Source organism: Vulpes lagopus, chromosome X, assembly GCF_018345385.1.
Source record: "Vulpes lagopus strain Blue_001 chromosome X, ASM1834538v1, whole genome shotgun sequence".
Classification (NCBI taxonomy): Eukaryota; Metazoa; Chordata; class Mammalia; order Carnivora; family Canidae; genus Vulpes; species Vulpes lagopus.
Genome location: NC_054848.1, coordinates 75412867 through 75484955, shown reverse-complemented (window position 1 = coordinate 75484955; position 72089 = coordinate 75412867). Strand labels below are relative to the sequence as shown.

General features: G+C 40.0%; 1 protein-coding gene, 4 long non-coding RNA genes and 1 pseudogene across 5 annotated transcripts; 1 reads left to right on the top strand and 5 right to left on the bottom strand.

The window, feature by feature from the left end:
• Nucleotides 1-7733: 7733 nt before the first annotated feature.
• On the bottom strand, nt 7734-10272 carry LOC121483209 (annotated as a pseudogene).
• Nucleotides 10273-45079: 34807 nt separating this feature from the next.
• On the bottom strand, nt 45080-46295 carry LOC121482246. The gene is made up of 2 exons (XR_005985578.1): nt 45876-46295; nt 45080-45269 (listed from the first exon to the last, which is right to left on the bottom strand). It is a non-coding gene; the product is annotated as an uncharacterized LOC121482246 (long non-coding RNA).
• Nucleotides 46296-49248: 2953 nt separating this feature from the next.
• LOC121482245 lies at nt 49249-50465 on the bottom strand. Its single transcript, XR_005985577.1, has 2 exons — nt 50046-50465; nt 49249-49438 (listed from the first exon to the last, which is right to left on the bottom strand). It is a non-coding gene; the product is annotated as an uncharacterized LOC121482245 (long non-coding RNA).
• Nucleotides 50466-53418: 2953 nt separating this feature from the next.
• LOC121482244 lies at nt 53419-54635 on the bottom strand. Its single transcript, XR_005985576.1, has 2 exons — nt 54216-54635; nt 53419-53608 (listed from the first exon to the last, which is right to left on the bottom strand). It is a non-coding gene; the product is annotated as an uncharacterized LOC121482244 (long non-coding RNA).
• A 2953-nt stretch (nt 54636-57588) lies between these two features.
• On the bottom strand, nt 57589-63823 carry LOC121482243. Its single transcript, XR_005985575.1, has 4 exons — nt 63692-63823; nt 61551-61681; nt 58386-58851; nt 57589-57778 (listed from the first exon to the last, which is right to left on the bottom strand). It is a non-coding gene; the product is annotated as an uncharacterized LOC121482243 (long non-coding RNA).
• Nucleotides 63824-65104: 1281 nt separating this feature from the next.
• On the top strand, nt 65105-69534 carry ARMCX2 (armadillo repeat containing X-linked 2). The gene is made up of 4 exons (XM_041740066.1): nt 65105-65202; nt 66390-66453; nt 66773-66845; nt 67178-69534. Exon 4 carries the CDS (start codon nt 67305-67307, stop codon nt 69114-69116), a length of 1812 nt encoding a protein of 603 aa, XP_041596000.1. The 5' UTR covers nt 65105-65202; nt 66390-66453; nt 66773-66845; nt 67178-67304; the 3' UTR covers nt 69117-69534.
• Nucleotides 69535-72089: the final 2555 nt, after the last annotated feature.

Sequence of the window (72089 nt, the reverse complement as noted above, 5' to 3'; positions counted from 1 at the left end):
GGAAGTCGAAGGATTTACAGTATACAGAATCAGAGGATACTCCGCCTTGTGTTTTGTTTGCTGTTTGATCCCCCCCCCTTTTTTCTTCTTCTTTTTTTTCCTTTTTCTCTTCTCTCTTTTTCTCCTTTTTCCAGTACAACTTGTTTTTGGCCACTCTACACTGAGCAAAATGACTAGAAGGAAAACATCAAAGAAAGAATCAGAAACAGTCCTCTCTCCCACAGAGTTACAAAAATTGGATTACAACTCGATGTCAGAAAGCCAATTCAGAAGCACTATTATACATCTACTGGTGGCTCTAGAAAAAAAGTATAAAGGATTCCAGAGACTTCATGATTATAGAATTCAGGTCTAATCAGGCCGAAATTAAAAATCAATTAAATGAGATGCAATCCAAACTAGAGGTCCTAACGACGAGGGTTAATGAGGTAGAAGAACGAAAGAGTGACATAGAAGACAAGTTGATGGCAAGGAGGGAAACTGAGGAAAAAAGAGAAAAACAATTAAAATATCATGAGGATAGGTTAAGGGAAATAAATGACAGCCTCAGAAGGAAAAATCTACTTTTGATTGGGGTTCCCGAGGGCGCTGAAAGGGACAGAGGTCCAGAACATGTATTTGAACAAATCATAGCTGAGAACCTTCCTAACTTGGGAAGGGAAACAGGCATTCAGATCCAGGAAATAGAGAGATTCCCCCCCCCCCAAATCAACAAAAACCCCTCAACACCTGGACATTTAATAGTGAAACTTGCAAATTCCAAAGATAAAGAGAAGATCCTTAAGCAGCAAGAGACAAGAAATCTCTAACTTTTATGGGGAGAAGCATTAGGATAAGAGCAGACCTCTCCACAGAGACCTGGCAGGACAGAAAGGGCTGGAAGGATATATTCAGGGTCCTAAATGAGAAGAACATTCAGCCAAGAATATTCTATCCAGCAAGGCTCTCATTCACAACAGAAGGAGAGAGAAAGAGGTTCCAAGATAGGCAGAAAGTGAAAGAATATGTGACCACCAAACCAGCTCTGCACGAAATATTAAGGGGGACCATGTAAAAGAAAGAGGAAGCCCAAAGGAATAATCCATAAAAACAGGGAGTGAACAGGTATTATGATGAAACTAAATTCATACCTTTCAATAGTTATTCTGAATGTGAACAGGCTTAATGACCCCATCAAAAGGCGCAGGGTTTCAGACTGGATAAAAAAGCAAGACCCATCTATTTGCTGTCTACAAGAGACTCATTTTAGACATAAGGACACCAACAGCCTGAAAATAAAAGGTTGGAGAACCATTTACCATTCAAATGGTCCTCAAAAGAAAGCAGGGGCAGCCATCCTTATATCACATAAATTAAAGTTTATCCCAAAGACTGTAGTAAGAGATGAAGAGGGACACTATATCCTATTTAAAGGATCTATCCAACAAGAGGACCTAACAATCATGAAGATTTATTCCCCGAATGTGGGAGCCGCCAAGTATATCGATCAATTAATAACCAAAGTTAAGACATACTTAGATAATAATACACTTATACTTGGTGACTTGAACACAGCGCTTTCTACAATCGACAGATTTTCTAAGCACAACATCAACAAAGAAACAAGGGCTTTAAATGATACACTGGACCAGATGGATTTCACAGATATTTACAGAACTTTACATCCAAACGCAACTGAATACACATTCTTCTCAAGTGCACATGGAACATTCTCTAGAAAAGACCACATACTGGGTCACAAATCAGGTCTTAACCGATACCAAAAGATTGAGATCGTCCCCTGCATATTCTCAGACCATAATGCTTTGAAACTAGAACTAAATCACAAGAAGAAGTTTGGAAGGATCTCAAACACGTGGAGGTTAAGGACCATTCTGCTAAAAGATGAAAGGATCAACCAGGAAATTAGAGAAGAATTAAAAATATTGATGGAAACTAATGAGAATGAAGATACAACCATTCCAAATCTTTGGGATACAGCAAAAGCAGTCCTGCGGGGGAAATACATCGCAATACAAGCATCCATTCAAAAACTGGAAATGACTGAAATACAAAAGCTTACCTTGCAACTAAAGGAGCTGGAGAAGGAATGGCAAATGAAACCTTCACCCAGCAGCAGCAGAAGAGAGATAATAAACATTCAAGCAGAACTCAATGAAATCGAGACCAGAAGAACTATGGAACAGATCAACAAAACCAGGAGTTGGTTCTTTGAAAGAATTATTAAGATAGATAAACCATTAGCCAGTCTTATTTAAAAGAAGAGAGAAAAGACTCAAATTAATAAAATCATGAATGAGAAAGGAGAGATCACCACCAATACTAAGGAAATACAAACGATTTTAAAAACTTATTATAAGCAGCTTTAAGCCATTAAATTAGGCAATCTAGAAGAAATGGATGTATTTCTGGAAAATCACAAACTACCAAACTGGAACAAGAAGAAATAGAAAACCTAAACAGGCCGATAACCAGGAAGGAAATTGAAGCAGTCATCATAAACCTCCCAAGACACAAAAGTCCAGGGCCAGAGGGCTTCTCAGGGGAATTCTATCAAACGTTTAAAGAAGAAACCATACCTATTCAACTAAAGATGTTTGGAATGATAGAAAGAAATGGAATACTGCCAAACTCATTCTATGAGACCAGCATCACCTTAATTCCTAAACCGGAAAAAGACCCCACCAAAAAGGAGAATTATAGACCAATATCCCAGATGAACATGGATGAAAAAATCCTCAACAACATACTATCCAATAGGATCCAACAATACATTAAGAAGATTATTCACCATGACCAAGTAGGATTTATCCCTGGGATGCAAAGCTGGTTCAACACTCATAAAGCAATCAATGTGATTGATCATATCAACAAGAGAAAAAAACAAGAACCATATGATCCTCTCAATAGATGCAGAGAAAGCATTTGACAAAATACTTCAAATTCCTGATCAAAACTCTTCAGAGTGTAGGCATAAAGGGAACATTCCTCAGCATCTTAAAAGCCATCTACAAAAAGCCCACAGCAAATATCATTTTCAATGGGGAAACACTGGGAGCCTTTACCCTAAGATCAGGAACAAGACAGGGATGTCCACTCTCACCACTGCTATTCAACATAGTACTAGAAGTCCTAGCCTCAGAAATCAGGCTACAAAAAGGAATAAAAGGCATTCAAATTGGCAAAGAAGAAGTCAAACTCTCCATCTTCGCAGATGACATGATACTGTCCCTAGAAAACTCAAAAGACTCCACCCCAAGATTGCTAGAACTCATACAGCAATTTGGCAGTGTGGCAGGATACAAAATCAATGCCCAGAAATCAGTGGCATTTCTAGACACTAACAATGAGACTGAAGAAAGAGAAATTAAGGAGTCAATCCCATTTACAATTGCACCCAAAAGCATAAGATACCTAGGAATAAACCTAACCAAAGAGGTAAAGGATCTATACCCTAAAAACTACAGAACACTTCTGAAAGAAATTGAGGAAGACACAAAGAGATGGAAAAATATTCCATGCTCATGGATTGTAAGAATTAATATTGTGAAAATGTCTATGCTACCCAGGGCAATTTACACATTTAATACAATCCCTATCAAAATATCATGGACTTTCTTCAGAGAGTTGGAACAAATTATTTTAAGATTTGTGTGGAATCAGAAAAGACCCCGAATAGCCAGGGGAATTTTAAAAAAGAAAACCATAGCTGGGGGCATCCCAATGCCAGATTTCAGGTTGTACTACAAAGCTGTGGTCATCAAGACAGTGTGGTACTGGCACAAAAACAGACACATAGATCAATGGAACAGAATAGAGAATCCAGAAGCGGACCCTCAACTTTATGGTCAACTAATATTCGACAAAGCAGGAAAGGCTATCCACTGGAAAAAAGACAGTCTCTTCAATAAATGGTGCTGGGAAAATTGGACATCCACATGCAGAAGAATGAAACTGGACCACTCTCTTACACCATACACAAAGATAAACTCAAAATGGATGAAAGATCTAAATGTGAGACAAGATTCCATCAAAATCCTAGAGGAGAACACAGGCAACACCCTTTTTCAATTTGGCCACAGTAACTTCTTGCAAGGTACATTCATGAAGGCAAAAGAAACAAAAGCAAAAATGAACTATTGGGACTTCATCAAGATAAGAAGCTTTTGCACAGCGAAGGAAACAGTCAACAAAACTAAAAGACAACCTACAGAATGGGAGAGGATATTTGCAAATGACCTATCAGATAAAGGGCTATTATCCAATATCCATAAAGAACTTATTAAACTCAACAGCAAAGAAACAAACAATCCAATCATGAAATGGGCAAAAGACATGAACAGAAATCTCACAGAGGAAGACTTAGACATGGCCAACAAGCACATGAGAAAATGCTCTGCATCTCTGGCCATCAGGGAAATCCAAATCAAAACCACAGGATCCCTGGGTGGCGCAGCGGTTTAGCGCCTGCCTTTGGCCCAGGGCGTGATCCTGGAGACCCGGGATGGAATCCCACGTCGGGCTCCCGGTGCATGGAGCCTGCTTCTCCCTCTGCCTGTGTCTCTGCCTCTCCTTCTCTCTGTGTGACTATCATAAATTAAAAAAAAATTTTTTTTAAAATCAAAACCACAATGAGATACCACCTCACACCATGAGAATGGGGAAAATTAACAAGGCAGGAAACCACAAATGTTGAAGAGGATGTGGAGAAAGGGGAACCCTCCTGCACTGTTGGTGGGAATGTGAATTGCTGCAGCTCCTCTGGAAAACTGTGTGGAGGTTCCTCAAAGAATTAAAAATAGGTCTGCCCTCCGACTCAGCAATTGCCCTGCTGGGGATTTACCCCAAAGATACAGATGCAGTGAAACACCGGGACATCTGCACCCTGATGTTTCTATCAGCAATGGCCACAATAGCCAAACTGTGGAGGGAGCCTCGGTGTCCATCGAAAGATGAATGGATAAAGAAGATGTGGTCTATGTATACAATGGAATATTACTCAGCCATTAGAAATGACAAATACCCACCATTTGCTTCGACGTGGATGGAACTGGAGGGTATTATGCTGAGTGAAATAAGTCAATCGAAGAAGGACAAACATTATATGGTCTCATTCATTTGGGGAATATAAAAATTAGTCAAAGGGAAGAAAGGGGAAAGGAGAGAAAATGAGCAGGAAATATCAGAGAGGGAGACAGAACATGAGAGACTCCTAACTCTGGGAAACGAACAAGGGGTGGTGGAAAGGGGCGGGGCGGGGGGAAGGTGACAGGCACTGAGGGGGGCGCTTGATGGGATGAGAACTGGGTGTTATGCTATATTTTGGCAAATTGAACTCCAATAAAAAAAAGAAAAAAGAGCTCTAGGGAGTTGTAAAAATAAACAGAAACACAAATACACCATTAATATCAGCAACGCCACCAATAACAACAGTAGTCAGGTTCTATTCTTTAAAACCTAGGATTTACATGTATGATTTTGATGGGGTGAGGGGACAAACATTTCTTTAAACATCTTAATGAGATATGGTGTTGCAAAGTGTGTGGAAAATTGTCGTTCTCATACACCCTTGGTGGAATTATAAATTGCTGCAAACTTTTGAAGGCAAATTAAGAATGTGCATGCTCCTTCTAAAAATGAGGAAAATAAATTGCACAAATATTGACAAATTAGGGGCACCTTGGTGGCTCAGTGTTTGAGCATCTGCCTTAGGCTCAGGGTGTCATCCCGGGGTCCTGGGGATCAAGTTCCACATCAGGCTCCCCACAGAGAGTCTGCTTCTCCTTCTGCCAATTTATCTCTCTGTCTCTCTCTCATGAATAAATAAATAAAATCTTTTTTAAAATTGACAAAGTTAAGTAATATATATTAGACATGAGAGTGTTTCTATAGCAGGAGTTCAATTGTTTCTAAAACCAAAAATATAGTTAAAAATAAAGACCTTAAACTGTATTCATATTTTAATCTTAAACTTGGTGAGATCTTTCAGAAAAAAATTAAGATATGATATATACCTAAAGTTCAATATAGTTTACAGATTAATTTCTAGTAATCTTTAGCTAAATCAGATAAAATTCAAAATTTTACTTAAAAATCCACACATAGTAATGACCAATATATATAAGATTATTACCTACACTATATCTCTCTTCCCTGTGTGTGTGCATATACTGATGAATGGTATATAGTCAGTGTTAATGAGGGTTATTTTTGAATGATAGGGTGAATTATCACTTCCAATTTTGCACTAAAACTGAATGGTAATAATATTTAAATAAGCATACATGTGTATGTCTATACAAATAAACAGATTATTCAAAAAATTTGAGAATGTAAGTAATTATTACAATTATTGATTTTGAAATATTGATAATGAATAAATAAAATATGCATGACCTTTTAGACACCAATTTCATAAAAATTTATCACACAAAAATAATGGGCATACTTAAGTAAAAATATATGTGAGAATATTCACTTAATCACAGTGTGTAACAGTGAACAATTTTTTTTTTTAGGTCAGCACAAAGTTTATTAGCCGCATCTGCTCAGAAGGGCCTCTTTCTGAACAGGACTATTCCTCTAACATACCAGCCAGAAAACAGCCCCATGTTCAGGGCCTCACTTCTGTTCATCTCAAGTCATACTAGAAACATATTTTATTTTTTTTATTTTTTTTATTTTTTTATTTTTAGAAACATATTTTAGAACAAAGGCAGTTGTCCTGGGGTTCCCTGGGAATGACTAATGACTGGAGCCCCATGAAAAACATTCAAGGTTCTAAGTTCCAGGAACCTGGTTTTTGCCCAGGTCCACACCCAAGGAACAGAAACTCTCCTTTCAGATAAACAATATATTGCACAAAAGAATGAATGATATCTTAACAGAGAAATATCTAAGACGCAGAGCAAGATCTTGCTCTGTAAAATATCAAATTCTACCTATACTATAAAAAGCGATTCCTAAATGCCCAGCAACTCCACCATCCTTGACCTCCAAGAGTAACAGTTGGTCTCCTAAGTAGTGAGGAAGTGGAGACTAGACAAAGAGAATTATTGTGCAAAGCTTCACAGGCATATTAGATTGGCAGGATCATTTTAAGAGAAGGAATGGGTGTGGCCAGCTTGGGAGGCAGGGGAGGAGACTGTTAAGCAGAGGAGGTTTATCTCCTATTCCCTTCTTTTGAGGGGAGCTTCACATGATGGGCTGAAGCAGAAAGCTCTCAATCTCTGCAGAAACAAAGGAATTTAGGACTTGAATCAGGAGTGAGGGGAAGAAGGAAGGAAAAGATTATTCTAGACATGAGGGAACCAGAAGAGAGAAATGGAATCCCATCACATGTCTCTGTTCCCTACCAATGGCCAATGCTGTGGGCACCACCACACCACATTAGCTTTACCAACTATTCGAATGTTGACATTCCTCCCACACTGGAAAGAAGCCACTCCAAGTGCCTGAGCCCTCTAAGTACCTCCTAACTGTCCTGGTCTACCCTCAGAACTCCTGTACCTCCCAAAACAGCAGCTGGCCTAAAATCCTAGTTAGAGCCATCGCTAACATCTATTCTGATTCATTGGCGCCTCTTTCATACCCGTAGTATGGTTTTACTTTCCACTCTAAAACCCAGAGTTAACTTAACCAGCTTTGAATGGGTTTTCCATTCTTAGAGAGCAACATCATGATGTAGGCGGTAACAGGGATAAAAAATACAGGAAGAACAGGATATGTAGTTCCTAGTAGTCAGAAGGAATCAAAGGTCCATCCGTGTAGAAATGGCTGGAGTGGAAGATGTAAGCCTCATCCATGGTGTTCTGGCCAACCCATAGTGGGTCACCATTTGGCATGATTTCCTCAATCTTCATACTGTTTCTGAAAATTTCCATTTCCTCAGTGTTCAAGTGTCTCAGATCATGGGGCAGATCTGGCTCTGGAACTGTCTGTGATGCAGGGTCTGGGAGAGGCTCCAGCCTCAGCTCTGGTCCCAAGTCTGGCTCTGACACTCCCTGGGGTACCATGTCTAGTGTAGGCTCCAGCATGGGCTCCAGTGGTGGCCCCAGATCCAGCCCAGCCACTAGCAGTGGCTCTAACTCCAGGCATGGCTCTTACTGTGGCAACGGGGCTAGTCCCATCTCCAGCTCAAAGGACTCTGCTTCTGGCTCTGGCTTAAGCTCCAGCGGTTGTTGCAGCTCATCTACCTGTCTGTTAAAGACCACAATGAGCCTATGTTTCAGGTATTTCCTCCGTTCTTCGAGATTAACTTTCTCCTAGTAGTAGCACCCAAAAGCCTCATCCCCGGGGGATTACGGGGTAGAGGAAGCACAGTGGGTTCTCAGGTATGTTCTCTTCAGTAAGCAGCTGGTAGTGGTGAATGATTTTGGTCAGTGGGAGAGACTGTATGTAGCACTTCCTTGGTGAAGGGTTGCAGAGAGTTGATGAGCACCTTATCATCATCCTGGTGTTCCACCCAGGAGCAGGTGATGCCCCCTTCTGATGTTTCACTGAAGCGCAAGAGAAAGGTGCCGGAGATGGTCTTCTTCAGCAGCCTACATTCCTTGCTCTGGCTCACAAAGCCCAGTGATGATGATGCGTCCATCATTCCAGAGATCCTTCAAGTGGTCATGTACCAGCTCCAGAATTTTGTCTAACCACGCCCAGAATGGTAGCTTGCCGGGAGGGCTCTCTCGCTTAGTGAAGTTGGCCCAGGATAACAATGCGCCCTCAGTCCTAGAGTTCTGACCAAAGAGCTTGTCCCTCAGCATGTTCAGCTGGTCTGGGTCAAGGCCTCGGCCAACATAGGAGAACTGCCAACTGAGAGCAGGGCCCAGCAAGCTCCAGGGTGCCATGGGAGGGCTGGAGAAGAACTGCTGATTCTGGGGGTTTGAGCTAAGCAGATTGAACCAAAGAACCGAGGCCCAGGCAATGAAAACTTGGTTCATATTGGAAATAATCACCACAGGGAGGGTGTCCGTTTTCAGCTCCTTCAGACCCTGGTAGGTGTATTTGACTGTAATGCTGATAATGTGCAGTTCCTCTGTCACACCCAGCATGCCCTTATTGCAGCCCTTTCCTGGGCCACCTGAATGTTGTTCCACCAGAGTCAGGTAACTGAAGTCCCAAATTAAGCCCTGAATCTGCCCCTTCTCAGGGGTCAGGGTTTTCTGGTTTGAGGTTAGAATGTTGAACTTCCGGAAGCCTTGTGATTGGGGATTCTTGTCAATGGAGACTTCTGCAGTCAGTGACTCATTGCCTTCCTGGAGTCTCACCAGGAGCCTGTCTTGAAGATGAAGGGTCGGTGGGGACTTTGGGACATGCAGGGCTGGGTTTCTACCACAAAGGCTCTGTGGAGCAGGCGCTGTAGCAACTCCATGACCTGGGCCTTCCACAGGTCGACCCCTGCGGTCAGAGGGTCATCCTGATAACTAACCAGGTGACTTAATCCCTTCAGCTCCTCCAACAGCTGGTGCAGGAGGAACAACAGCTTGGCTCCAGCTGTGAACCACTTCCCCAGCTGTTCCAATCCTCCTTCATGAGGGGCTCCAAAGCAGGCTTTCTGCTGCTGGGCTTTCCATTCCTCCAACTTAGGCAGCAGTAGCACAATAGGGGTAGTTAATCGGCCTAGCAATGCTTTGGTGGCATCCAGTAACTCCTTTCTCCTTCTGTCCAGTTCATTGAGAGTTTCCTGCCGAAGCTGGTGCTGTCTCATCTGATGGGGGTCTAAGGAGAATTTCTTCGCTTGGGCCTGGATCTTATATCAGAAGCAGAAGACATCCTGCTGGTCTTTCAGTTGGGAGATGGATTTCACCAGCCTCTCCATCATAGCCTTTAATTCCAGGATCCAGGATTCAATCTCATCCTGCTGGCTTTCTACAGGTGTTTTGAGGGCTGGATATCCTCCAACTGAGCCCTCTGAGCCTGGGTCAGAATTCTTTTTTCTTCCAAAAGGAGATTGAAGATCATCTCAGCTAACTGGGTAGGGCCCTGGGGAAGGGCCTGAATGTCCCGATAGAATTTTCGCAAGTTGTGCTGTAATAAAAAGCACTTAGGGTCCTGGCTGCAGCGGCCACACTCATACTTCAGTTGGTCCAAGAAGTAGAAGAACAGCATGTTCACCTTGGAATCATCATTGACCAGGGCAGCCTCCTGCCAGTTCTGATCTTCAATCCAGACAGCCAAGTGTTGTCGAATGTCCACTGGCAGGCTATCTGAGTAGAGCTGATGCAGCTGATCCTGAAATGGGTTGTCAAGATTCTGTAGCATCTCCCACTGTGCCATTTGGGGTCTGAGTCTGAAGGATGCACGTTCCCAACTGGAAACTTTGCTGGACTAAATCATCCACAGTCTCATGATTGCTTATCACTACTAAGAGGCTCAGGCTCCCCTCCGCCCAGCCAACAGTGAACAATTTTAAAAGGACCTAAAACACATATATAACTGGTTAAATTAAAAGATGTACACATTCATCTGACTAGATTAAAGGAAATTAGGTGGAACTATATGTATTGTCATGGAAAGATATCTAATATATACTGTTAAGAAAAAAAAGCGAGTTGCTACACCATATACCCTATATGATCCTTTTCCGCACATGTGCTCACACACAGAGAATGAGACAGAATGAGAGGTTGATATTTTGCAAAGAAAATAACAGGAAGAGCTACCTTGAAAAGGGAGGGGAGAGATATACAGGAAAATCTCCCTTCTTAATTTAAATAATTTTGTATCATTTGAATTTTTGCAGCAAGCATATATAGTTTATAATCAGAAAAAAATCTTAGTTAAAATTTTTAACTAAGGAGGAAATCTTATTGAATAGTAAGTGATTCATAAAATGATGTAAAATATATTTATTGACTTGAAATATGTTCACGGTTCATTGCTAAGTAAAAGGAGCAACCTGCACACATTTGTAGGTGTGTGATAGAATTAGAAAGATATGTGTAGAATAATATGTTTTAGTATGGTCTCATTTTTGCAATAGAAATATGTGTGCTTCCCTAAAGAAGATTCTTCTGAAGGAATGTTCTCTAAGCTATAAATAGAGAATATTTCCACAGATTTGACAGGTGAAGGAGACGCAAAGACAATTTTATTACCTGTTATACAGTTCTATTTCACTTTATTTTTTAAAAGATTTTATTTATTTATTCATGAGACACACACACACACACAGAGAGAGAGAGAAAGAGAGAGAGAGAGAGGCAGAGACAGAGGTAGAGGGAGAAGCAGGCTCCATGCAGGGACCCCGATGTAGGACTTATTCCCCGGACCACAGGATCACACCCTGAGCTGAAGGCAGATGCTCAACTGCTGAGCCACCCAGGTGTCCCTCATTTGATTTTTACAAGGATGTGTTACCTTTTAAATCAGAAAAATAGGGATTAAAATTAGAAGCATGAAAAAAATTTGTTTTACAAAATAAGGTACAAATATATTTGCTCACATTGAAAGATATTTACAACTTATGGCTAAATTTAAAATGTAAATGTAACTTAAAATTAAAATTGTACGTACATATATATTTGTGCTTAGAAAATTTTAAAGTATGAACAAACCTACAGAAACACAACTGAACATCTAAATTATAGGTTTCTAAGTAAATTGTATTTTCTCCTTTATCTTTTCTGAATCCTATAGATTTTTCTCAATGAGGAAGTATAACTTCTATAATCAGAAAGAAGCTGCAAACCTGATCCTATTTTATCTTTAGTAAATCCTACATGTTTTTCTCAATGATCAAGTATAGCTTTTACAATACAAAAGCTGTCAACAAGATCCTATTTTTTCTTTAAGCCTTGAATGTGCACACACACACACACACACACACACATTCTCTTTAGTTGAGAATGGAAGATTCCTTAAGACTGAGATGGCTCCCTGCCTGCTCTGAACAGACCATGGTAGTTGATCCTACTCTGCTTTGTGTATATTGTGGGAGGAGTAAGCTGATGAGGAAGAGAGGAGGAGAAGGAAGGGAGAGGAGGGTGGGCAGAGGGAGTGGGGAGAGGGAAGAGGAAGATGGGGAGGAGAAATGGATACCATAGACTAGAGGCCTGGCTGACTTGCCTAGAGAAAATCTCACCAGATGCTGCCTGTCCCTGATGTATTTCTTAGGCTATGCAAACTTCTGGAAAGCTCTGTCTGGAGGTTAAAGTAGCAGTCTCTCTTTGCTTTACTTCTACCTTCCTACCTTCCCTCTCAGCATTCCCATTCTGTGATGTTCAAGCTGCCATTCTGACTTTAAACTCCAAGCAGCATTCATTTGTATTTTCTTTTCTTTTATTTGTATTTTCTAAATATTCTCCAATTCACATGTATCATTAGTACAGGGTGATTTCCTATTTCCTTTAGGGGATGCACATGAACTAGATGTCAGTGTTGTGATTGAACCTCAGAATATTAAGATACTCTAGGGCCACAAAGCACAATCATGACCTGATAGAAAAAACATTGGAATGAGAGTCAGATGATAAAACCAGGTACTTGAGTCCTTGGGAATGTCACTACTATCTTATTGTTAAAGTTATTTTATGTTGAAATTTTCCATATAATTCATTTTACCTTTCTCTCTTTATGCAGCATCTTTTTATTGTTAAAAGGCATAATTCAGTGTTTAAAAGAATAAAATGAAGTGTACTCATTACAGAAAATCAATTGAATCAATACAGCTGGGGACTAAAGGATTCCCAAGACCCAGGCAATGGCCTGCTTCTCCAGCATTACTTGTTAGCCATGTTAATGACTGGGTAACCATGACAACCATCAGGACTCAGACACCAAACCCAGGCTCTTCACCACTAGATTATGCTGCATCTTAATGAATATGTCTAGGAGGGCCCCACCAGCAGGCTCTGGCAGACAGAATTGCACAAACAGCCTGAAATAGGGAGGAAAAAAGGAAATTGCCTTCCTCAAAAGAGGAGGAACACCAAGAGCCCTCAAAGGCCCCAAGAATACAAGGAGTATAAAAGTATCACACACTCCCAACCCAGCCCCCCACCTCCAGACACACAGACACACATAGATAGGAAACCAAAGTAGCAAGGAAAGAAATGACATTGATGTGGGATGTCACAAAAGTTCTCTTTTTCCACACCATGTGATATACATTTGGCCTCTGCTGTCTGAGCCTCTGGTTTTCTCCTGCTTCCCATTTCCCTTCTCCATTTCCATAATCTGGCTTCTTCTAGCCAGCTGGTTCACCCTCAGGGTCTGTAGGCTGATGATACCCACATCTTTTATCTTGCACCCGAAGTCCAGATCCATGTGATCAACTGGTCAGTGAAGAGCTCCATTTGGACAACTCACTGGCTCCTAAAATTCAGCTTTTCCCAACTTGAGCTCCTCCTCCTCCTCCTCCTCCTCCTCCTCCTCCTCCTCCTCCTCCTCCTCCTCCAACTGTTCCTCTTCTTCCCCTTTCTCCTCCTCTCCTCTTCCAAGGGGTCTCACTCTCAGTGAAGGGCACTAACAACCCACTCCACTGTCCAAGCCAGACTTCCTTCTCCACTGCACCCCCACATCCCATCCATTTACCTCTGAAATGTCTCTCATCAGTCCACATTTCCTGGTTATCACTTCTGCCAACCTAGCCCAATCATCTCTCTCCTGGATGATGGCAACAGCCTCCTAAACTGGTCTACCCACGCTAGCGGGTGGGGCTGAGAGTGGTTCCAACACACTCTGCAGCCAAAGTGATCTCCCTCAAATTTGAGTTCCTTCACATCTGACTTAAAATATCTCAATGCCTAGCTTGCCACTACACTGGGAATAAGGCCAAACAACTTTATGGGCAGGCAAGGCCTTCCACAGCCCCATTCCTGCCTACTCCTTCACTGTTTTGGACATACTGAGCTTATTAATGATCTCTGAATGTATCATTCTCCGTCTCACCTCCTAGCTTTGGTACATGTTGTCCCTTCTGCCTGGAATGCACTCTTTCTTCCCCTTTATCTGGCTGGTCCCCAGGGCTGGTCCCTCAACCTTGACTAGCATGTTGGATGTGTGCATATTCTGCTGACATACTTGAGCAAGCAAGTCCCTCCTGTCCTATAGTCTATTTTGTCACATCCATTGTGGCTGGCTTTTACTTGTTTAGTTTTTACCTTGTTTCCAAGCCCTTTGATGTTTGTATGTTTGTATGTTTACCTCACTGAAGCTTCTCTCTACCAAAATAATACCCTTGCTTTCAGTTCTTTAAAAAATAGTTGTCTATAGTTGAATGATTTATCTCATCAAACTGGGTAAAATAATGATTTCATAATTTACTGCCAAAGGCAGATTTTAGCTCATTTTCTCAGCTCAAGTATTTTTCTTAATTACCCAATTTGCTTTCTCATTACTGGTCATTATTGATACCCAAGGAAATGTTATGGTCTAATAAGTCATATATGTATTTTATCAGTGTTGTCAACCTGGATGCCACATTCTCAAACTGATGTGACTTTTCTTCAAGATCCCATAGCTGTTGTTGCAGAAATATCTACCTTTAGAATCTTCAGCCATCACATATTTGAGTGGCTGTTTTATTTTTATGTCTGTATCTCCTTCCTTTTTGCTTTCCAATAGATACTCAAACGAGTGTCTCCTTTCTAAGTAGGTAGTGTTGTTTATGAATCTGATTTTCTTTGTGTTGAGAGTGACATTTTGCACAAATTAAACTATTTCATTTTTTTCTTAGTTTTTAACATTCATAAAGCAAGTTTGACGCTATCTTACTCTGCCTAACAGTTAAATTATTCTTCTTACAAATTCTTTTTCAATCAAATCCAGTTAATTTATTCTTTTTCTGAGATTATATCTTCTATTTTATTTTTTGAAATTTTTTATTTGAATTCAATGCAGTTAACATATACTGTATTATTAGTTTCAAGAGTAGAATTCAGTGATTCATAAATTGCACATAACACCCCAGTGTTCATTACATCAAGTGCCCTCTTTAATGCCCATCTCCCAATTACCCTCCCCTACCACCACTCCCCCACCAATCCCCAGTTTGTTTTCTAGAGTTCAGCATCTCTTAGGGTTTGTCTTCCTCTCAATTTTCATCTTATTTTATTTTTCCTTCCCTTCCCCTATGTTCATCTGTTTTGTTTCTTCAATTCCACATATGAGTGGAATCATACGGTATTTGTCTTCATCTCTTTTAGATTGTGCTAAACAGATAATTTGGTTTCACAGGCTACTAAAACAATATTCTCATTAATATAAGGACTCTCTTATATCTAATTAAAGTGTATTATTTCTTTAGTGATTTCTTACTTTAAATCTGCAATTTTTATTTTCCCTGTTTGTCAGATTTGACATTAATTTCTGTGTTGCCCGTTCCACATGGACTAATGCCTGTATCTTGTTCCCAAGCAAGGATAAATCTATGTATTTCTCTTACTTAGAACACTGGTCTTCCAAGAGGGGTGTGTAGGCCGTAATAGATGTATAATATGCTTTTTAGGGGACCCCTGCATGGCTCAGCGGTTTAGCGCCTGCCGTCAGCCTGGGGCATGATCCTGGAGTCCCAGGGTTGAGTCCTGCGTCGGGCTCCCTGTGTGGAGCCTGCTTCTCCAGAGAGAGAGAGGTAGAGACACAGGCAGAGAGAAAAGCAGGCTCCACGCAGGGAGCCCGATGCGGGACTCGATCCCAGGTCCCCAGGATCACGCCCCGGGCTGCACCTGGCGCTAACCGCTGTGCCACCGGGGATGCCCAATAAAATCTTTTTTAAAAAAGATGCTTTTTATTTTTTATCTTGCCCTTTCAAATGTTTAAGTTTTCTGTTTTATAATGTACATAACAGTGAAATATTATGAACTTATGCATTTTGAATGAAGTACTTCATTCCTTTTTACTGCCAAATACTATTTTACTGCACATATACCACATTTATTTATCCATTCATCAATTGATGAACATTTGAGTTATTTCTACTTTGGTTGTTGTGAATAATGCTGCTATGAACATTTGTATAGACATTTTTGTATAGATATATTTTCATTTCTCTTGGGTATATAAGTAGGAGTAGACTTATTGGATCATATGGTAATTCTATGTTGGACATTTTGGGGAAGTGCCAAATTGTTTTTCTACAGTCACTGCACCATTTTACATTTTTGCCATAAATGTGTAAGCGTTCAGGTTGCTATAAACCCTCTCCAACCTTTCATATTGGAGCCCTTTAAGTGTAGTCATCCTTGGGAGACTTAGTGTGATTTTTCTGCAACTTTACCTTGCATTTTCATTATAACAATGACATGGAGCATCTTTCATTTGTTTATTTGCCATTTATTTTTTTTATTTGCCATTTATATGTTATTTGGTTAAGTACTTGGTTCATATATTTTGTCCATTTTACCTTTGGGCTGTTTGTTTTCTTACTATAAAATTTTGAGAATTCTTTATGTATTCTGGATACAAGTGCTTTGTTAGATATATGCTTTTCAATATTTTCTACCAACATTTGCCTTATCTTTTCATCTTTTAACAGTGTGTCTCTCGGGGCAATAATTTTTAATTTTGATAAGATACAACTTATCAATTCTTTAGTGGATTGGTATCATGTGTAAGAATGTTTTGTCTAACCCAAAGTCACAAAGAATATTTTCTACATTTTCTTCAAGAATTTTAGAGTGTATATTTCACATTTAGGTCCCTGGTCCATTTTCAGTTAATTTTTTCATATGGTGTGAAGAGAAGGTAAAGGGTTTTGTTTTGTTTTTGCTTTTTGCATATGGATATTCCATTGTCCCAGCACTACTTGCTGAAAAAAACTGTCTTTTCCTCATGGAATTACTTTAAAATTTTTGTGGAAATTCAATTCAGTTGACTGTGTAAATGTAAGTCTATCTCTGGATTCTCCATTATTTTCCATTTGTTTATATATCCATACTTACACCAAAACCACACTATCTGGATAAATCTATTATTCTTTTACCCTTAGGCAGCGACATTTTAGGCCTAGGGACAACCCAATCAGGCATGGTAGTATGTGGACTAGACCAAATTATTTGTTCATGAAAGGAGAATCCATTCTAGCTTCTATTAGACAAAGTTACTAGCAAATTTTCACTGCATCTTTGTCACACTACTTCATGATCTGGCAAACTACTTATCACATAGTGGCTGTTGAGACATTATTAGATAAACAAATGAAATAATGAATGAATTTTAGCAAGTTTTCCCTCCTATTAATTTTTCTCTTATTCCCATGGCACCAATGAGCCTGAAGGTGAGGTATTTTTCTTTCTTTGCTCTTCCTTGCCATTTCCAGACTATGTTTCTTCTCATCTTTTACACATTCCAGTTCTTTTGAAGCCTAAGCTATTAGATGAAACCACTCATTATCTTCTTTGTTGCAGTCATCTACAAACCTGCTGGTTGTTACCTCTCCTTAGCATCTGGTTCATTATCTTCCTTTCTCTTCCCTACAAATCTTGTTATTCTTGGTGAATTCAACTCCATGTAAACAATTCATCAACACTTCTCATCTCCACGGATCTTATCCTCCACCCATCAGCTAACTACTCCCATTCGTCATTCTCTGGACCTTATCACCACCAACAATGATACCATCTCTAAAATACTGATTTCAAGCATCCCATTCTCCAACATTCACTTCTGTATTTCCAGGTCACTTGCTCTAGTATCCTTACTCCAACAATTCTTCAATTCCACTGGGATCTCCGAACAATTGGCCCTACCATGTTTCACTGTTCATCATCTTCCTTCTATTCTTACTATCCCAGCTCAAACTATGTTTTAATTTCATAACCACTCACTTGCCTACACCCTTAATTTCCTTGCCCTTCTTTACATCCATATCTGAAGAAATCTGAACTTTAAAGCATTTCACCTCCTACTCTTCTGCTCCTGACCAGCTAAAATAAATCAACTCTGCCAACTATTGCTCCTTTAAATTTTGACATGTGAGCATTGAACATTGCCTAGCAATCTTACTACATTTCCCTAATAAACTAATCTTTCTAATATCTAAAGCACCATATACCATCTCCTTGCTGTTCAAAGCCTCCAACACCAAGTGCCAAGTTTTTAACATATATTTGCATGTATTTCCACATCAGATTTTATTATTATTGCTGGGGAGATATTGTAACTGATAGAAAACTCTGCTACTCAGACAAGTTCCTGCTGTTTCTTTCTGAAATTTCACTGTTGCATTTCTCTTGTGGTTTCTCCACTATTCTATAAATTCAAGTTTATGTCAAAAAAATGATGAATGATGAAGTCCTGTTCCCAACTTTTCAGACCACTAAATCTCATCAAAAGCAATGAAAAAATATTGGATAAAATATTTTAAAACTTAAAGGCATCAAAGAGTTGATAAGATCTTAAGATAACCAGGCCAAAATCTAAGTGAAAGCAATAACTCAATTTTTAAGCAAAATGCCAAGACTGTTTTTATTCTGAGGGCATTTACCAAGCTACTGAACTTGAGCTAAAATTTCATGAGCTAGTGGGATTTGTGAAACAGAAAAAAAAGTCCAATAATCTGCTTATGATGGTTACTCTAATAAGCAAAAGGAGACAGCGCCTGTTAAAGCTGTTAATGCTAAAAGTATAAAGGTGGTCTTCCCCACTACAAGGAAAGTTTCTTTGGCACTAACCAAATAAGAGACTGTTAGGATGTTGCAGACTGTTGTGGTGCTTTCATGTAATTTGCAAACCAAATTTCTAACACCTAGTAATCAAAAAAATTCATATTACTATCAGAAAAGCAGACTTTGCAGAAAAAAGCAAAACAAAACAATGGCAACAAACAAATAATTAATTACCAGGGATTAAAAAGAGACATTTAAATGAATAACAGTTCAAATCACCAGGACTCCATAACAATTTTAAATTTGTTTGCACCTAATAACATAGCCATAAAAAATAAAAGCCAAACATGACAGTACATGAAAAATAGAAAAATCTATAATAATAGTGAAATATTTTAATATATCTCTTAGTAATTGATAGTACAACACAAAAAAAATAAATTAGTAAGGACTTAGAGGACTTGAACATCACTTTACTTTATGGGCTTATTTTTTTCCTCATTACCTATTCTGCATGAAATAATTATTCTGAGATTGAGAATAGTGAGTTAATAATAGATATATTGATTTATATGTTGATAGATGTCAACAAACCCACATTCATCCAGTGACAGATTTTGAGTATTTTTTTAGTACTTTGCTTCTTCTAAATTGTTAATTTTATCTTTAGGATAAATTCCTAAATCATTAAGTAATTTATTCAACATTTATTAATGAGTGACTATTATGTTTCAGGCACTGCTATAGGTACTGAGGAAGTACAGGGAACAAAACAGACAAAAATCTGTGCCCTCATGAGGCTTATATTGCATTGGGGGAATGCAGACATTAAATAGTAAATATCATAAGTAAGCACACTATAGAATACGTTTGTTAGAAGATGATAAGAACTATGGAATACAAATGGAAAGTGTTAAAAGCGATTGGAAGGTCAGGAGAGAGACTGCAAATTTAAAAGAATGAAGTAAATAGACCTCATTGAGAAGGTGACATTTAGGCAAAAATTTGGAAGAGAGGGGTTGAGCCACACAGATATCTGGGTGAGAAAAGGTTTCAGGTGAAAACAACAAAATAGGGGCACCTGGGTGGTTCAGTAGTTGAGCGTCTGCCTTTGGCTCAGTCGTGATCCCGGGGTCCTGGATTTGAGTCCTGCATCGGGCCCCCCACGTGGAACCTGCTTCTCCCTCTGCGTATGTCTCTGTGTCTCTCATGAATAAATAAATAAAATCTTCCGAAAAAAAAGAAAGAAACCAACAAAACAGGTCAAAAACCCCGAGGTAGTGTTGGAGAAATTGGCATCATTACACCCAGATCTCCTTTTATCCCTTTCACTGTTTCTATGCATCTATCCCCTGACTTTTGTGCATTTTGCCTCTAATGGCTGACACCTGTGACTTTTCTGCCCTTAGGCTCCTGAAGTTGCTTTATTTGTGCAGAAAGCTGGAATTCCTGGGCATTTATGTTCCCCAAGGTGGCCCCATAGGCAGTGACTAACTGGCTTAGAGATAGCAAAACTCAGCAATCTTGCCTGAAGGCATGGCAAATTGAAGCACAATATACACTTTAGAGCTCCCTTCAAGATTCAACTAAGGCTTCCTTCCACTGGTCCGAATTCTTACTCCTGCTTGGCTTCTTTCCCTTCCCTGTCCTGCCTCAACTACTCCCTTACTAGTTTGCTTCCATGGGACATTTTCCCTAATAAATCACTTGCACATGAATTCTTATCTCAGGTCTGCTTCTGGGAAACATGAACTGAGATCGGTTCTAGATTGTGAAGTTCTATGTAAAACTCAAGGTTATGCCACTTTTAGGTTCATGATCTTGGATAATTTGCATAGTTAACTGCCTTAAACCATACAGAAAACAAGACTAATATAAGTATGCATGTAGAGATTAAATTAAAGAAAGGTATAGGGATGCCTGGGTGGCTCAGTGGTTGAGCGTCTGCCTTTGGCTCAGGGCATGATCCTGGAGTCCTGGGATCGAGTCCCACATCAGGCTTCCTGCATGGAGCCTGCTTCTCCCTCTGCCTATATCTCTGCCTCTCTGTGTGTGTCTCTCATGAATAAATAAAAAATAATTAAAAAGAAAGGTATAAGCATGATTTTGCTAAACATGATTTTCTGCATATTTTGAATATATAACTTGAAAAGTATTTAATTATCTATTCATTATGGAAAAATAAAAAAAATAAAGATAAGGAAACTGGAAAGCATACTAACATCCATGAGCTCATTACCTGGAGATAGCCATTATTAACATTTTGGTGTTTAACCTTCCAGAATTGTTTCTTTTGTATATACATGTGTAGCTGATATGAGTCTTACTTCATAAACTTTCGTGTGTAAGAAATGCCACATTGTTATTTTTAAAAACATCAAATTAATCTGACTTCAAGCTTCCATCCCACTTGACTGGTAGAAAATCCAATCATAGTAGATTATTTGTCGTTGTTGTTGTTGGGTGGGGTTCTCCCTCCTCAAGGCTTCATCAGAATCCAAGATTGTCCAGAAAATGTGGTGCTATGGTTGCCACTGCTATGTTCGTTGTTTAACCCTGAATTCTTTCTAGAGAGCAGGGAGCTTTACTGCTTCTGTGCCAAGATTGATCTCAGAACTTTGCTGAGGCCAGAGGTTTTGGTGTTTGGGGTCTAACTCTCTTAACTGTGTATCATGGAGATGTTCTTTTCTGAGCCCCTCCTATCCATCATTTTGGGACAGTATTTGGGATTGGGGCTTCCACCTAACAAAAGATCTGTCGTCTTTGAGCCCTGTCCCCAGTCTTGGAAAACTGTCTGACTGCTTGTCTGTCCACCCCACCCTACCACAGCACAATCCTCTTTAGGAACACAGACTTTCAGAAAACAAAAACCAGGAAGGGAGGTTGTTGGCAGACATCTGTTTTCAGCCATATAGCATTAACTTCCCCAGGGGTTAAAGAGTACAATGGACCTGATTCTCCTTTTGGAATTGGGATGGGAGTTGAAAGAGAAGAAAAACACAGTGAGCCAAAGACAAAGTAATGTATTGATATCTTAATACATTCTCCTGCTACACATAATTTTCTCTTGGAAATAAAAGGAGATATGAATCAATGAAATATTATACCATGCTCCTGCTGTTTAAAAAGATTTGAAAAAAAAATAAAAATAAAAATAAAAATAAAAAGATTTGATATGCAGAATTCATTCAGTATTAACCAAAGTCCCTGAAGGATAGCATATAGATGTTGATAAATTTTTTTTAGAAGTTTGCAAATCTATTTAAAAATTGAGAAGAATAAAAAGGAATGTGAATATTCTAAAAACTATTGAATTTTACACTTTAAATAAATGGGTGACTTGTATGGTATATTAATTATATCTCTATAAAGCATTTAAAAATAACATTTTTTAAAGTTAAAAAAAGAAAAATATGTGTGGCAGGACAATGTATTGAGATATCCATTTCCTTTAAGTAAATAATAAAGTTTTGTTTTTTTACCTTTGGCTTTCGATTCTATATTTTCTTTTCTTTCCTTTTTTAAATTTTTAGTTGTTGTATAGTTGACATATAATACTTAGTTTCAGGTGTACAACAAAGTGATCCAACAATTATCTACATTACAAAATGCTCACCATAAGTATATTCCAGTATTATTAACCATATTCTCTACACTGTACTTTTCATCCATGTGACTTATTCGTTTTATAACCAGAAGTTTTTACCTCTTACTGCATCCATTTCACCCATCTCCCTAGCTCCATTCCTTTTGGCACCCATCAGTCTGTTCTCTATATTTATGAGTCTTTTTCTCTTTGTTGCTGTTGTTTGTGTTTTTTTTGTTTGTTTCCACATATAAATTATATCATCTGGGATTTGGCTTTCTCTGTCTGGCTTATTTCTCTTAGCAAAATAGTCTCCAGGTCCACCCAGGTTGTCACAAATGGTAAAATTTCATCCTTTTTTATGGCTGAGTAATATTTCACATCTGAATTTTATATCTATATCTATAGATAGATGGATCACAACTTGTTTATCCATTAATCTATCAATGAACACTTAGATTGCTTCCATATCTTAGTTATTATAAATAAAGCTGAAATAAACATAGGAGTGCATGTATATTTCCAAATTAGTGTTTTCATTTTTGGGTGGTAAATACTCAGAAGCGGAATTACTGGATCATCTGGTACTTCTATTTTTAGTTTTTTTGAGAAACCTCCATAATGTTTTCCAAAGTGGATGTACCAATATATATCCCCACCAATAGTGCACAACGTTTCCCTTTTCTTCACATCCTTGTCAATACTTGTTATTTCTTGTCTTTTTGATATAAGCCATCCAGTGTGAAGTGATATCTCATTGTGGTTTTGATTTGCATTTCTCCTGATGATAAGCAATGTTGAGCATCTTTTCATGTGTCTTTTCTGATACATAGCTTTTTTACTGAACTGAGATCACATTGAAAAAAGTATTTTTGCTTGATCTCTAAAAACAATATGCCACATCAACAATATGCTTGAAAAATATTATTGTCAGCAGTATCCCATTGTTTGGAATAACCCAATCTACACTTGTTAGTCTTCTAGATTGTGTTCAGTCTTTTTGTCTTTATAAATTCTGCTGCAATAAACAACCTTGTAACACTTTTTCATATTTACATAATTTAATTTTTTCACATTGGTAATAGGCTTACTATTTTTGCTCAGAAATTGTTTAAACTAATATAAAGTTTTTAAATACAAAAGTATAAAATGAAAGATCCCCCAAAATCCCTACAACCAGAGATAAACAATTTGATCTATAATTTTCAAGATGTTTTCTGTGCATATTCAGCGTTACTAATATTTAAATTTTTAATTGAAAGAAAATTACTGTATATCATTCATAGTTTTGTAATCCTCCCTTTGTCACATAATTTAATATTGTAGACACCTTTCACGTCTATAAGAATATGTTAAAACCATCATTTTACATGGCTTCATAGCATTCCAATGTATGAATATACCCTATTTCTAACCACTACCTACAATAATTTAGATTTTTTCTATTTTTCCCTACTATGAAAAACTCTTCAATAAGCATCCTGTAGATACGTTGAAATACACACCTGTTTCCTAGCAAAAGAATTCCTGGATGAATGTATAAGTACATTTATAATTTTTATACATGATATCAAATTACCTTCATAGATGCTGTATGCATTGACACTCAAATCAACAGAAACTGAGAAAAAAGTATTTTCTCACTTTTATCAACGTGGAGTATTATCATTCTTTTTCATCTTGGTTAATCCATATGCAAAAAAATATTATTTGGGGATGCCTGGATGGCGTCAGTTGGGCGTCTGCCTTTCGCTTAGGACATGATCCTGGAGTTCTGGGATCAAGCCACATGTAGTGCTCCCCACTCAGCAGGGAGTTTGCTTCTTCATCTCCCTCTGCTCTTTCTCTTGCTCACACTCCCTCTCCCAAATAAATAAATAAAATCTTTTAAAAACATATTATTTTGTTTGTTGATTATTAGTGTAATTGAGCATCTTTTCCTATATCTATTGGCTATTTGTATTTCCACTTCTATGAATTTCCCATGGAATATTAGTCTCTTTTTCCTTTCATAAGTTTGTTTAATACTAAAAATATTAACTCTGATTTTTTTACATATATTTTCCCTGTTGGGTTTTTCTGTTTTTTGCCTTTTACTTTGCCTATCAGATAGAAAGCTGATATCACATTGTTTTAATTTGTATTTTTGATCACAGGTAAATTTGAGTATATTTTCATTGACATGTTTAGTATGCTTTTATTGAAGTACTCTAAATCACATATGAATCTGTTTTGAAATGCATGCCACCAAAAATGAACATCCTTTCATTTAGACAAAATGTAAAAGAAACTGTTTCAAGCAGTAACAAAATCAGGTTAAAATTGATTGTACAAAATAAAAGGATAAAGCTTAAAATTTTCATATACTTAAGCAATAAGATGTTTATTTTTGTAATTCTAGATCTTTTTTTCCCTTTCTGGGAGAAATATCTTTTCATTGCATACATTATAAAATGCCATACAATGCAGAACAACATAAAAGACATTTATCAAATTCTCTAATGTTATAACAAATATTTTTAAACACTTTCATAATAAAAATCAAATGTCTCCCTGAAATACCTGATCTTATATCTGGAGTTAACAAGTTGCTGTTTATACTATTTCTATGGATTTTGTTCTTTGAGTTATTTTAACTGAATCACATTACACACATTCATCCTCAAAATGTGACAGAGTGAAGGTAGTGAGAATTTTTCTTGAAAGCAGGTGTACATGGAAGTTCAGGTCTTCCTGCTTGTCCTATTTGGGAGATGTTAGACAACTTGGTTAGGATAGGAGGAAGCTATCTTTGTGGCAATATTATATTCTTATATATGGTTCCATGAATCTCCTCTTCTACCCAGTCTTACATTTCTAAGTTTGGGATCCATTGCTGTTTTTTTTTTTCTTCCCCCAGTGGCTATTTTGTGGTATGGGCTTGAATCTCACTCTTCAGAAGCTCAACGGAAACATTCTTATGTAAAACAAGAGGGTAGGATAAGGGACCAGGAAAACACGGGGATGGAGTGGGTGGTGACTTCAGTCCTTTATCCTAAACTCCATGTATGGGGTAGAGGACTCAGTTGAATGAAAATGTAAATCATCTTATTCCCTTCTTCCAACCCCATCAAGTCATTCATTGTACCTCATAGAAATGACACTGATTCACAGTTAAAATAGAAACGTGCATGTATTTTTCTTGTTTTCTCCATATTCTCACACCTGTAGGTCACAGTCTCCAGCCTCCTCTGCTGCCAGTAGGGTAAAGCTCTCCAGATTCCTGACTCAGCCAATCCATCCTCAGAAATTATGGGTCCCTCTTCTTTTTCCCTTCCAATGTACCACTCAGCTTCTGTCTTCCCAGGCCCGCTGAGACTGGAAGGAAAAGGGGCCGAAGCCCCAAGTCAAGAAGTGACCACCGCTCTGCCCCCACTGGACCATAGGAAGGCACTAAATGCTTCCTGGTGAGCATCCTTCTGAGCTCAGTGGATCAATTCAGAAGAGCAGGGAGGTGGCAGAATCCACCTGTAGGAGAAGGCGGTTTCTGGGCAAGAACTAGAAATCACAGGTTCTGTTCAGTCCAGCAGTTTTAGACCTGAAAAGAGTTAGTTGTAAAGTAAGGTGGTTCATGGGATAAATTGTTTTTCTAAGAATTAATTTAAGGTCTCCTGGTAAAGTGAGAGGAGTTGTCTTTATTGAGGGCTGGGAAAAGGGCTTCTGAGAAATTACTCCTGCTCCCTGTCAACAGTTGGGGAAGTGGATTGGAAAGGGAGCCCTTGAATGAAGTCTCTCCTCAAGGGTTCTGAGGCAAGAGGAACCTTCAGCACAATCTGCCCAAAGCAAGACTAAGGATCTGTGCTAAATCCCAGAAGGAGATCACAACATGTGGTAAAGCAGAGGCTGGACACTTTTGATGAAAGCTACAGCACTTCTCTTGCCTCCTGATGTGCTGGCGGAAAAGAATCACTATTTTTCAGTACAAAATGAGGAACACTAAATAAATCAGCCAGCAAACAAAGTTCTTAGGAAAATTAGCAGTAGCTCCTCCACCAAGGCTGAACTGAAAGCCCAGAGTCTGAGGAGTAAGTCTGAATGCTAGGGTAATAATGGAGGTTTCAGAGTAAACACCATAGGCAGGTAATAATGAAGCCACCCTGTTGCCAGGCTGACAGACATTGAACTCTGGTCAGACTCCCTTTAAACCTCTGGCCGAAACTGAATTTACACTGAGTGAAGGAGGAGACAACAACCTTAAGGTCTCATGGCCGTGGGAAGGTTCCTCTTCCAATACAAAATGAGTTCCCTGATGTTGGCAAAGTAAAGATAGGGCCCTCTTTGAGTGAAAAATCCATCCATCACAATGGGTGGTTGGTCAGATATGATTCCCTATCACTGCTTCATGTTGCAGCTAATTCTCTCCCTTCTGCTCCTCATCACATTAGTGTCACAACATGGCCTTTCACATTTGGAAACAACTTCGGACAACTTAACTCCAGAAGACACAGCCGCTTTAAGATGAAAGATTCTCAAACTTAGTTGTCATCTGCAGCTCTCAGAAGAAAAGAACAAAGAACACGCTAAAAGGGAGCAGAATATGTAATTCATCAACATCGCCTTTTGGTATTGAATAGCTGGCTCTGGCTTTGCTCATGAAACCATGGGTCTCCACTCCATTGACATAAGAGCAGAAAACATAAAGATTCAGCAAATTTCTTTGTCTCTGCTCTGCATATTTTGTCATTATCTACCTAAATGTTTCGCACTTTGTACAGGTATTGTAAGTGACTTTTACTGTAAATACTCTTTACTGTGTGACAAGGATTGTGTTAAGTGTTCTTCTTGCATCATCTAATCCTCACCACAAGCCTATGAGGTAGGTACCATTTTTATGCCGGCTTTATCCAAGAGGAAATGGAGGCTGGAGGGGTTTGTCCACAGCACCAGCTAATTTTAAGTAGCAAAGCTGGAACTCATACCCAGACCATATAATCCGCAGAAATACACTCTCAACCTCTGGGATATTCCCTGGTGAGAAGAGAATGTGACAGTCTTCTGTAGTCTTAGCTATATGACTTGAGGACATGGGATAATTTCTCCTGGTTACCTCAACTTGCCCTAACAAGAACTCCTTTGAGGCTGTAGCCTGGTGCAGAGTTAGCATGACCAAGCTTTTTGGCATTTCATAAGTAACCTCATCACACTTGTATAAAGGAATCTTTTACACATCAGCAAATAACGTTTTATTTTAATCATTTTTTTATTTTTAATATGTTCTTTGGAACATATTCCTTTGCAAGTTCATGTAGGAGTTATTTAAAAGACAACAAAATGTAAGTTCCTTGAGATTTTCTACATAGGCACTCGTGTTATCTGCAAATAGGTACGGTGTTCTTTCTGATCTGTACGCCTTTATTTCCTTTTTTTTCTTTGCCTTATTTCAATGGTTCCAACGTTATGTTGAATAAGAGTAGAAAGAGCAGAAAACCTTGCCTTGCTCCTGATTTTAGGGCAAAAAGCAGTCTCTCATCATTGAATACAATGTTAGTTGTAATCTTTTGTAGATGTTCTGTATCAAGCTGAAGATCTTCTCCCTCTACTCCTAACTTATTGAAAGCTTTTGTCATGAATGGGTATTAGATTTTGCCAAATTTTTCTTATCTCTGTCAATGATAAAATAATATTTTTCTCCTTCAGACTCTCCATATGGTAGATTACGCTGTTTGGGTTTTTTTTTTTTTTTGTCATTATTTACCTAAAAGCATTTCATTTTGTACAGGCTTTGTACAGGTTGTTGAACCAGCCTTGCAACTCTGGAATAAACCACACTCAATCATGATGTCTAATTCTTTTTATAGATTGCTATATAATTCTTTTTATACATTGCTGAATTCTATTTGCTAATATTTTGTTAAAGGTTTTTGTCCTTATATTCATAGTGGTATCGGTCTGTAGTTTCTTGTTTCTTTTCCTTTTCTTTCTTTCTTTCTTTCTTTCTTTCTTTCTTTCTTTCTTTCCTTCCTTCCTTCCTTCCTTCTTTCTTTCTTTCTTTCTTTCTTTCTTTCTTTCTTTCTTTCTTTTTTTTTGTACTGGTTTTGTACTGGTTTTTGTACTGGTCTGGTATCAGGGCAGTATTAGCTTCATAAGATGAAAGTGATCCCTTCTCTTCTATTTTTCTGGAATTGGTGTTAATTCTTTAAAGTTTTGGAAGAATTCTCTTACAAAGGCTACTGGGCAAATTAGTGTAACTTAGCCCAGTTTTGTTTTTAATGATTTTTGTTTGTCTCTATCACTGAGGTTTCTTCTTCCACTTTTTCTCATTCTTAAAATGGGGGTTTCACCATGGTTTTACATCTACCCAAAATCTTAAGGTGTTTCACTTAGGGGGACTGTTGATTTGGCACTTTCCTCTTCAGAACTGTTGGGGAGATATATCCATAAGTCCATGCCCTATGAGAGGAGTCACAGGGACAGGTATTGCTGAGAGTTTCTCTGGGATGCTGTAAGGGCTCAAGTCTTCTCTTGGTCCCCTCTCTCAAGCTTGTCTGGAGAGTGCTGGATTTTTGGACACCTTCTCTCAGGCTGGCCTACACAGCAAAACAGACATTACAGAAAAGGCAATCAATCCAAAGCTTAGAAGCATATGACTGGGGAGTAGAGGTGGTGCAGGAAACCAAACTCAGGACTGTAAAGTTGCCATGGGACAATTTCCTTACCAAGTCCCAAGTTGAATTCAGAATGTAAAACATAGTGTTTGGTTGGACATTGATATCATAGTTGAAAAAAGTCAGGGGGACATCCAAGAGAAACATAATTTATACTGACAATCTCTATTGTATTTTTTTAATTCTCCCTTTAAAAAAGAATACTGATTATCAATTTTCCTTTGTTATTGTTTCAAATTACAAAAGTAGTCATTGTGGTAAGAATTCAACAGTGTAAAAGCATATAATGTAAAAAGTGAATTTCTTCCCTCCTCTTTTTTCTGCCCTTTCTCTTCTTTTTTCCAGCCTCTCTAAATTCCAACTTCATTCTGAGCTTTCCCACATTCTCATTCCCTTGCTCTTTTTCCCCATATCTTTCCATAAGAGTTCTAAACAATGTTCAAAGTAAGCCAAGGCTTCAAAAAGGTAAACTCTACTAACATCTACTTACAGCATCTGGCTCAGCCCCACCATTTTCACACTAACCTAACCACATAAAACTATTTCTGGCAAACTTTCTAACATCTTGATCAAAATATATATTCTTAGCACTTGAGTTATAGTTTGAAGTGGAATATTATTGTGTGGAAGACTGCTAATAAGATGGTTTTGGCAGTAAATTTAGAGGAAGAAAACTTTTCTAACTTTACTGCCTTCCCCATTAGCTGGCATTTAAAGCAGGATAGACTGAATGGTTAGTCATCTTCACAAGGCATTCCTTTGTTCCTTTACTTCCCAGTTAAAGGAATTAGAATATTTCTGTTATACAAACATGCCCCAAGCTTTGGAGTCAGTTATAACCCTCCTGTTAGTCAAGTACATAAGTAGCAAAGGTGAAGTGGTTCAGTTTATGGATGTTTGAGCCATACTTCCTGCCTGTCTGCCTGACTGCTTGTCTGCTTGCTTACCTTTTCCAGAACTACCATTTACTAGCTTGTGTAACATTGATAAGGCAGCTAACCTCAATGTTCATCAACTTGTTCATCACTGAAATGGTGATGATTGTGGAGGCATGTACCTCAGGGGTTTGTTGTGAGGGTTACATGAATTAACATACAGAGAACACTTAAAACAGGGCCTGGCACACAATAAGTCCAATACAAGTATCAGCTATTATAGTGATTAAACGGACAATATCTGGTATCTTATATTTGGCAGAGGGACCAGAGAGTATTTTATATGGTCATGGTTTATATGGAATATAAAATTGTAAGGTGGTCATTCACTAGGCAAGAAAGGATCAGACTATCATCCCCACACAGCCATGAAAAAGGGCAACGTTGTAGTAATTACTAATTTATTTGGTGTCTCCTGATAATAGTGCATTCACTCTTCCCATCCTCACTCCACTTGATGACTTGCATGGCTATACTGAAGGCAGAATTCCTCTCAGTGGAACTGATGAAACAGGCCTAACATTATTTATGATAACTCCTCTGAGGCAACTTGGATTGGGAGTGGACTTCACTTCTGTAGCATGAAAGCATACTATACTAACAGCAAAGAGAATTTGCCTGTCAATAGTCTCTCTCAATTTATGTTATCTGAAAGTCCTAGAAGCCACAACTACTCGTTAAGGAAGAATACTTCAATCCATCTCCCACTTGAATTTCAACACCTTCTCCCCAGTATACTCTTTTTAAAAATATTTTATTCATGAGACACACACAGAGAGAGAGAGAGAGAGAGAGAGAGAGAGAGAGAGGCAGAGACATAGGCAGAGGGAGAAGCAAGCTCCACGCAGGGAGCCTGATGCATAACTTGATCCCAAGACCCCAGGATCACGACCTGAGCCAAGGCAGATGCTCAACCACTGAGCCACCCAGGTGCTCCTCCCCAATATATTCTGCCATGAAACTAACATGCCTGACTATTCTCTTAGATTGACAGGTACTTCCTATCTTGCTTTAATCTTGACTCAGTCTGGACTCATGCATTATGGCCCTCTCAGTAGAACTTTCAATCCCTGAGTTGATTGCCATTTTAATTCACATCCCTCTGTCACTCCCCGCTCTAGATCAGTTTCCTCTGATGCTGTTCCAAGGGGCTCCCATACTCTACTACAGCTGCAGTTACTGCCACTGGAGAAAATCTTGATGAGAGGGTGTTTTGGGGGCTTCATTTATACATTCAGCATTCAGCTGGGCTCTGTCCCATCCTATAACCATTTCCCTTTGTTCTAATAATTTCTCTGTACTGTAGTCTATGGAAGAACAAAGCACTTGGGATTTCACAAATGAAAAAGCCCTCCCTATTATGTTGGCATAATGATTTGCATAACTTGATCCAAATGCTGTGCTACTGAATTAGATGCCTCTTCACTGACGTTAACATGTGCATAATTTTGCATCCATTCTTCTACCTTAGCCATGTGTAAAATAATATTTTTGAAATATTAACCTGTATTCTTATAGCTTTTCTGGGTATTTCACTCTTGTGCTTTCCTGCCATTCATATAGATATCCGTGCTTCAGTGAAGGTTTGTAGCAGGGTTTCCTGGTTTTTGTGTTTCCATAAAAACCTGAGCCCATTATTCTGGGAGCCTCTGAAGCAAACAACAAGAATAACAGAAGGATTTTTCCAAGATTAGAGAAAAATACTCCCCCAGCTCAGTGGAGAGGAGAGAAGGAAAGGAAGTAACTGAGACCAGAGATTCCAGAGAGGAAATGAATGAAGGTTGTGTTGAGGTGGATGGGACCCTGGACAACCTTACAGAGTTCCTGTGCTTTAGCATGGAAAGGAAGTATCTGATAGAGGTTTTAGAGTTGAAGGGGCCATAAGACAGGCATAAGGGACTTTTCAGTAGCAATCTTCAAGGACTAATAACCCAGACCTGTGTGACCTGTGGCTCAAGGACCAGATTTCCACCCACTTCCAACTGATATCTTCACTCCTTTCTCCTTTTACCACTGAAATTTAAACACAACCTTGATAGAAGGAAAGAACCTAAACTCTGTGATTAAATTTTTGCTACTCTAGGGGAGTGACAGGCTCAAAACAGAAATTAAGTTGAGTTAGTAAAAAGGATTTTATTTATTGCTCATTAAATTATATTCTTAAAAGAAAAAGTAACTTTGCACACTTGAGCATGTAAATGGCTTGCACACTGAAATTTGACAGCACTACTTTTTAGTAAACCTCTTTCTTACTAACTTTTCTTTTTTTTTTTCTTACTAACTTTTCTAATACAAGACATACAACCATATAAAACTGTGGCTTTCGAACTCTGTTCCATAGAGCTCTAAATTCCAAGCAAGTTTCTTATAAACCTGGTAAAAGATTGAGATTATAGCAAGTTAGCAGGAGTTTGGGCATCCCCCAGCACAGCTTTCTCCAGAGTACTTTCTCTTTTATCTGTTTATTATGAAGACTATTATTATAATCTCTTTAAGTAGAAGATTCACAGCTCAGAAAATTTGAAAGTCATTTATGTAAAATATAAAATAATTTATGGCTATAGTATGAGAAATATCTAAGCAGGCATAACACCAGTTTTTGTTTTTGTTTTGATTAGCTTTCTTTTGCCTGTATAACTTTGGAATCAGTTTTGAAAGCAATTTTCAATGTATTTTTTAAAATGACAACAGAATCAAATGGCTTCTTTCAAAGGTAACTATTTTGAAGGTCAATACTTGTTTGCATTTTAAGTTCTCATGTTTGTGAAAGAAGAAAGTCTCTTGACTTCAGCATCACATGTCACATTTTCACTGTCAGTTATAGTTCCGGCAAAACAGGATTAATATTTCTGTTCCTTAAAATGTAAGGGCAGAGCTATGAATAAGTTGTATTTTAGTAAGGGACCTGAATGAAATATTCTTTACTAGTTGAGTTTATTAACTCGGCTGCAAAAACCTTTTCCATTTCACAAGCAAATGACAGTCCATCTTCCAACAATATAAGAAATTGTTATCTCTTTCCAAGAGTTAAGGAAGAGTACTTGGAAGTTAATGATTGTGTTCATTATCAGCCTTCACTCCCCTAATCTAATCCTAACATACTGGGTATTTCTTCCTTCTTAAGTCTATTCAGAACTTTACCTAGGAGACCTCTCTGAATTCTGGACTGTAGCAGGGGAATAGCTGATGGAAAAGAAACAGTTTCTGTCTAGATGATTGGTCTGTATTCTGCTCCCTCAGACACCACAGTCTGAGAGCATCTAGTTTTGGTTTGCTGCTAAGGAGTTCAGCGCACACAAAAAATGGCTGCTGCATCTTGGAAGATCCCAAAGTCTTATTTCACTTCAAAAAACCCTTGGTATTGACTATTCTGGTAAAGAGGAGTGGCAGAAAACCTCTTAGGAAGGAAGCGGGGAAATTCCATTTAGAATGTCTTGCTGCCAGTTACGGGACAGAACAAATCAAAACTGATCATAGGACACTAGAGATAATCTAGGAGGGCAGTTAGTCACTCTTAGAGCAAAATGCATGTGTTTTAATGAAGAGCAGTGCCATCTCTGGTCTATTGTTCTTTTTCTCTGCAAATTAGAGTTTCTAAATATCTGTTTGTCATGTGGATTTTACTTTCCAAATGTTTTGAAATTTAATTGATTTCCAAATTGAATAAAAGAAGTACTCATTTTAGCTTTTCTGGATGAAACTTGAGACAATAATAAAAAGTACACGGAAATCATTTGAGCTCATTGGTTTCAGTGACTCAATTGAGTATAAAATCCAAAGAGGACTAAATATTCAATATACTTAGACTGACTAGTAGAAACTCATTACTGTCTATGTGAACCTACATTTTATCTTTGGTAGGAATAACAAAAAAAATCTACTAAAAAATCAGTCAGAAGTTGTAAGTAAATATCTCCAACTCTGCAATAAGATGCAACTACTAATAAGTATTAAACTATTTCGTGAAAGGGACTATAAGGGAAAGGAGGGAAACTGAGAGGGGAAATATTAGAGAGGAAGACAAACCATGAGAGATTCCTAACTCTGGGAAACAAACAAAGGGTTGCAGAAGGGAAGGTGTGGGGAGGTATGGGGTAACTGGGTGACGGGCACTTAGGAGAGCACTTGAGATGAGAACTGGGTGTTATACTATATGTTGGCAAGTTGAATTTAAATAAAATATATTTTTAAGTGTTAAACTATTTCTTTTACAAACGCTCATAATTTTTCTTTCAGAAATTTACAATTATGCTTACAGGGTATTTTTCATTTTCCCTTTTAATGCAAAAGAAATTATTTTAAAAATTATTTAATACTGTAAAAATAATCTGTGACCCAAAACACATCTTTGAAAAAAAAGGTATTTGGGTTCCAGAATATAGAATATACTATTCATTAACATTTCCATTATTCTTCAGTCACAAAGTTGGGAGGACAAATGACTTAAACATTTTCACATCAAGTATCCCCTTCTACAAAGAAATCCTTCTTTTGTGTAACCTAAATCACTCCAAAAAATTACTTCAACTTCTATGAATCGTGCTCATACATTCTACTTTCTTACCATTCTGCTATTATTTCAGTTCTGCAGGAAAGGAAGAAAGGAATGTGCATCTTTTTCTTAAATAAACTCAGTGGTGTCATAAAAGGTTTTACCATTGTCCCCGTTCTAAAAAAAAAAAAAAAAACAGACATAAATTTCTAACCTCATAAAACAAATCATGCATGAACACTAAAGGCTGTTCTTTCCACCACTGCTCTATCCTCATTATTCAAAATGGTAATTTTTCCAGTTATACAATCACTGGAGCTGCCCAAGAAAAAGGGCATTTACCTATCGAAAGGTGCATTGGATCATACTGTCTTCCTACTTGGTCACTCAATTAATGTTTGCTGCCCTATCTTTTATTTGGCAATCCTATTGGTTACCAAATTCTCTACTTCCTTTTATTTCAGTGTCTTTTGCTTCCATAACCACTACTGCAATCCCAGGATTATCACCACTTTCTCTTTTTAACAGGCCTTATTCATCTTTTGCTTGACCATTACAATAACTCCCAGACTCTTTTCTGGTCTCTCTCCTCTGCACATTACTGCCAGTATAGATTTTTATCTCGCCACTTCTCAGATTAAAATTTTAAATAGTTCTTTAATAAACAGATAATTTCCGTGTTATTTAAACTATCCTAGACCATAAAGAAATAATAAAGCTTCCAGATTCCTTTTTATAAAGCTAGTTATAATTATGGAAGTTATAAACATGTTTTCCCAATAAATATTCCAAAACTGAACACTTGGCCTCCTTAGGAATAGCAATGCAGAAGTATCAAATAAAATATAGCAAATAGTAGCCAACATTACATTAGAAGTAATACTCTTTGTTGGGTTTCATTTCAGTAATGTAAAAATGTGGGAATATTAAGAAATCTACTGCTATAATTAATCAAAACAGTTTTTAAAGAAGGAAAATAATACCATCATCTTTATAGATACATAAAAAGAATTTGCTAATGTTTATCCCATAATTATGACTTTTAAGGAGATTTTATAAAATTGATAAATATATCTTAAGTCAAAGCCAGCGTCATTAATGAGGAAACACTGCAGAAGCATTTTCAGCAAAATGAAGAACAAAATAACAGTGCTATCATCATTATATTTTAACATGGTTCTAGAAGTTGCAACCCAGTGCAATTAGATATGAGAAAGAAAAATAAGGTATAAATATTGGAAAGGAGGAAGCAAATTTTTATCTTTATTTGTAGATTATGTGATTTAATACCTGGAAAATTCAAAAAAAGAAATGGAAAGGCATTAGAAGCTATAAGCCACTTTAGTGAATAGCCAGTTACAAGATTAATGTATAAAACTGAATAGCTTTCCTGTGACTAAATAAAAATTAGCTAGAAAACGAGAGCAAGGAGATTTTGCTCTATTACTATACTTCCTGAGGAGCCCACTAACATTCTGTTGCCTGAAAATATGTGAAACTCAGTAATTTTCTTGGGGCAATAATATGTCCTGATGTGGTGAACTGGCACGCAGTTGAAGCTCAATAAAATTTATTTCCTTCCTTCTGGGAGCTCTGATTTCACTCTCCAGGCCCTCAAATTGGAACTCAACCCTGAAGTAGCTAAGGCCTCAGTAGGATCTGCTATGAGTCTCTTATGGAAGAGGAGCTTTCCTTGGTGCTTGTGGATGAATGAACCGTTATGGACATGGCTGGAGTTGGGACTTTTTATATGTATACCTTCTAAGTAACTCAGAGAGCAGTCTCTAAAAATAGAGTCTCCATGGAAAGCCAGAAGCAGTGAAAGGATCAGCCCTGAACAGTGACCTCAATACTCTTAGCTCCTGATTCTGGTTAGTGGTCTTCAAATGTTCATTAACCTCACCATTACCACTCTTGTAACTCCTCTTCCTATATTATCCCGTTCAAACACGCACTTATACACACAAACTGATAAAGTTATTAATGGTTGAGGGGTACTATCTGCTCTCCACTCTTCCCAAACAGAAGCCCAGGAAGTTTTCAGTTAAAGAGAAACTGAGGTCATTCATGCATAATGTTTTTGACTACATAAAAAGGTCTCTAGATTGTAAAAGAGTGATGTAGAATTCATTTCTTCCTCTTTATACTTAGTTATGCTTGCTAAATTGCCTTGGTATCCTATTGCCTTGTCACTGAGTTGAGTCATTGAGGCTGGTTTCTAAACAAATGGGAACCAGAATAAATCTAAAACTTAAGTTCAAAGGTGTAGGTAAAAAGAAAAACAAAATTAAGTCCAGGAGTATATCAGTAAGATTTTTCTTAAAGGAAGATGGCAGGGGAGCCTCAGATGGAGAAGCAAACCTTGTGCTTGACGCAGAGAACAGTGTTGAGTACACAGCTGGACTGCTATCTGGGACTATGAACCAAGACTCTTCTCAAAGTTTATTAATATTTATATTTTAAGGAGATTTTATAAAATTATAAGGAAATTTTATAAAATGACTTCTCTCTCTGCCTTTCATGAATAAATAAAGAAAATCTTTAAAATAAATAAAATAAAATATTCCCATTCAGATTAAAGAAGATGTGGGGTTTTTTTTAAAGATTTTATTTATTTATTCATGAGAGAGAGAGAGAGAGAAAGAGAGAGAGGCAGAGACACAGTCAGAGGGAGAAGCAGGCTCCATGCAGGGTGCCTGACGTGGGACTCAATCCCGGGACTCCAGGATCAGGCCCTGGGCCGAAGGCAGCGCTAAACCGCTGAGCCACCCGGGCTGCCCAAAGAAGATGTGTTTTACACACACACACACACACACACACACACACGAATATTACTAAGCCAACAAAAAGAATGAAATCTTGCCATTTGCAATGACATGAATGGAGCTAGACTGTATTATGCAAAGCAAAATAAGTCAATCAGAGTAAGACAAATACCATATGACTTCAATCGTGTGGAATTTAAGAAACAAAACAGATGAATATAGGTGAAGGGGGGAAAAAAGAGAGAGAGGCAAGCAAACCATAAGAGAGTCTTAACTATAGTGAACAAACAGGGTTGCCAGAGGGGAGGTGGGTGGGGGATGGGCTAAATAGGTAATGGGTATTAAGGAGGGCACAGTGTTGAGCACTGGGTATTACATGTAAGTGATGAATCAATAAATTCTACTCCTGAAACCAATATTATGTTATATGTTAACTAACTAGAATTTAAACAAAAATTTGAAAAAAAAGTTTTTCTAATGCTTTTGGGAAGGTGCTTGTGAATTAAAAGTACATAAATAATGCTGTTAAATTTAAAATATTTTCATTCATAATTTTTAAAAGTAATCAGGACATTTTGCTATTGACAGGCATAGGTCCAAGATTTAGGATAAAGTATATACCATGAACTTAATAACTATTCTCTATCTCTTTTCCTTCTACTCTTTTTCTTTCCCTCTTTTAATATCAAGAGATTGTTCTTGATATATAGGCCCTGGGCCATCCATAAACCTAAAAAAGGCAGTATGATTGGTGAACTAATGTGCATTCTGCAGTGAGGGCTCCTTCCTGGTTTCTGGAGAATCCTAACACCTTGATACACTGAGTCACAAGATAAGGGGGTAGTTTAAATGCCCATGCTTCTAATACCTTTTCATGTGGCCCACCTTCATTCACCCCCTTCTGTAGACTGCCTGCCCAGAGAAGCTTCTTAATGATGTGATTTATTCTAACTCAATGAGCAGAGAATGAAAGAAACAAAGGAAATCTATTTTGCAGTTGGCTGGTCATTCAAAACCATCCTACCTTAAAATGTCAGCTAATTAGGAGATGGTGGGAGAGTTTTTGCTTGCATACTTAGACCTTATTATTTGGACCTTATAGTGATTATTAATTTATACTTCAACAAAATAAACCAAAATTATATCACACACCTAATTTTATTTGAAGACTGAATTTCTGTTTCTCTCACTCTAGCCAGACATTTGATTCATAATGTCCAAAATCACAGGAACAATTGCCAAATTAGTGTTTTCTCAATTAAGTACTTACCAGTTCTCTTTAATTCCTTTGTGGTCTTTGAAGCTGGAATAATCTTTGGATATATTTAACTCTCAACTTACAATTGAGCAGAAAGCTGAGAGAGTAAAGTATGTTTGAAAAACGATGACTGGGGATCCCTGGGTGGCGCAGCGGTTTAGCGTCTGCCTTTGGCCCAGGGTGCGATCCTGGAGACCCAGGATCGAATCCCACATCGGGCTCCCGGTGCATGGAGCCTGCTTCTCCCTCTGCCTATGTCTCTGCCTCTCTCTCTCTCTCTCTCTCTCTCTCTCTCTCTCTCTGTGACTATCATAAATAAATAAATAAATAAATAAATAAATAAATAAAAAGAAAAACGATGACTGGAAGAGACTCAATGGCTACAGACTCCAAACACAGAGACAGTAGCTTCTCTGTTCTTTAGAGAAAAAGGCATATGCAAAGGAAAACTGCATTCAGGATGACACCTTTGATTAAAATTCACTGAGTATTTACTATGTGCCAGGCACTTCTCTAGACATTCTACAATCTGTATCATATATATTTTACAAATACTGTATGAAAATTATATTTTTCACATAAGAAAAATGCATAAAGAAGTTAAGAGACAGGGGCACCTGGGTAGCTCATTTGATCAGGCCACCAGACTCTTGCAGCTCAGATGATGATCTCAGGGTCCTGGGATCCAGTCCCTTAGGGCTTCTAACTCAAGATCCTTTCCCTCTCCCTCTCTTTCTGTCCTCCCCTACTCCTCACTTTCATATGTGTTCTCTCTCTCTCTCTCTCTCTCTTAAATAAATAAATAAATAAATAAATAAATAAATAAATAGCATCTTTTTTAAAAAGAGAGAAAGATTAAGTGACTTCTTCAAAGTCAAACACATAACGATAAAATCAAAGTTTGTACCTATGCAGTCTGACTATAGAGCCCTTCTTACGAGAAACATAAGATCACAAATATTCTTGCACATGAATAAAGACCAGTAATGAGAAAATACACTAGATAATTAATGGAATACATGACTATAGACAAAGGACTAAACTCAGTCTCTGGCAATAAATGATTAAGTCATCCTATAACCAAATTTTCTTCAAGAAGAGAAATATAGACACACACACACATATGCACACATCAAAGAGTTTGGAAATAAGGCTTCCCTCTGAAAGTTAAACAAGTAAAAGCCAGCCACAATGGATGTGACAAAATAGACTATAGGACAGGAGGGACTTGCTTGCTCAAGTATGTCAGCAGAATATGCACACATCCAACATGCTAGTCAAGGTTGAGGGACCAGCCCTGGGGACCAGCCAGATAAAGGGGAAGAAAGAGTGCATTCCAGGCAGAAGGGACAACATGTACCAAAGCTAGGAGGTGAGACGGAGAATGATACATTCAGAGATCATTAATAAGCTCAGTATGTCCAAAACAGTGAAGGAGTAGGCAGGAATGGGGCTGTGGAAGGCCTTGCCTGCCCATAAAGTTGTTTGGCCTTATTCCCAGTGTAGTGGCAAGCTAGGCATTGAGATATTTTAAGTCAGATGTGAAGGAACTCAAATTTGAGGGAGATCACTTTGGCTGCAGAGTGTGTTGGAACCACTCTCAGCCCCACCCGCTAGCGTGGGTAGACCAGTTTAGGAGGCTGTTGCCATCATCCAGGAGAGAGATGATTGGGCTAGGTTGGCAGAAGTGATAACCAGGAAATGTGGACTGATGAGAGACATTTCAGAGGTAAATGGATGGGATGTGGGGGTGCAGTGGAGAAGGAAGTCTGGCTTGGACAGTGGAGTGGGTTGTTAGTGCCCTTCACTGAGAGTGAGACCCCTTGGAAGAGGAGAGGAGGAGAAAGGGGAAGAAGAGGAACAGTTGGAGGAGGAGGAGGAGGAGGAGGAGCTCAAGTTGGGAAAAGCTGAATTTTAGGAGCCAGTGAGTTGTCCAAATGGAGCTCTTCACTGACCAGTTGATCACATGGATCTGGACTTCGGGTGCAAGATAAAAGATGTGGGTATCATCAGCCTACAGACCCTGAGGGTGAACCAGCTGGCTAGAAGAAGCCAGATTATGGAAATGGAGAAGGGAAATGGGAAGCAGGAGAAAACCAGAGGCTCAGACAGCAGAGGCCAAATGTATATCACATGGTGTGGAAAAAGAGAACTTTTGTGACATCCCACATCAATGTCATTTCTTTCCTTGCTACTTTGGTTTCCTATCTATGTGTGTCTGTGTGTCTGGAGGTGGGGGGCTGGGTTGGGAGTGTGTGATACTTTTATACTCCTTGTATTCTTGGGGCCTTTGAGGGCTCTTGGTGTTCCTCCTCTTTTGAGGAAGGCAATTTCCTTTTTTCCTCCCTATTTCAGGCTGTTTGTGCAATTCTGTCTGCCAGAGCCTGCTGGTGGGGCCCTCCTAGACATGTTCATTAAGATGCAGCATAATCTAGTAGTGAAGAGCATGAGTTTTGGAGACAGTTAAAACCAATCCCATTAATTTCTAGTTGGATGCACATTAGCAAGGTTGCTTAACTATTTTGTGTCTCTATTTCTCCATCTCTAAACTAATACCTATCTCCAAAGAGATCTTGTCAAAACTGAAATAGATAACACGTAGAAAGCTTTCATCACATTCATTATTATTATTATCATCATTACCATCATCATTTCTATATTTATCATTTCTGATCCAGGACAATCTGAAGCATGCCATTCTAGGGTTTTTATGCCATGCATCAGGAGGAAGAAAGAGCGCCTGAGAAGCATACCGTATTCATGATCTATAATAAACTTTGTACTTTCTAGATGAGGAGAAAATCACAGGTCTAGTTTGAACCTGATGGGGAAGTTCAGGATATTGATTCTCATAGCCCAGGGTAAGGGTTCTCTTTCCAGCAGACTGGTTTGGAGTCTCAGAATCTTTATTGATGAGATTTTGATTGCATGGTCAACCAGTAAATCAGTTCTATACTCACCCTTTAAAATAAAACTAAAATAGGTAAAACACATTTCTATGAATTTCAGATCCCTGGGGGCCCTGAGATCCAGATAACAGAAAAGCACTTCTTCACTTAGTAGTCAGAATTGTCATGGTTACCTAATGGTTCACTCAAATTCACAAGTACATTCTGCTCTCCTATAAAGCAGTATTTGCATTTCAAAGAAATCCACATTTTTTTCAAAATTCCCTTCTAAAAATATTTGCTTCAATGGGGAAAACGGAATTAAGGTCTAGAAAAATTGAGACTTGCAATAGCAAAGTTATATTTGCTACAAGAATTTCAATAATAAAGGTTTTATTAGACCTATAAGGATGTAGCTATAAAACAGACTTCAGTGAACAAATTCAGGGTTTGATTACATGAAGCATTTGCTCAGGAGTAATGGCTTTTCTTTTCCTTATCCACCAGAATCTTTATCATTAAGACAAAGCTTCTTACACATTCTTTATCAGTTTTTATCACTTTTATCATCCACTAGTTTTTTTGGATTAAAAAAAAGTTTAAAGGCATCCCAACCAAGTTGGTGTGTTCTTAAGCTTAAAAGAAAAATACAAGTGATAACTGCTCCTGATTTCGATGGCCTTAATACCAACCACTCTTTACATAATGCCAAGTAGGTTTCTTAATCGATCACTATATATTCAACTTGAATTATGAAAATATGGTTGTGAGACAAATGCTTATACTAAATAAAAATAGGCCATTAGCTGGTACTTGGGAATCCTTGTTATGTACATTTTTATATACTCTCAATATCCTATAACGTGCTGCAATATTTAATTCTCTCACAATATTAAAAGGTGCAAATGTTTATAAATGAAACTGGTTGAGGAGAAGAGAGGAGAGTAAATTAAATTATAGTATAATTTCTCAAATTTTAATTATGATTTATATTATTTCATTATTTAATTTAACTTTACTTTTTTGTATATTTTTTATTGGAGTTCAATTTGCCAACATATAGTATAACACCTAGTGCTCATCCCGTCAAGTGCCTCCCTCAGGGCCCATCAGCCAGTCACCCCATCCCCCCACCCACCTCCCCTTCTACTACCCCTTGTTCTTTTCCCAGAGTTAGGAGTCTCTCATGTTCTGTCACCCTGTCTGATTTTTCCCACTCATTTTCTCTCCTTTCCCCTATAATTCCTTTCACTATTTTTTATATTCCCCATATGAGTGAAACCATATAATATTTGTCTTCCGATTGACTTACTTCACTCAGCATAATACCCTCCAGTTCCATACATGTTGAAGCAAATGGTGGGTATTTGTCGTTTCTGATGGCTGAGTAATACTCCATTGTATACATATACCACATCTTTATCCATTCATCTTTTGATGGACACTGAGGCTCCTTCCACAGTTTGACTATTGTGGACATTGCTGCTATAAACATTGGGGTGCAGGTGTCTTAGTTTTTCACTGCACCTGTATCTTTGGGGTAAATCCCCAGTAGTGCAATTGCTGGAGAAAGGGGAACCCTGTTGCACTGTTGGTGGGAATGTGAACTGGTACAGCCACTCTGAAAAACTGTGTGGAGGTTCCTCATAGAGTTAAAAATAGAGCTACCCTAAGACCCAGCAATAACTTGATATATTTTTAAATGAGAAAGGATTTATCTAATGACACATTACTACCTATAGGGTCTTGGTTAATTTACTTACCCTCCCTGGCATCTGTTAAGTTGAGCAAGATAACTTGCAGTTTAAAGACACAGGAATTTCTCCCCAGGCCAAAAAAAAATTTTCTGTTCCGGGAAAGTGTTAATGATAATAAAGATATGAGGGGTTCCTGAAAAGGAGGTATCAGTGCCTTACTCCAACAATGTCTCAAAGATGCAGCAAGGCTCAGAAGAGCCATTGTCCAAGCTGCTCCAGCTTTGAAAAAAACTTCTGTTCCTTTAGCACAGAGCACAAGCACCAGAGCCATCAAGCCTGAAATGAGTTTGCAATCTGAAACAATGTGTGTCTCAGCAGACTATGTGACTGTGCCTGCCTTTCTGACACTCTGGCTCCCAAATTTTGACAACACTCAAGGAGTAAGGGAATCACAAACATAAATGAGGCTGATTTTTCTTCCATTTTAGCAAGATAGGGACCCAAAGCTTAAATTCCTCCAAGGTAACGTCTATCCCCATGTGGGCCAAGGCTCCATATGGATATTACATTAACGGGAAGCCCATTTGTCAGAGTAGCAAGGTCCCCTTAACTTGACAACTTCCCATCTCTGCTTGGGTCACCTCTAATTGTCTAGGTGAACAACACCTGACCTTCGCTTAGCAACTTCTTCATTACTTTCAAGTTATTTGGAAGTGAGTTGTAAGGCAGTAAATTTAACATGTGCCAAAACCTGTTTTAAGTGGGATAAATCTGCACATCATATGTCTAAACATCCCTCAAACTTTGTATTAGCCTCCAATCTCTACAGGCAGAATACATTTTCATGAGATGCTAAACTGTATGCTATACAGTCCTCCTCCAAAATTTGTACATTGAAGAAGATTTGATTCTTAGGTTAGAAAGAGAAAACTAGCCTCTAAGGGAGACTGCAAGCCAGTGCTGAAGTGAAAGCCTTCTGGTGGGAGAAGCACATGGATAGGAAGCACATTTGCGTTCCAAGAATGCTGATTGGCTAGAGTAGAGGTAGTAAATGGTATTGATAATCTATCTAGATTCCACTTACTTGGCTAGTACATCCATTCCTTAGCTCTTCTTTTTTTTTTTTTTTCCTTAGCTCTTCTGAAGGTTGGCTGCTAAGGATTCATAGCTGTATCCTTGTCAGAGGATACCCAGGAGCTAAAACCCCTCTCCCTTCATGCCACCTCACTCATCCACAGTGACTTGCAGTCAGTGGATATAAAAGCCTGGCTCCTTTGTCTCAAGGTGGACTAATTCTGTGGTGCTCTTCATGTCCCAGAGCCGCCTGGGGCTCAGGCTGAGGCTACACTTCAGCTGAACCACAACTATGCCTAGTTTCTTCCCCTGTCCTATACCGCTCTCCTCACCTCCATGCAAGTTTCATCCAAGAACACTTCCTCAATAAACTACTTTCACAAGAGTCCCCATCTCAGGATCTGCTTCTAGGGAACCCCACTTGAAACACAGGGTATTAATATGTTTCATCTCTATGCTTGTCTTTGTTCTCCAGTTTCTCTTTCTCAGTCAAGTCAACTCTACCTCCTTGCCTCAGAGTAAGTTTGTGGCAGGACTTTCCAGATTTTGTTTCCCCAAAATCCAAAGTCCACTGTGACTAACAGAGTTCGGAAAGTGAGGGATTTCCCTCACACTAGAGAGAAATCACCTCTCCCACTGGAGGAGGAAAGAAAGAGGTCTTTGAGTCCTTTGAGCAAATGGGACTTCTATCCCATTTCATGGCAGTCCAGAGAGAAGAGTAGGAACTCAAGGTTGATGACCTGGATCCTATGTGGGGCTCCCAGCCTCACAAAATTCCTGTGTCCCCTATGCAAAGCATGGCACAGAAGCTGCCTAGCTAGCCCACGTAGAAACTTGGATAATGAGTACCATGACTATAATTAATGTGGAAACATATCCCCTTGTAGACAGAGTTTAGTCTACATATTTTTTAGAAAATGAAAACATCTAATTTTTTTTACACCTGAGTCTGAGAACTAAGTTTCATACCTGCTACATGAAAGGTCAGCAAAAGGGGGAAGACTATGATTATCATGTTTTGTTATCAGGAAAAAAATCCATTGCCAGAATGTTTGTGAAGGATTTTCATTAACTAATAAAAGACATCCCCTACAATGTAACCTGAAAAAAATAATTCCAGGGTAACATAAACAGTATGATGCAATAATATTAAACACACTCATCTGCATTCTTACACAGAGAGAAAGACAAGGAATGGTAATTATTGATGGCTTATTTTATTTTCTTCCTTCTAGTTTTCTGTACTTTCTAAACTTTTTGTAGGCAGGATTAATGTCTTTTGAATCAGTTGGTTGCTTCTTGTTCTGCTCTCCATCACAGTTCAGTTGGTAGATGTAGTATCAGGTGCCAGCCCCAATCACCAGTCCCTCTGCCATCAAGCCCAAATTCTAAAAAAAAAAAAAAAAAAAAAAAAGCCCAAATTCTGGGAACGGCCCCGTACTGCAGCTGCTTCAAAAATATCAGGGGTTTCACCCAAGCTATTGAGAACGTTTTGGAGGCTGGAATCTAAAAAAGCAGTCAAGTGGGATCTAAGGGGCCTGAGTGTTTGGGGAGGAGGAAAAACAGAAATGAGGCATTGAGCTTCTTTTGCATCCCCATCCCATCACTAAGGGGTAGACTGGCAGACATGGATAGACCAAAGCCAAAAGCAGACATGAACAGGAGGCTAGGGATTTAAAGCTCCAGTGGATGCGCCAACACCCAAATGTGGGTCCAAACCCTGACCTTTCTCTGTTCCAGATCCAGGCTGTCAGACCTATCCCTCACCTCACGGTGCCCCCATCTCTCTGCTCCCTGATAACTACTTCCTCCCCTTTGTCTCTAAAGTCACCTAAGCCAAGCACTTCTGCTGCTGGTACTGCCCCGCCTTTTACTTGGCATGATAAAGAGGCTGGGTTCCGGTGTCCGCATAGGGAAACACAAAAGTGCCTCCAAATCAGCAATTGTGCTGCTACCCTCCACCCTCACTCCAGGAGTTTTCAATCAACACCCACCCTCACACCGACATACAGGAATCAGGAATGGTTTCCTCTTCGTCCTCCTCCTCCATCCTTGCCCACAATCACGCCACCTCCAAGGAAACAGGGAGGTGGTTACCTGAGCAGAACCGCTGTCTGGACCAAGACTTCAGTACATAGGCTCCTGGTCACGTGAGGCTACGTCACTGGTGAGTTCAGGTCCCAAATGTCCCCTCCTATTATTAGCAAAGTGGAATGCGACTCGCCTCTTCCACCACCACCACCACCACCACCGTGCTGCCTGGCCACTGTCCCTTTTTTTTAGTCTTTACACACCCAACAAGTGTGTTGTCTTTCTGATGACTGGAAGGGGCAGCATCTTCTCCTGGGCTGCTGGCCAATTCTATTGCTTCTCTGGAGGAATGGTCCCATCCTTTTCTCTGCTCCCTCCACCTTGTTTCTTTTGAATCCCTTAAGTTCACATTGGTCTTCCTGAAAATACCTGGAAATGGGGGTGGGGGAAGCAGTGCAGGAAAAGAAGCAGAGAGAAAAAATGAAAATGTTGTTATTTTTTTATTAGCACTATTCTGTTCCTCTTTTGAAACACTAAGTATGCATACTTTTTATTGTCAGAAAATATGATAGAACTATTTTCATTTTAAAAAAGAAGATTCGCTAAAAAAAGACATGTATCATAAACAATTATATTTACTACATAATGAGTTTTGCACATGCCACTCAAATCAATCTTAATTGATCTTAATTTTCTACGTCTTGTCACATGACAAGATCCTGATTAGGCAAATCAGCTATCTGAGGGTTTACAAATCTACTAATGTGGTATAATCAAGTAAGCTTTATTTGTGGAATGCAAGAGACTTGTTCAATGTTGGAAAGCCATTCATTCTTTTATTCAACACATTTATTGAGCACCTACTATATGCCATGCATTGTTCTTGATGCTGTGGTTACAGCAGTAAATAAAACAGACCTCAATCTCTAATCTCATGGTCCTACATTATAGTCAGAGAAACAAACAACAAGCAAGATTAATAAACAATATATAGTATATTGTTAGTGATACCTACTAAAAAGAAAAAAAATTAAAGGCAAGAAAGGAAGATATGAAAAGCTGAGATGGGTTGAACATTTAGATAGTGTGACCTGAGAAGGAATCACTAGGAAGGAAACCTTCGAGTAATGACCTGAATTTAATGAGGAATCTAAGTATGCTGATATTCTGGATAAGAATATTCCAGGCAGGAGAACAAGGAAATGAAAAGGCTCTGTGAAGACAAAAAGCCCAGTATATTCCAAGAACATCAAGAAAGCTAGGATGGCTGAGCTACAGAGAGAATAATAGAAGATGAAGCAGAAAGGTAATAAGGTTGAAAAAGGTAGGGCCTTGTAAGTCCTAGTAAGGACATTTGCATTTACTCTAACCATCAGGGGATGTGGGGTGGGGCCGAGTTTGAACTTGAGAGATGTGTGGAGAATAGTCTATAGGGAGACTAGAGTGGCAGGGAGACCAATCTATCTAAATCAATGATTGAGACAGCAAACAAAAGGAGAAAAGAAACCTTTCCATCAAAGCATTTGATAAACTTAGCCATTCCTAAAAATTTAAAAATTATTAATAAAATAAGAATAGACAGAAACTTAGTTTATACAGTAAAGAATTGTACATAATTTTAAAAATCATTCTTGGCAGTGTGGTACTGGCACAAAAACAGACACATAGATCAATGGAACAGAATAGAGAACCCAGAAGTGGACCCTGAAATGTACGGTCATCTAATATTCGATAAAGGAGGAAAGACTATCCATTGGAAGAAAGACAGTCTCTTCAATAAATGGTGCTGGGAAAATTGGACATCCACATGCAGAAGAATGAAACTGGACCACTCTCTTTCACCATACACAAAGATAAACTCAAAATGGATGAGAGATCTAAATGTGAGACAAAAGTCCATCAAAATCCTAGAGGAGAACACAGGCAACACCCTTTTTGAACTTGGCCACAGTAACTTCTTGCAAGATACATCCACGAAGGCAAAAGAAACAAAAGCAAAAATGAACTATTGGGACTTCATCAAGATAAGAAGCTTTTGCACAGCAAAGGATACAGTCAACAAAACTAAAAGACAACCTACAGAATGGGAGAAGATATTTGCAAATGACATATCAGATAAAGGGCTAGTTTCCAAAATCTATAAAGAACTTATTAAACTCAACACCAAAGAAACAAACAATCCAATCATGAAATGGGCAAAAGACATGAAGAGAAATCTCACAGAGGAAGACATGGACATGGCCAACATGCACATGAGAAAATGCTCTGCATCACTTGCCATCAGGGAAATACAAATCAAAACCACAATGAGATACCACCTCACACCAGTGAGAATGGGGAAAATTAACAAGGCAGGAAACAACAAATGTTGGAGAGGATGCGGAGAAAAGGGAACCCTCTTACACTGTTGGTGGGAATGTGAACTGGTGCAGCCACTCTGGAAAACTGTGTGGAGGTTCCTCAAAGAGTTAAAAATAGACCTGCCCTACGACCCAGCAATTGCACTGTTGGGGATTTACCCCAAAGATTCAGATGCAATGAAACGTCGGGACACCTGCACCCCGATGTTTCTATCAGCAATGGCCACAATAGCCAAACTGTGGAAGGAGCCTCGGTGTCCATCGAAAGATGAATGGATAAAGAAGATGTGGTTTATGTATACAATGGAATATTACTCAGCAATTAGAAACGACAAATACCCACCATTTGCTTCAACGTGGATGGAACTGGAGGGTATTATGCTGAGTGAAATAAGTCAATCGGAGAAGGACAAACAGTGTATGTTCTCATTCATTTGGGGAATATGAATAATAGTGAAAGGGAATATAAAGGAAGGGAAAAGAAATGTTGGGAAATATCAGGAAGGGAGACAGAACATAAAGACTCCTAACTCTGGGAAACGAACTAGGGGTGGTGGAAAGGGAGGAGGGCGGGTGTTGGAGGGGAATGGGTGACGGGCACTGAGGTGGACACTTGACGGGATGAGCACTGGGTGTTTTTCTGTATGTTGGTAAATTAAACACCAATAAAAGTTAAAAAAAAAAAAAAAAAGAAAATGAAAACATCTAATTTTTTTTACACCTGAGTCTGAGAACTAAGTTTCATACCTGCTACATGAAAGGTCAGCAAAAGGGGGAAGACTATGATTATCATGTTTTGTTATCAGGAAAAAAATCCATTGCCAGAATGTTTGTGAAGGATTTTCATTAACTAATAAAAGACATCCCCTACAATGTGACCTGAAAAAAATAATTCCAGGGTAACATAAACAGTATGATGCAATAATATTAAACACACTCATCTGCATTCTTACACAGAGAGAAAGACAAGGAATGGTAATTATTGATGGCTTATTTTATTTTCTTCCTTCTAGTTTTCTGTACTTTCTAAACTTTTTGTAGGCAGGATTAATGTCTTTTGAATCAGTTGGTTGCTTCTTGTTCTGCTCTCCATCACAGTTCAGTTGGTAGATGTAGTATCAGGTGCCAGCCCCAATCACCAGTCCCTCTGCCATCAAGCCCAAATTCTAAAAAAAAAAAAAAAAAAAAAAAAAGCCCAAATTCTGGGAACGGCCCCGTACTGCAGCTGCTTCAAAAATATCAGGGGTTTCACCCAAGCTATTGAGAACGTTTTGGAGGCTGGAATCTAAAAAAGCAGTCAAGTGGGATCTAAGGGGCCTGAGTGTTTGGGGAGGAGGAAAAACAGAAATGAGGCATTGAGCTTCTTTTGCATCCCCATCCCATCACTAAGGGGTAGACTGGCAGACATGGATAGACCAAAGCCAAAAGCAGACATGAACAGGAGGCTAGGGATTTAAAGCTCCAGTGGATGCGCCAACACCCAAATGTGGGTCCAAACCCTGACCTTTCTCTGTTCCAGATCCAGGCTGTCAGACCTATCCCTCACCTCACGGTGCCCCCATCTCTCTGCTCCCTGATAACTACTTCCTCCCCTTTGTCTCTAAAGTCACCTAAGCCAAGCACTTCTGCTGCTGGTACTGCCCCGCCTTTTACTTGGCATGATAAAGAGGCTGGGTTCCGGTGTCCGCATAGGGAAACACAAAAGTGCCTCCAAATCAGCAATTGTGCTGCTACCCTCCACCCTCACTCCAGGAGTTTTCAATCAACACCCACCCTCACACCGACATACAGGAATCAGGAATGGTTTCCTCTTCGTCCTCCTCCTCCATCCTTGCCCACAATCACGCCACCTCCAAGGAAACAGGGAGGTGGTTACCTGAGCAGAACCGCTGTCTGGACCAAGACTTCAGTACATAGGCTCCTGGTCACGTGAGGCTACGTCACTGGTGAGTTCAGGTCCCAAATGTCCCCTCCTATTATTAGCAAAGTGGAATGCGACTCGCCTCTTCCACCACCACCACCACCACCACCGTGCTGCCTGGCCACTGTCCCTTTTTTTTAGTCTTTACACACCCAACAAGTGTGTTGTCTTTCTGATGACTGGAAGGGGCAGCATCTTCTCCTGGGCTGCTGGCCAATTCTATTGCTTCTCTGGAGGAATGGTCCCATCCTTTTCTCTGCTCCCTCCACCTTGTTTCTTTTGAATCCCTTAAGTTCACATTGGTCTTCCTGAAAATACCTGGAAATGGGGGTGGGGGAAGCAGTGCAGGAAAAGAAGCAGAGAGAAAAAATGAAAATGTTGTTATTTTTTTATTAGCACTATTCTGTTCCTCTTTTGAAACACTAAGTATGCATACTTTTTATTGTCAGAAAATATGATAGAACTATTTTCATTTTAAAAAAGAAGATTCGCTAAAAAAAGACATGTATCATAAACAATTATATTTACTACATAATGAGTTTTGCACATGCCACTCAAATCAATCTTAATTGATCTTAATTTTCTACGTCTTGTCACATGACAAGATCCTGATTAGGCAAATCAGCTATCTGAGGGTTTACAAATCTACTAATGTGGTATAATCAAGTAAGCTTTATTTGTGGAATGCAAGAGACTTGTTCAATGTTGGAAAGCCATTCATTCTTTTATTCAACACATTTATTGAGCACCTACTATATGCCATGCATTGTTCTTGATGCTGTGGTTACAGCAGTAAATAAAACAGACCTCAATCTCTAATCTCATGGTCCTACATTATAGTCAGAGAAACAAACAACAAGCAAGATTAATAAACAATATATAGTATATTGTTAGTGATACCTACTAAAAAGAAAAAAAATTAAAGGCAAGAAAGGAAGATATGAAAAGCTGAGATGGGTTGAACATTTAGATAGTGTGACCTGAGAAGGAATCACTAGGAAGGAAACCTTCGAGTAATGACCTGAATTTAATGAGGAATCTAAGTATGCTGATATTCTGGATAAGAATATTCCAGGCAGGAGAACAAGGAAATGAAAAGGCTCTGTGAAGACAAAAAGCCCAGTATATTCCAAGAACATCAAGAAAGCTAGGATGGCTGAGCTACAGAGAGAATAATAGAAGATGAAGCAGAAAGGTAATAAGGTTGAAAAAGGTAGGGCCTTGTAAGTCCTAGTAAGGACATTTGCATTTACTCTAACCATCAGGGGATGTGGGGTGGGGCCGAGTTTGAACTTGAGAGATGTGTGGAGAATAGTCTATAGGGAGACTAGAGTGGCAGGGAGACCAATCTATCTAAATCAATGATTGAGACAGCAAACAAAAGGAGAAAAGAAACCTTTCCATCAAAGCATTTGATAAACTTAGCCATTCCTAAAAATTTAAAAATTATTAATAAAATAAGAATAGACAGAAACTTAGTTTATACAGTAAAGAATTGTACATAATTTTAAAAATCATTCTTGGCAGTGTGGTACTGGCACAAAAACAGACACATAGATCAATGGAACAGAATAGAGAACCCAGAAGTGGACCCTGAAATGTACGGTCATCTAATATTCGATAAAGGAGGAAAGACTATCCATTGGAAGAAAGACAGTCTCTTCAATAAATGGTGCTGGGAAAATTGGACATCCACATGCAGAAGAATGAAACTGGACCACTCTCTTTCACCATACACAAAGATAAACTCAAAATGGATGAGAGATCTAAATGTGAGACAAAAGTCCATCAAAATCCTAGAGGAGAACACAGGCAACACCCTTTTTGAACTTGGCCACAGTAACTTCTTGCAAGATACATCCACGAAGGCAAAAGAAACAAAAGCAAAAATGAACTATTGGGACTTCATCAAGATAAGAAGCTTTTGCACAGCAAAGGATACAGTCAACAAAACTAAAAGACAACCTACAGAATGGGAGAAGATATTTGCAAATGACATATCAGATAAAGGGCTAGTTTCCAAAATCTATAAAGAACTTATTAAACTCAACACCAAAGAAACAAACAATCCAATCATGAAATGGGCAAAAGACATGAAGAGAAATCTCACAGAGGAAGACATGGACATGGCCAACATGCACATGAGAAAATGCTCTGCATCACTTGCCATCAGGGAAATACAAATCAAAACCACAATGAGATACCACCTCACACCAGTGAGAATGGGGAAAATTAACAAGGCAGGAAACAACAAATGTTGGAGAGGATGCGGAGAAAAGGGAACCCTCTTACACTGTTGGTGGGAATGTGAACTGGTGCAGCCACTCTGGAAAACTGTGTGGAGGTTCCTCAAAGAGTTAAAAATAGACCTGCCCTACGACCCAGCAATTGCACTGTTGGGGATTTACCCCAAAGATTCAGATGCAATGAAACGTCGGGACACCTGCACCCCGATGTTTCTATCAGCAATGGCCACAATAGCCAAACTGTGGAAGGAGCCTCGGTGTCCATCGAAAGATGAATGGATAAAGAAGATGTGGTTTATGTATACAATGGAATATTACTCAGCAATTAGAAACGACAAATACCCACCATTTGCTTCAACGTGGATGGAACTGGAGGGTATTATGCTGAGTGAAATAAGTCAATCGGAGAAGGACAAACAGTGTATGTTCTCATTCATTTGGGGAATATGAATAATAGTGAAAGGGAATATAAAGGAAGGGAAAAGAAATGTTGGGAAATATCAGGAAGGGAGACAGAACATAAAGACTCCTAACTCTGGGAAACGAACTAGGGGTGGTGGAAAGGGAGGAGGGCGGGTGTTGGAGGGGAATGGGTGACGGGCACTGAGGTGGACACTTGACGGGATGAGCACTGGGTGTTTTTCTGTATGTTGGTAAATTAAACACCAATAAAAGTTAAAAAAAAAAAAAAAAAGAAAATGAAAACATCTAATTTTTTTTACACCTGAGTCTGAGAACTAAGTTTCATACCTGCTACATGAAAGGTCAGCAAAAGGGGGAAGACTATGATTATCATGTTTTGTTATCAGGAAAAAAATCCATTGCCAGAATGTTTGTGAAGGATTTTCATTAACTAATAAAAGACATCCCCTACAATGTGACCTGAAAAAAATAATTCCAGGGTAACATAAACAGTATGATGCAATAATATTAAACACACTCATCTGCATTCTTACACAGAGAGAAAGACAAGGAATGGTAATTATTGATGGCTTATTTTATTTTCTTCCTTCTAGTTTTCTGTACTTTCTAAACTTTTTGTAGGCAGGATTAATGTCTTTTGAATCAGTTGGTTGCTTCTTGTTCTGCTCTCCATCACAGTTCAGTTGGTAGATGTAGTATCAGGTGCCAGCCCCAATCACCAGTCCCTCTGCCATCAAGCCCAAATTCTAAAAAAAAAAAAAAAAAAAAAAAAAGCCCAAATTCTGGGAACGGCCCCGTACTGCAGCTGCTTCAAAAATATCAGGGGTTTCACCCAAGCTATTGAGAACGTTTTGGAGGCTGGAATCTAAAAAAGCAGTCAAGTGGGATCTAAGGGGCCTGAGTGTTTGGGGAGGAGGAAAAACAGAAATGAGGCATTGAGCTTCTTTTGCATCCCCATCCCATCACTAAGGGGTAGACTGGCAGACATGGATAGACCAAAGCCAAAAGCAGACATGAACAGGAGGCTAGGGATTTAAAGCTCCAGTGGATGCGCCAACACCCAAATGTGGGTCCAAACCCTGACCTTTCTCTGTTCCAGATCCAGGCTGTCAGACCTATCCCTCACCTCACGGTGCCCCCATCTCTCTGCTCCCTGATAACTACTTCCTCCCCTTTGTCTCTAAAGTCACCTAAGCCAAGCACTTCTGCTGCTGGTACTGCCCCGCCTTTTACTTGGCATGATAAAGAGGCTGGGTTCCGGTGTCCGCATAGGGAAACACAAAAGTGCCTCCAAATCAGCAATTGTGCTGCTACCCTCCACCCTCACTCCAGGAGTTTTCAATCAACACCCACCCTCACACCGACATACAGGAATCAGGAATGGTTTCCTCTTCGTCCTCCTCCTCCATCCTTGCCCACAATCACGCCACCTCCAAGGAAACAGGGAGGTGGTTACCTGAGCAGAACCGCTGTCTGGACCAAGACTTCAGTACATAGGCTCCTGGTCACGTGAGGCTACGTCACTGGTGAGTTCAGGTCCCAAATGTCCCCTCCTATTATTAGCAAAGTGGAATGCGACTCGCCTCTTCCACCACCACCACCACCACCACCGTGCTGCCTGGCCACTGTCCCTTTTTTTTAGTCTTTACACACCCAACAAGTGTGTTGTCTTTCTGATGACTGGAAGGGGCAGCATCTTCTCCTGGGCTGCTGGCCAATTCTATTGCTTCTCTGGAGGAATGGTCCCATCCTTTTCTCTGCTCCCTCCACCTTGTTTCTTTTGAATCCCTTAAGTTCACATTGGTCTTCCTGAAAATACCTGGAAATGGGGGTGGGGGAAGCAGTGCAGGAAAAGAAGCAGAGAGAAAAAATGAAAATGTTGTTATTTTTTTATTAGCACTATTCTGTTCCTCTTTTGAAACACTAAGTATGCATACTTTTTATTGTCAGAAAATATGATAGAACTATTTTCATTTTAAAAAAGAAGATTCGCTAAAAAAAGACATGTATCATAAACAATTATATTTACTACATAATGAGTTTTGCACATGCCACTCAAATCAATCTTAATTGATCTTAATTTTCTACGTCTTGTCACATGACAAGATCCTGATTAGGCAAATCAGCTATCTGAGGGTTTACAAATCTACTAATGTGGTATAATCAAGTAAGCTTTATTTGTGGAATGCAAGAGACTTGTTCAATGTTGGAAAGCCATTCATTCTTTTATTCAACACATTTATTGAGCACCTACTATATGCCATGCATTGTTCTTGATGCTGTGGTTACAGCAGTAAATAAAACAGACCTCAATCTCTAATCTCATGGTCCTACATTATAGTCAGAGAAACAAACAACAAGCAAGATTAATAAACAATATATAGTATATTGTTAGTGATACCTACTAAAAAGAAAAAAAATTAAAGGCAAGAAAGGAAGATATGAAAAGCTGAGATGGGTTGAACATTTAGATAGTGTGACCTGAGAAGGAATCACTAGGAAGGAAACCTTCGAGTAATGACCTGAATTTAATGAGGAATCTAAGTATGCTGATATTCTGGATAAGAATATTCCAGGCAGGAGAACAAGGAAATGAAAAGGCTCTGTGAAGACAAAAAGCCCAGTATATTCCAAGAACATCAAGAAAGCTAGGATGGCTGAGCTACAGAGAGAATAATAGAAGATGAAGCAGAAAGGTAATAAGGTTGAAAAAGGTAGGGCCTTGTAAGTCCTAGTAAGGACATTTGCATTTACTCTAACCATCAGGGGATGTGGGGTGGGGCCGAGTTTGAACTTGAGAGATGTGTGGAGAATAGTCTATAGGGAGACTAGAGTGGCAGGGAGACCAATCTATCTAAATCAATGATTGAGACAGCAAACAAAAGGAGAAAAGAAACCTTTCCATCAAAGCATTTGATAAACTTAGCCATTCCTAAAAATTTAAAAATTATTAATAAAATAAGAATAGACAGAAACTTAGTTTATACAGTAAAGAATTGTACATAATTTTAAAAATCATTCTTGGCAGTGTGGTACTGGCACAAAAACAGACACATAGATCAATGGAACAGAATAGAGAACCCAGAAGTGGACCCTGAAATGTACGGTCATCTAATATTCGATAAAGGAGGAAAGACTATCCATTGGAAGAAAGACAGTCTCTTCAATAAATGGTGCTGGGAAAATTGGACATCCACATGCAGAAGAATGAAACTGGACCACTCTCTTTCACCATACACAAAGATAAACTCAAAATGGATGAGAGATCTAAATGTGAGACAAAAGTCCATCAAAATCCTAGAGGAGAACACAGGCAACACCCTTTTTGAACTTGGCCACAGTAACTTCTTGCAAGATACATCCACGAAGGCAAAAGAAACAAAAGCAAAAATGAACTATTGGGACTTCATCAAGATAAGAAGCTTTTGCACAGCAAAGGATACAGTCAACAAAACTAAAAGACAACCTACAGAATGGGAGAAGATATTTGCAAATGACATATCAGATAAAGGGCTAGTTTCCAAAATCTATAAAGAACTTATTAAACTCAACACCAAAGAAACAAACAATCCAATCATGAAATGGGCAAAAGACATGAAGAGAAATCTCACAGAGGAAGACATGGACATGGCCAACATGCACATGAGAAAATGCTCTGCATCACTTGCCATCAGGGAAATACAAATCAAAACCACAATGAGATACCACCTCACACCAGTGAGAATGGGGAAAATTAACAAGGCAGGAAACAACAAATGTTGGAGAGGATGCGGAGAAAAGGGAACCCTCTTACACTGTTGGTGGGAATGTGAACTGGTGCAGCCACTCTGGAAAACTGTGTGGAGGTTCCTCAAAGAGTTAAAAATAGACCTGCCCTACGACCCAGCAATTGCACTGTTGGGGATTTACCCCAAAGATTCAGATGCAATGAAACGTCGGGACACCTGCACCCCGATGTTTCTATCAGCAATGGCCACAATAGCCAAACTGTGGAAGGAGCCTCGGTGTCCATCGAAAGATGAATGGATAAAGAAGATGTGGTTTATGTATACAATGGAATATTACTCAGCAATTAGAAACGACAAATACCCACCATTTGCTTCAACGTGGATGGAACTGGAGGGTATTATGCTGAGTGAAATAAGTCAATCGGAGAAGGACAAACAGTGTATGTTCTCATTCATTTGGGGAATATGAATAATAGTGAAAGGGAATATAAAGGAAGGGAAAAGAAATGTTGGGAAATATCAGGAAGGGAGACAGAACATAAAGACTCCTAACTCTGGGAAACGAACTAGGGGTGGTGGAAAGGGAGGAGGGCGGGTGTTGGAGGGGAATGGGTGACGGGCACTGAGGTGGACACTTGACGGGATGAGCACTGGGTGTTTTTCTGTATGTTGGTAAATTAAACACCAATAAAAGTTAAAAAAAAAAAAAAAAAGAAAATGAAAACATCTAATTTTTTTTACACCTGAGTCTGAGAACTAAGTTTCATACCTGCTACATGAAAGGTCAGCAAAAGGGGGAAGACTATGATTATCATGTTTTGTTATCAGGAAAAAAATCCATTGCCAGAATGTTTGTGAAGGATTTTCATTAACTAATAAAAGACATCCCCTACAATGTGACCTGAAAAAAATAATTCCAGGGTAACATAAACAGTATGATGCAATAATATTAAACACACTCATCTGCATTCTTACACAGAGAGAAAGACAAGGAATGGTAATTATTGATGGCTTATTTTATTTTCTTCCTTCTAGTTTTCTGTACTTTCTAAACTTTTTGTAGGCAGGATTAATGTCTTTTGAATCAGTTGGTTGCTTCTTGTTCTGCTCTCCATCACAGTTCAGTTGGTAGATGTAGTATCAGGTGCCAGCCCCAATCACCAGTCCCTCTGCCATCAAGCCCAAATTCTAAAAAAAAAAAAAAAAAAAAAAAAAGCCCAAATTCTGGGAACGGCCCCGTACTGCAGCTGCTTCAAAAATATCAGGGGTTTCACCCAAGCTATTGAGAACGTTTTGGAGGCTGGAATCTAAAAAAGCAGTCAAGTGGGATCTAAGGGGCCTGAGTGTTTGGGGAGGAGGAAAAACAGAAATGAGGCATTGAGCTTCTTTTGCATCCCCATCCCATCACTAAGGGGTAGACTGGCAGACATGGATAGACCAAAGCCAAAAGCAGACATGAACAGGAGGCTAGGGATTTAAAGCTCCAGTGGATGCGCCAACACCCAAATGTGGGTCCAAACCCTGACCTTTCTCTGTTCCAGATCCAGGCTGTCAGACCTATCCCTCACCTCACGGTGCCCCCATCTCTCTGCTCCCTGATAACTACTTCCTCCCCTTTGTCTCTAAAGTCACCTAAGCCAAGCACTTCTGCTGCTGGTACTGCCCCGCCTTTTACTTGGCATGATAAAGAGGCTGGGTTCCGGTGTCCGCATAGGGAAACACAAAAGTGCCTCCAAATCAGCAATTGTGCTGCTACCCTCCACCCTCACTCCAGGAGTTTTCAATCAACACCCACCCTCACACCGACATACAGGAATCAGGAATGGTTTCCTCTTCGTCCTCCTCCTCCATCCTTGCCCACAATCACGCCACCTCCAAGGAAACAGGGAGGTGGTTACCTGAGCAGAACCGCTGTCTGGACCAAGACTTCAGTACATAGGCTCCTGGTCACGTGAGGCTACGTCACTGGTGAGTTCAGGTCCCAAATGTCCCCTCCTATTATTAGCAAAGTGGAATGCGACTCGCCTCTTCCACCACCACCACCACCACCACCGTGCTGCCTGGCCACTGTCCCTTTTTTTTAGTCTTTACACACCCAACAAGTGTGTTGTCTTTCTGATGACTGGAAGGGGCAGCATCTTCTCCTGGGCTGCTGGCCAATTCTATTGCTTCTCTGGAGGAATGGTCCCATCCTTTTCTCTGCTCCCTCCACCTTGTTTCTTTTGAATCCCTTAAGTTCACATTGGTCTTCCTGAAAATACCTGGAAATGGGGGTGGGGGAAGCAGTGCAGGAAAAGAAGCAGAGAGAAAAAATGAAAATGTTGTTATTTTTTTATTAGCACTATTCTGTTCCTCTTTTGAAACACTAAGTATGCATACTTTTTATTGTCAGAAAATATGATAGAACTATTTTCATTTTAAAAAAGAAGATTCGCTAAAAAAAAACATGTATCATAAACAATTATATTTACTACATAATGAGTTTTGCACATGCCACTCAAATCAATCTTAATTGATCTTAATTTTCTACGTCTTGTCACATGACAAGATCCTGATTAGGCAAATCAGCTATCTGAGGGTTTACAAATCTACTAATGTGGTATAATCAAGTAAGCTTTATTTGTGGAATGCAAGAGACTTGTTCAATGTTGGAAAGCCATTCATTCTTTTATTCAACACATTTATTGAGCACCTACTATATGCCATGCATTGTTCTTGATGCTGTGGTTACAGCAGTAAATAAAACAGACCTCAATCTCTAATCTCATGGTCCTACATTATAGTCAGAGAAACAAACAACAAGCAAGATTAATAAACAATATATAGTATATTGTTAGTGATACCTATTAAAAAGAAAAAAAATTAAAGGCAAGAAAGGAAGATATGAAAAGCTGAGATGGGTTGAACATTTAGATAGTGTGACCTGAGAAGGAATCACTAGGAAGGAAACCTTCGAGTAATGACCTGAATTTAATGAGGAATCTAAGTATGCTGATATTCTGGATAAGAATATTCCAGGCAGGAGAACAAGGAAATGAAAAGGCTCTGTGAAGACAAAAAGCCCAGTATATTCCAAGAACATCAAGAAAGCTAGGATGGCTGAGCTACAGAGAGAATAATAGAAGATGAAGCAGAAAGGTAATAAGGTTGAAAAAGGTAGGGCCTTGTAAGTCCTAGTAAGGACATTTGCATTTACTCTAACCATCAGGGGATGTGGGGTGGGGCCGAGTTTGAACTTGAGAGATGTGTGGAGAATAGTCTATAGGGAGACTAGAGTGGCAGGGAGACCAATCTATCTAAATCAATGATTGAGACAGCAAACAAAAGGAGAAAAGAAACCTTTCCATCAAAGCATTTGATAAACTTAGCCATTCCTAAAATTTTAAAAATTATTAATAAAATAAGAATAGACAGAAACTTAGTTTATACAGTAAAGAATTGTACATAATTTTAAAAATCATTCTTGGCAGTGTGGTACTGGCACAAAAACAGACACATAGATCAATGGAACAGAATAGAGAACCCAGAAGTGGACCCTGAAATGTACGGTCATCTAATATTCGATAAAGGAGGAAAGACTATCCATTGGAAGAAAGACAGTCTCTTCAATAAATGGTGCTGGGAAAATTGGACATCCACATGCAGAAGAATGAAACTGGACCACTCTCTTTCACCATACACAAAGATAAACTCAAAATGGATGAGAGATCTAAATGTGAGACAAAAGTCCATCAAAATCCTAGAGGAGAACACAGGCAACACCCTTTTTGAACTTGGCCACAGTAACTTCTTGCAAGATACATCCACGAAGGCAAAAGAAACAAAAGCAAAAATGAACTATTGGGACTTCATCAAGATAAGAAGCTTTTGCACAGCAAAGGATACAGTCAACAAAACTAAAAGACAACCTACAGAATGGGAGAAGATATTTGCAAATGACATATCAGATAAAGGGCTAGTTTCCAAAATCTATAAAGAACTTATTAAACTCAACACCAAAGAAACAAACAATCCAATCATGAAATGGGCAAAAGACATGAAGAGAAATCTCACAGAGGAAGACATGGACATGGCCAACAAGCACATGAGAAAATGCTCTGCATCACTTGCCATCAGGGAAATACAAATCAAAACCACAATGAGATATCACCTCACACCAGTGAGAATGGGGAAAATTAACAAGGCAGGAAACAACAAATGTTGGAGAGGATGCGGAGAAAAGGGAACCCTCTTACACTGTTGGTGGGAATGTGAACTGGTGCAGCCACTCTGGAAAACTGTGTGGAGGTTCCTCAAAGAGTTAAAAATAGACCTGCCCTACGACCCAGCAATTGCACTGTTGGGGATTTACCCCAAAGATTCAGATGCAATGAAACGTCGGGACACCTGCACCCCAATGTTTCTATCAGCAATGGCCACAATAGCCAAACTGTGGAAGGAACCTCGGTGTCCATCGAAAGATGAATGGATAAAGAAGATGTGGTTTATGTATACAATGGAATATTACTCAGCAATTAGAAACGACAAATACCCACCATTTGCTTCAACGTGGATGGAACTGGAGGGTATTATGCTGAGTGAAATAAGTCAATCGGAGAAGGACAAACAGTGTATGTTCTCATTCATTTGGGGAATATGAATAATAGTGAAAGGGAATATAAAGGAAGGGAAAAGAAATGTTGGGAAATATCAGGAAGGGAGACAGAACATAAAGACTCCTAACTCGGGGAAACGAACTAGGGGTGGTGGAAGGGGAGGAGGGCGGGTGTTGGAGGGGAATGGGTGACGGGCACTGAGGTGGACACTTGACGGGATGAGCACTGGGTGTTTTTCTGTATGTTGGTAAATTAAACACCAATAAAAGTTAATTAAAAAAAAATCATTCTTGGTTATATTAAATCAGATATGAAAGAAAAATCCTCCTTCTCTTGATAAAGAATATATCAGAGGATCTTCTGACCTGGCAGATTCCTCACTCCTTGTGGGCTACCAGGACCACATAACATATGACTTGACTTCATCCAGACATTATTTCTTTGTGTTGTTTTTTGTTTTGTTTTTGCAGTACTGGTAAACATAAGTGAAAAAAACCTTCAAAAAGGAGAGAATGACATTAGTAAATGCAACTCCTTATTAACAATGTATCCTATTTCCAATCTTTCCAGTTACATCCTTCTCTCCCTAACCAGTATCACTTTCAGGTTTTTGCCTTTGAGAACCGTGTTGGAGGCACTTCAGGCAGTAAGGCCGTAAGTAATCTGTCTTTTCTAATCTATCTTTTTCTGCATTTTACAATGAGCAAGTTTTTCCATAATTAGAAACTATCTGAAAATTGGAAATCAATGATTCCATTATTTAATGCATGGAGAAAAAAACATGGATGTGAAGACATCAGAATATTTTATGGGAAATATTAATTTGTGCCTCTATTTTTTGTATTTTTCAAATGTTCTATGAGGCTTTAGTAGTTTAATTCTATGGCAAAAATATCAACCTAAATACTTGGTAAGAGCTCTCCTCAGTCATTAAAATATTTCTTCATACATATTAAAAAAAAGAAAAAGAAAAAAGGAGAGAATATATCAGAAACAGCAAAAGTCACAGTAAATGATGAAACAAAAGAGGCATTCCCATTTTCTTCAAAAATAGGATCAGGAAGCTCTCAGTCACCACCATTTCTCAACATAGAAATGGGGGTTCTGATCAATGTAACACATGCAGAAAAGAAAAGAAAAAAGGTATAAATATCAGAAAGGAAGAAATGAAAAAAATCATCATTTGTAGATGATTATATATAAATACCTGGAAAAACCAAAAGTATCAACTGAAAACTATTGGAATTAATAAGCCAGATCACAAAAATTGGCAGATACAAAATAAATATATAATAGTAGAACATTTTCCTTAAGCAGAAAATTCCCTATCAGAAATTATAATTGGAGAGAGAATAGCATTTCAGCAACAAAGATTACTAAACACCTAGGAAAAACCTAACAAGCCATAGGAATCATTTAGCTGAAGAAACTTATGAAATGAAATTTGAAACATAAAAATCAAAAAAAAACATAAAAATAGACTTGAACAAAATGGAGATATACCAGTACTTCTGGAGGGGAAGTCTCAATTTTAAGATGTTAATGTTTTTCAAATTAATCTGCAGATTTGCTACAATTACAATAAAAATTCCAAATGTTTATTATGTGCTTACTGTTGCTAAATCTGGAATTTGATTAATAACCACAAGCGCACCTACTAATATGTGCATATAAAGGACAATGGAAATTGTTAGCAGTGGCTGAGAGTGGAAGAGATATCACAGAGCTCTTTCCTTTTTTTTAAGATTGTATTTATTTATTTGAGAGAGCACGACAAAGATAGCAAAAGAGAGCACAAATGGGGAGGAGAGAGAGAAGCAGGCTCCCCTCGGAGCAGGAAGCTCTATTTGAGACTTGACCCTAAGACCCTGGGATCATGGCTAGAGCCTAAGGCAGATGCTTACTGACTGAGCCACCCTGGTGCCCCACACAGAGCTCTTTCTCTGTATACTTTACATATTTCTTTATTATTCTGAATATTTGTAACCATTAATATATGTTACCTTTTTCACCAGAAAAAAAAAACCAGAAGCTTCCTAATCTGGATGATTATATATAACACTCTCTAAGCCATTGTATCAGTTCTTAATATCTAGGGGAGCAGTTACAGACCCTTTGAGAAACTGATGAAGTCAATGGCCTCTATTCCCTCGCCAAAAAAAATGCACTTAGTCACACACCCACTCACAAACAAAACCTTGTGTAGAATTTCAGGTACAGCACAGAGGCAGCTCCTTGAGAAAGCCTATTCGAGGAGATTAATCAGTATGGTCAGGGGGCAGACCCCCTGGGGCCTGAGCACACATCTGGCCAGGGGGCAGCAAAGTGGGTGTGGGCTGCAGGCAGTGACCCTACAGCAAGGCTAGGTTCTCCCTGGGTGCCCTGTGGCAAGGAGGCCAGAGGTAAGAGGCCCAGCTGGCTGCGCCTCTCAAGCCAGGTGGTAGCAGCAGACGGTGTTAGGAGCAATGTTAATAAGGCACCAAGATCGAGGGCAGAACAGGCAGACCTGAGTGCTTCCTCCAGCCAGCAATCACTTCTTCTTCATGGAAACCCACAGCTGCAGGGATATGTGGGAACAGCAGTCCCTTCTACATCCCTGAGGGAATTTGGGAGGGGGGAGGGAGAAAGGGAAGAAGCCAAAGACAGTTACTCAAGTTGGTCCCCTGAGTAAGTGTGGCATTTACCTTGTTGGTCACCTGTCCATGTATACTTTTAGAGTGAGCAACAGAATCAAGAAGCTGAATGCAGGGAATAAGAGGCTCTGGAATATGGGAGGAGGTAGAGGGGTCAGAATCTCCCCCACCCTTGACAAAACAGGGGGGATTTGGCCATCTCTGCATCCCTTTTTGTCCTTTCCTTGGCCTAACAGCTCTTCCATTTGCCCAGAGCTGATTCATGAAACTGGAACCTAATCCAGGGACAGGTGTTCAAAACTGTCATGGTTACAGCCATTGAATTACAGGAGGTTCACACAGCAGTCAGCAATGGTTTAGGAACATTAAATAAATGCATTTCTCTAACAGAACAAGGCAGGATCATTTATTTATCCAACTTAAAAGCTGTCCCATAAGGAGAAAAGTAGAATATTTATTTGTCCAAAATAAATAAGATTGGACAACTGAACATCTCCATGGATCAATTGACAGATCACATGAAAACATGCTTATCTTGTTGAGGAAAGTTCAATTTTTAGATGTTCAAATATCTTAGCATGTTCTGAAAACTATTTCCTATGTGGCCAACAGAATTCATTTTCTGCGTGGTAAAAATTAACCAAAATTAATGGTGCCTTCTTCTATTAGTGGGAAATCTTCTTTAGAAATCATGGAGCTCTTTTTTATTGCTGCTTCCCACACTGTGGTATTTTCTTACTGTGATAATAAAGGATAGTAATCGCTTTAAAAAAAACAAATCAGAGAAGTGTCACAGAAATACAGACCCCATTCCCACTCCTTGTCTCCTTTCTGACACAGTGCCTCTTACGTACTCTGGAGCAGGGGCCAACAGCAAGGGAAAGGGTGGGAACTAGTGGATGAGGGATTGAAGGTGGTGGGAGGGGAGAGTGTCCAGTTGCCCAGGAAAGAAAGAAACAATTCCCCAACACACACACACACAAAAGGAAAAGTTGCCAATAGCCGTCCAAGATGCATCCCATCTCCCGTGTGTAGAAAAAGGCAAATTGTAACACTGGGAGAAGGGGCTACTTTTGGCCTCTGGCACGACAAAGACACCCCCCCCCCCCCGCCAAAAAAAAATGAGTGACAGGACCTGATGTGGTGAGGTGGGAGTGGGGCTGAAGGAGGGGGCTTGTGCTCTTGGTGGGAGTGGAAATTGGGGACTCGAGCTTACTGGTGATATAGCCCTCACGTGACCGGGGGCTGACGTGGGCAAAGGTACTTAAAGCCCTGACTGCCGTCCTCCGTCCTCCTCTGGGTACCAACTCTCTTGCGCTGCGCAGTGCCTTGCGTTTAACCCAGGCGAGGAGGAGGAGGACAAAATTCCCCCAGATCCGGGCAGGTGGGTGTGAGGGTGGGCAGAGCCTGGCACTCCTGAACCGGGTAGTTCAGAGATGCGGGAGTCTGAGGCCGCGGGTGCCTTCACCTCGCCCACTCCTGGCTGGCTTTCCGGATCCCCGCGCGGAGTCGCAGCTCATTTTGGTGGGCGGCGGGGAGAGGGGGTGGGGGGAACCTAAAGACTCGGGTATACTTGCGGAGAATCCGCTGACTTCTTCTCCCAGTCAGTGTTTGCTGGTTTTGGTTTTAACACTCAGGCCCCGCACCCCACATCGCGTCCTGTTCAGAGAGGAGAAGGGAAGAGAAATAAACGTGGCAGCGCACAGAAGGCCAGCTGGGTGGTTGGGCAAGGGTTACCGGAGGGGGACGCAATTTGGAGACGAGCCGGCCCGTTCACTCGCACCCTGACTTTGCAGATACCTTCCCTGACTACCCCTTTCCCACCTTCCCACCCCCTGCCCCGGCCGGCCCGCTGCCCTTTGGGGATGCCGCAAAATGGGTGTGCCAGCCTCTGTAGGGGAGATGGCGGGTTTGGCGCTGTCTGGGCTTCACAGGATGGGGGGACCCTGAGAGAAATCGGGTATTAAGCCGTCGTGCTAACTCACAGGCTGCTTTCCAGACACCTCCACCCCACATGGCTCTTCACTCTTGTTAATTCAGTCCTGGAAAGGGAGTTCTCGTACGCTGGAGGGAGACATGGCGGTTATCGGGGGATTTGGATGGGGGGTGGGAGGCGGAGCCCAGAACGTAGAAACAGTGGAAAATCATGACCCTCAAACCGAAAGGTCAGATCTTGGGGCCCCTTGTTCTGCAGGCTTATGTTAAGTCTGGGGGCTGGGGATCGAAGGACAGGTGGTCTTGGGAGGAAGACACTAGACTGGCAGTCATCCCTCATTCCGCGTCCCATCCAGTTTTTGCTGCACTATCGCCCCGCCCCCTCCCGCTCCGGTGCAGGAGAAGGGGTGTGGCTGTGTGTCCCAGAGAAATGGCGGACGGGCGGAGCAGGGCAAAAGGAAGGAGGGATTGAGTGCCTGAGGAGTCTGCCCCGGGGCAGGAGATTGGTGTGGGTTGGGAGGGGTAAGAAGAGTTCATGGAATTGAAAGATTGTCATTCTGCTGCATGAATACTAGAAGACAGTTATAGGGACTTCTGTCTGAGTTTCCTCCATCCACCAAGCTCTCTGCCCTTCAGTCTGTTCTTAGGATGAAGCTTTCACTGAACTGAAGGAAGAAGAAACAACCCTGAATCCGTGGAGGTCAGTGTTGGGGGTAGGAGGTGTCTGGGAACCCCTGGTGTATGTATGGCAGAAACCAGAGCAGAGTCTGGGACCAGAGGCTCCTCTTCCCCCATCTTCTCCCTCTTTACAAGACACTCTTGCCTTGGGCCTATCTTTTGGTGCAGAGAAAGAGGTGTGGCACTGGCCTTCTTAATTAATGGTTTGAGGAGGAAGGGTTACAGAGGGAAAGAGAATTCCTGAGAGGGGAAAACTTGGCCCATAAGGATTCAAATCAGGAAAGAAAATGGAATCCAACTACCAAAAATGCCAAAACACTGTTTCTCGGATCTCTCTGCAGGTCTGTCTGAATTTGGGGCCCTGCACAAGTACAGGCCTGATAGAAAAAAGTAAACTGCTCCTGCTTCCAGCAGGTTGGTATGGGCATGATCACCATCTGGGAACCCTTGAGGGTGAGTGTGGGGGATCAGAGCAGCATCTGGGGTCTCTACTGTTTTTCCTGCTCTCCAACAGCTTTCCTAATGTCCTTATGCCTCTCATCTCCCATTTAGGTGCTGGGAAATTGTGTGTTGGCATTGGGTAGGGCCAGCTAGGGATGAAGGTGTAGAAAACCTTAGACAACCTGGGTCCTGTATCAGCACACACAGGCCTTGCCACCTGTGTCTGAGTAGGCTCTCCTCCATAGGCCTGGTTAAGCACAAAGTGAGCCAGAGCCTTAAGCTTCATTTCTGCCCCTTTGTCCCAGGTCCTGCTCGGCTTGCAGTCTGGGCAAAACCTGTGAGCCTGAGTAGAAGTGCCTTGCCCAGACGTGCAAACCGCGTTTAGGCAAGCCAGCTCCACACTGTGGATCAGAGAATTACTCCAGCTGCACCATGAGCCGAGTTCGAGATGCTGGCTGCGTAGCTGCTGGGATAGTGATCGGAGCGAGTGCCTGGTACTGTGTCTACAAATATGCCAGGGGAAGAAACCAGACAAAGAAGAGACTGGCCAAGCCTAAGACCAGGGCTATGGCTGGAACCGGAGCCAGGGCTAGAGCCAGACTAAGAGCTGGATTCACAATTGACCTTGGGCCAGGATTCGGCCCTCCAACCCCAGTCCGCACTCAGGCGGAGAACAGGGCCCAGGAAGAAGCCTCTGCTCTGGACACAGCTGGAGCTGAGGCAGTGGCCCCAGCTGCCACCAGTGCTGAGGTACAAAGTGGGGCAGGACATCAGGTCCAAGAGGCAGAAGGGGCAGGGGCTGGGCCTAAGGCTGAACCAGTAATGGGTGCCACAGGGACTTCCTCAATGGCATCACCTCCCAGGGAGGCAGAGGCTTCCGTGGCTGCAGAGGCCCCCACAGTGGCAAGGGCTCCCAAGTTGCCAGAAGCCCCTGGCACAGCAGAGGCTCCTGGGGTGCCAACGATGCTTCCAAGGGTGCCAGCGCCTACCGAGGCCACAGCACCTATGGAGGCTGCGGAGGCTCCTGTACCCACACCACCTACTGCTGTTCCAGTGCCTTCTGGGGCTGCAGAGGCTCCTGGGACTTCAGGATCCCCTAGATCAGTGGCACCCTCCAAGAAAGCGACCCCTGGGGCTCATACCGGCGCTATACCTAAGGCTGGGTCAGCGACTGTAGCTGTACCCAAAGGTGGAGCCAAAGGAACCAGGTCTCGGACTGGGGGCAAGGGCAAAGGCAAGAAAAACAAGGTTGAAGTGGATGAATTGGGGCTGGGCTTCCGCCCTGGGGATGGGGCTGCAGCAGCTGCTGCAGCATCCGCTAATGGGGGACAGGCTTTCCTGGCAGAGGTCCCTGATTCTGAGGAAGGGGAGTCCGGGTGGACTGACACAGAGTCAGAGTCAGACTCTGAGCCTGAAACGCAGCAGAGAGGAAGAGGGAGGAGACCTGTCCCCATGCAGAAGCGCCCCTTTCCTTATGAAATAGATGAGATTCTCGGTGTCCGAGACCTCAGGAAAGTCCTTGCGTTGCTTCAGAAATCGGATGATCCTTTCATCCAACAGGTAGCTTTGCTCACCCTGAGCAACAATGCCAACTATTCGTGCAACCAAGACACGATTCGAAAATTGGGAGGCCTCCCGATTATTGCAAACATGATCAACAAAACTGATCCCCACATTAAGGAAAAAGCCTTAATGGCCATGAATAACCTGAGTGAGAACTATGAAAATCAGGGCCGACTTCAGGTCTACATGAATAAAGTGATGGATGATATCATGGCCTCTAACTTGAACTCAGCAGTACAGGTAGTTGGACTGAAATTTTTAACAAACATGACTATTACCAATGACTACCAGCACCTGCTTGTCAACTCGATTGCAAACTTTTTCCGTTTGTTATCTCAGGGAGGTGGAAAAATTAAGGTTGAGATTTTGAAAATACTTTCGAATTTTGCTGAAAATCCAGATATGTTAAAAAAACTGCTCAGCACCCAAGTGCCATCATCATTTAGTTCCCTTTATAATTCTTATGTGGAATCAGAAATTCTTATTAATGCCCTTACTCTATTTGAGATCATCTATGACAATCTCAGAGCAGAGGTATTCAACTACAGAGAATTTAATAAAGGTTCTCTTTTTTATTTATGTACCACATCTGGAGTGTGCGTTAAGAAAATTCGAGCCTTAGCAGATCACCATGACCTCTTGGTGAAAGTGAAAGTTATAAAACTGGTGGACAAATTCTGATTGGCTATGTGCTCTCAAACGACTTGAAGAAATTTCTTGGTGTTCCAGTCTGGAAGCAATGAAAATTGAAAGTTGCTACTTTTCCACTTGTTCATATAGTAAAGGGATCCTTTCAGCCACCAGTTTGAATAATGTATCATCCAGAATGATGTTATCTGTGACAGTCTCCAGCTTTCAGCTGAACCATTTTATGAATACCAAATAAATAATCCTCTTAAACTGAAAACACATTTGTGACTTTAATCGTGCTGCTCGAATGGAAATATTTTTACTGGTTCCTCTATGTGAATTGACAGTGAATCTGTCCATCATATATAGCCTACACTTTTATCATTTGTTTTGACTTGAATTTATCCACCAAAGACTTCATTTGTATATCATCAATAAAGGTGTATGTTTTGACTGACAAAAAAAAAAAGTTCTCATATTTGAATTTTAAATCTAGCTGGAGAGATAAGGTACATTAGCACAAATGGTTTACTAAAAGCACCTGGGCATATATTCATTGTCAAATATATGCTGTCTGGTTAAATGAAGAAGTTGCTAGGAAGCTTTAAGCTGGACTCTGAAGGGACAGCATAAGAAAATACAGAAAAGCATTTCAGGTGGGGAAAATGTCTTGAACATAGGCAAGAAGTGGGAAATCTGCTCCTGTGATAAGGTAACCAATTTGCCTGAAATGGAAACTGGGAAGTGAAAATGAAGGGTTGGGGGGCAACCTGGATGGCTCAGTGGTTTAGCGCCACCTTCAGCCCAGGGCGTGATCCTAGGGACGCGGGATCGAGTCCCATGTCAGGCTCCCTGCATTGAGCCTGCTTCTCCCTTTGCCTGTGTTTCTGCCTCTCTCTCTCTCTTTCTCTCTCATGAATAAATAAATAAAATTTTTTAAAAAAGAAAGAAAGAAAATGAAGGGTGGGGAAGATCCTGAACCCCCCAGTGGAGGTTGAAATATCCTGTCATATCCTGGGAGTTACTGGACATTTTTGACCAAAAGAAAAAGAACCTGGTGGCAATGTGCAAAGTGGATTGGAACTGGGATGGGGTTAGGCATCAAGACTGGAAATGAGGGGCGCTGGGTGGCTCAGTCGGTTAAGTGTCTGCCTTTGGCTCAGGTCAAGATCCCAGGGTCCTGGTATAAGCCCCTCATTGCACATTGCGTAGGGCTCCCTGCTCAGCGGGGAGCCTGCTTCTCCCTCTCCCCTGCCCCTCCCCCACCACTCGTCTTCTCTCCAGCTCTCTCTCTCTCTCAAATAAATAAAATCTTAAAAAAAAAAAGACTGGAAACGAGAATTGTTGTTAAGAAGTTATGACAAACCAAAAATGAAACAGTGTAAGAATTGTTAGGGAATAGTGGGAACGAAAGATGCTTACGGGGGTAAAAAAAAGGACCTAGATCTGCTACCTGACTTCACTGTAGTTTGACAAAGACAGAGAATTCTATGATCTGGTGCATGTCCTGACATAGAAAGCCCTCTTTCTTGGGCAGTTGTGGTGATCATGAAATGCCAAAGTGAGTTATCATTTCTAATGATGAGACAAAGCATTGTGACACAAAGAATGATTCATCGCCAAGAGTGGTTTTCTTTCCCTAAGGTTAGAGATCTAAGGGGATCCCTGGGTGGCTCAGCGGTAGCACCTGCCTTTGGCTCAGCGGTAGCGCCTGCCTTTGGCCCAGGGCATGATCCTGGAGCCCTGGGATTGAGATCCAGTCCCGCATCAGGCTCCCTGCATGGAGCCTGCTTCTCCCTCTCTCTCTCTCTCTCTCTCTCTCTCTCTCTCTCTCTCTCTCATAAAAAAATAAAATCTTTTTTTAAAGAAAGGTTAGAGATCTAGGTCTGTCTTCTCTTAGAAGAGGGGGAGTGGTGAGACCTTTATGGGAATCCCACCCCCACCCCAAATTCATTTAAGAGCAGATTGCATCTTCTTTGTTCTTCTTGGCCCAATGAAGCAATGAAAGTAAAAAATGGGAAAAGTCACAGAGATATTTCAAACCCAGCCTGCTTTCCTGACACCCCTCACAGAACACTCATTTTTATGCAAGTGTATGGTGGCCTAAAGAAAGAATAGAGATAGGGACTCCTAGGAGGGGTTCACTCAGAAAAGGGACAGATGGGTATTATATATTGGTACAATTTATCTGGAAGGCAATTTGGTAATCTGCATAAGAAGCTATAAAGATTTAGAGAGGAAAACACAGGCAGCAACGTTTTTTGACCTGGGCCACAAAAACTTCTTACTAGACACGTCTCAGGAGGCAAGGGAAACAAAAGCAAAAATGAACTACTGGGACTTTGTCAAGATAAAAAGCTTCTGCACAGCAAAGGAAGCAATCAACAAAACTAAAAGACAACCTAGGGAATGGGAGAAGGTATTTGCAAATGACATATCTGATAAAGGGTTAGTAAAGAACTTATCAAACTTAACATCCAAAAAAATAAGTAATCCAGTTAAGAAATGGGTAGAAGACATGAATAGACATTTTTCTAAAGAAGACATCCAGATGGCCAACAGATGCATGAAAAGATGGTCAACATCACTTATCATCAGGGAAATACAAATCAAAACCACAATGAGATACCACTTCACACCTGTCAGAATAGCTAAAATTAACAACACAGGAAACAACATATGTTGGCAAAGATGCAGAGAAAGGGGAACTCTCCTGCGCTGATGGTGAGAATGCAAACTGGCGCAGCCACTCTGGAAAACAGTATGGAGATTCCTCAAAAGTTGAAAATAGAATTACCCTATGACCCAGCAATTGCACTACTAGGCATTTGCCCAAAGAATACAAAAATACTGATCCAAAGGGGCACATGCACCCCAATGTTTATAGCAGTGTTATCTACAATAACCTAACTATGGAAAGAGCCCAAATATCCATCAACTGATGAATGGACAGAAGAAGATTAGTTATTTTTTACCACTTATGTTAGCTAACTAGAATCTAAATAAAAAACCTGAAGTCAAACA

Excerpts from the sequence above, each read along its gene's own strand:
- ARMCX2 (XM_041740066.1), top strand. The coding sequence starts at position 67,305 with ATGAGCCGAGTTCGAGATGCTGGCTGCGTAGCTGCTGGGATAGTGATC.